Source organism: Podarcis melisellensis (assembly GCF_964234715.1).
Source record: "Podarcis melisellensis genome assembly, chromosome: 13".
NCBI lineage: Eukaryota > Metazoa > Chordata > Lepidosauria > Squamata > Lacertidae > Podarcis > Podarcis melisellensis.
The window spans coordinates 22,244,806-22,316,894 of record NC_138545.1 but is presented as its reverse complement, the minus strand read 5'-3'; the positions used below and the strand labels follow the sequence as shown (position 1 = coordinate 22,316,894).

Sequence of the window (72,089 nt, the reverse complement as noted above, 5' to 3'; positions counted from 1 at the left end):
GGCTGGGGAAGCCCAGCCAGATGGGCGGGGTACAAATAAATTATTATTATTATTATTATTATTATTATTATTATTATTATTTCACAATAAAATTTCTTCTTTTCTTTTTGAGGACTAATCAGAAAACTTGGAGGAAGCACAGACCAGTATTACCCAAATGGAAACTCACTTATCATACTAAGAAGTTTCCTAATAACCAGCTTGGTATCACAGTATTCCTCCCTTTTTCCTTCCATCCTATGACCACTGCAGCAATGTAACCTGCCTTCACTTTTCCTCCCCTACTCTGGCCTGACACCTTGCAAATCCAAGTTTATGATATGACTCTATAAATCCACTAATGGGGGCTGTGCTATGAGGGAATGCAAATACAGTATGGTGATGTGGAACTACAGATCCTACAACTGGGGCTGCATGGTGACATTCTTACACTTTTGTTATACAGAGAGAAACCTCAAAGTCTCGGTCCCCTGAAGGGTGGAATTGCTTGCAATGTCACAATTATAATCCAGTTGTTCTTGTTGTTGAGAATGCTAATATACAGAACAAAACAATAATTAAACTCACAACACAGCAGAAAGGGAGATCCGTGTTATTTATTGGGTCTTACAATATTATTCCCTTACAATCTTATGCCCCTATACCAATGATAAAGTCCACTAAATTCAAAATAATTAACTTTGTGTTTTGATATAGATTGCAACTCTTGTTCTAGGGTGGTGCCTAAGGGTTACCAGCACATCCTGGCCTTGGCATTTGCAGTAAAGGAGATCAACGAAAACCCTCACATCTTACCCAACTACACCTTGGGCTTCCATATCTATGACAGCAACAACAATGCAAGGAAGACCTGTCATGTCACTATGCTACTTTTATCCACACTGGAGAAATTTGCCCCAAATTATATATGTGATATCCAGAATAATCTGACAGCTGTCATTGGGGGACTTGACACTGAAATCTCCCTTCATGTGGCAACTATTTTACATCTCTATAAGATTCCACAGGTAGGGCACTTCTGTGTGTTTGTGTGTATGGGGGGTTCCAACACCATTTTCATACGTCCTTGGTCCTTCCAGATTTTATTTTGCCGGTTGGAATCATAAATGGATGGAATAGGAATAGTCAGATTCCTTCCTTCCTTCCTTTTCCAAGACTAAGAAATCCCTGTGATATAGTTCATTTATAAATGAGGGAGGAAATTGGAATTGGGAACAAGGCAGCTTCTGATTTTCCTGTATTCATAGGTTTGTGCAGTGCTGTTTTCCTTTAAAAAGGTTTAGGGGTACTCTCATTTTCCTACTCATATTGAAATACCGCGCCTCATTGAGGCCATACTTAAATTGACAAAATGTTTAAGGGTATGCGTACCCCTGCGTACCCCCCCCCCGAAAAGAACCACTGGGTTTGTGACAAATACCAGCCAATCACACATACTGTCTTTTTAGGGATGGTTATTGAAAGGATGTAATGCAACAATGAAAGCATTTGCCAACAATTTGTTTCTGTGACAAATCATATTGTTGACATAAGTGGAATCTTCCCATCTCCAGCCAAGGAAATCTTAGCAGCAAAATGAGAAGCCTACAGAGATCTGAACACAGATTTCAAAAACAAGCATAAGACCCATATTGAGATTAATTCCTGCTTTTAATAATTTCATTATTTGTACCCCACCCATCTGACTGGGTTGCTCCAGCCACTTTTGATCTATTCCAATCAGCATTTCCAACCATAACATTTATTTCTCCAATCTCTCCTTAGCTCACATATGGCCCTGCTCCAGTGATGAATGATCAAACATCAGGATTTTCCTTCTACCAGATGGCCCCCCAGGAACGCCACCAATTTGCAGGGATTCTCTCTTTGCTTCTGCATTTCAGATGGACATGGATCGGGGTCCTTGTGATGGATAACGACAATGGAGAAAGATTTGTTCACACTGTGCTCCCAGTGTTTACACAAAGTGGTATCTGCTTTGCCTTTCTAGAAAAAATTCCAAAAATAAGTTTTGCCAGTGACACAGAGGGTATGATTCAACATGGGGCAAAGCTGCATGATGAAATAATGAGCAGCAAAGCTAACGTAGTGCTGGTCTATGGAGAATCTTATTCAATGGTAGTTTTAAGATGGCTTCCATTTCTAAAAACCTTTGTGCCTGTGACAATGAATATACAAGGTAAGGTATGGATAACAACAGCCCAGATGGAGTTCACTTCATTTGTCCTTCAACGCAATTGGGAGTCAAGATTGTTCCATGGCACTATATCTTTTGGAATTCACTTAAATGATTTAAGAGGATTTCATCATTATGTTAAAAGCATAAACCCTTCTACAGCAGATGGAGATGGTTTCCTCAGGGACTTCTGGCAACAAGCCTTTCGCTGTGGATTCCCAAATTCCATGGTTGGCAATGTGGAGGGGACTATATGCACTGGGAAAGAGAAGCTGGAGAGCCTTCCTGGGGATTTTTTTGAAATGAGCATGACTGGACATGGCTATAGCATCTACAATGCTGTTTATGCTGTGGCCCATGCTTTGCATGTGTTGACCTCATCTAACTTCAGAGGAATGGTTCACAAAAGGAGACAGAAGGATAGGAACCAACAGTTATGGAAGGTAAGGGGTTGAAGATTATCATCTTGCATAGCACCTTGGAATAACGTTACTTCCTCCCAACATCTGGGGTTCCTCAGTTCTGTTTGTTTCCTGGCTTTACTACTTTCTGCATGGGTGTGAGAAAGAGGAAGCCAGTGTTGGATTGATAAATGTATGACATATTGAGATGCTTTCAAATTTTGGCTAAACAATGGTGGGTACCACACATATGAAAGAGGACTAAGTCAATGAGCTTATTCAAGCAGAAAATATCCATGGTGGGGGTGGGGCTGATGAATGAGCAGTCAATTGAGATGTGGCTCCAATCACAACTTGAAAGCAGTGATGGCAGCCAGAGGCATCTGCATCATTCTCTTAGCAACCTCTATTCCCCATATGCTTCGTCAGAGCAAGTGATCCCACAACAATCTTGAGAGAGAGCAGACTGACAAAAATAACAAGCAAGCACGATGTGTAGGATATAAAATATATTGGAAAATGCACTTTTTTAATAATGAATTTATTGGAAAATCCACTTGTATTAATTTTATAATTAATGATTTTAGAGTGTTGTTTGTGCTGTACTTTTGTACTGTTTTATTGTTGTTAGCCGCCCTGAGCCCGGCTTCGGCTGGGGAGGGCGGGATATAAATAAAATTTATTATTATTATTTATTATTATTATTCCACCCACATATGATTCAATCACCATCAACCATTGACTCTGGGCTCGGCTCACCATTAAATTAAATTTGAGGTTTAAAAGTTTCCTATGTGTGAACATCTTTTCATAGAAACAAACTTCACCATTCCTACATTAAATCTTTATTTGAAAGATAAAAATACAGCTCCTGCTTTTTTCAATCTAGCTCCACCACTTTTTGAGAAGTATCACATTTAACAACACTGCAGGAGATGAGGTCTCCTTCAACCAGTATGGGGAGGTAATCACTGGCTTGGATATTATCAACTGGATTATTTCCTCCAACCAATCCTTTCATAGAGCGAGAGTTGGAAGGATGGACCCAAAGGCTTCTCCAGATCGTGCATTTACTCTTGATGAAGATGCCATAACATGGCACAGCTGGTTTAACCAGGTAGGGTCCAAGGGTCTTTTATTTCAAAGGAGTTCCACTATTGAATAAGCACTGATTTGTTTTCCAGATTTCTAAAACTGCTTTCATTTAACAATCATATACACCCATGAAAATCTGATTTTTTTATTGAAATAATATTACTGTTTATGAATTGATATAAATAGGAAACCCCACAGATTTCTGCCCAGGCTGATGTGCCAGAAAGAATGAAGAAGTAATGTGGGTGGAAAGGCAACATAAACTGCAAAGAGACGAGAAGGAAAAATTGAGAGAAGACAGGAGAAAGTAGAGGAGGAAACAGATGGTTTCAGGGGAGCAGAAGAAGAGGAGAAAAGAGGAGCGATAGTGAAGAAACTTGAGCAGGAAATTTGACACACATCAGTCTTACAGGAATGGCTGTCAGGGAAAGTTACACAGCACACCTGGCCTCCCGACAGCAATGTTGCTGCATTACCAGGAGGGAGATAGGTAGGCACAATGCAGTGGAAGTTCAGCGCTGCACTGGCAGTGGGTATGCATTGGTCCATATGACTTTTAGACCATCTCTCTCCCTTCCACTAAATGGCAGTAGCACCACTGCCAGTACAACTGAAGTATGGCAGCCTTCACTGCCAACCACTCTTTCTGATTTTTATTGTACTTTTTATTTTTTAGTTAACTACATCTTTACACTACCCATGGAACTAAATTTTGCTGCCAGTTTTTGTAATAGATGCATATTTTTACCCACAGATTGGTTCTGTTCCATTTCCTCATAAATTAGTTTTTTAATGAAAAGAACACTCACAAAATACATATGTTAAGATGCATATTCAGAATATATATTAGAGGAGTGATATCCTCTTTTTCAGCAAGCAGAAAAACCACTGGGAACAAAGCAGAAAAGAGTACTGGAAATTCCTGGCTCCTCGCTAAATTTACAAAGCTATCAGGACAGGAAAGTTAGCAAAATTTTACAAACTGGGAGATCAAAATAAACATTGGTGAGGCAGAATAAAATGGAGCAGGATAGGGGGAATAAAAACTCTAATGCAGTTATCCTGAGTTATTTGAACAAAGAGCACACCACATAAACTTTAAGAGTTAACCTGAAATTCATAAGAGCCTTTGTAAAAATGTAAATTGGTTGCAAGGAAAAAGAATGACAAGTATGAATATTTTTATCAAATAATATAAATATATATAGTTATATTATGCTTGCTTTTCTGCTCTGTAATGTGTGATCTCTGCCCAAACACTTCAGTATTAGTGAAAAAGAGGTATTATTGCCAGCTTTCAATGAACAGTAATATCTGCTATATTTTCTCCCTCTACAAACAAAAAGGACCAGAATCCGAAAGATTCCCTAATAATTTTTCTCTTTATTATAATTATGCTCTTTCATTTATGGCTCAGACTCAGCCTCTTTCGGTCTGTACTGAAAGTTGCCAACCTGGATCTAGCAAGAAAGTGAAGGAAGGAGAGCCATTTTGTTGCTACGATTGTACTCCATGCCCAGAGGGGAAGATTTCAAATATGGAAGGTAAGAAATACACATAGAGGCCTGAATCCACTCTGCATTACTTGGACTCAGCTCCCATTGAAATAAATGCAAGACATGTAAATATGCTTAAGTTAGTCTGGATCAAACTCAGAACAGCTGTTAATCTGAGGAATATGCACATAACTCAATAGGTTAATCATTTAATGCTTAGAATGTTAATGAAAGGTTATGGAGACTTCTAATTCTGTTTGCCTAGAGAATGGCAAACTCTACCACATTTAGCATACCTATAACACCCTAAATAATGACCACATCATTTTCATTGCAGCATCCCTCTCTTCACTCTGATACTACTTTAGATTCATGTAACACTTAAGCAGTTATACTCAGCCCTGTAGACATTTTACAATATCAACACTGACTGTATTATTGGAATGGGCAAGTGAAAAGGGAGCAACTATGACATGTTGTAGAAATTAATGGCAATAAACATCTTTCCTTTTCCAGATATGAATGACTGTAATAAATGCTCAGATGAAAACTATCCTAGCAAGAGCCAAGATACATGTGTTCCCAAGGTTATAAGCTTCTTGTCTTATGAAGAAACCTTAGGCATTACTTTAACCTTTCTTGCTCTTTGCTTTGCTTTGATCACAGCACTGGTGCTGGGAATATTTCTAAAGAACCACAATACTCCCATCATCAAAGCCAGCAACCGAAACCTCACCTACACTCTCCTCATCTCCCTACAGCTCTGCTTCCTTTCCGCTTTATTGTTCATTGGCCAACCTGAGACCGTGACATGTCTCCTCCGACAAACTGCTTTTGGCATCATCTTCTCAGTGGCAGTTTCTTGTGTGCTGGCAAAGACCATCACTGTGGTTCTGGCTTTCATGGCCACCAAACCAGGTTCCAGGATGAGGAAGTGGGTGGGGAAAAGGCTGGCCTCCTCCATTGTTCTTTCCTGCTCCCTGACTCAAACTTTCATATGTTCTGTGTGGCTGGCAACCTCTCCTCCATTCCCAGATCTTGACATGCATTCACTGGCTGAAGAAATTATACTAGAATGTAATGAAGGCTCTGTGACAATGTTTTACTCTACCCTTAGCTATATGGGCTTCCTGGCAGCTGTGAGTTTCACGGTGGCTTTTCTTGCTAGGAAGTTACCTGACAGTTTCAATGAAGCCAAGTTTATAACTTTTAGCATGTTGGTCTTTTGTAGTGTTTGGCTGTCCTTTATTCCCTCCTACCTTAGCACCAAGGGGAAATACATGGTGGCTGTGGAGATCTTCTCTATCTTAGCCTCCAGCTCTGGTCTGCTGTGTTGCATCTTTGCCCCCAAATGCTACATTATTCTGTTGCAGCCTCAACTGAACAACAGGGAACAGCTAATAAGAAGAAAAGAATGAAGTTTTTATTGTGAGTTATTTGTTATGATATATTAGTGTATGTTTATCTTAGTTTTTTGTAGTGTTTATCTTTTTTCCAATTTACTTGAGCACGAAAGGGAAATATATGGTAACTGTGGAGATCTTCTGTATTTTAGCCTCCAGTGCTGGATTGTAAGGTTGCATTCACCCCACCCCCAATACCCGATTCCTTTTTGCAAGCAAGCATGTGTATTCTGTGGCTAATACCCTCTCTCCCATTCACTGACCGAAGAAATTATACTAGAACATAGCAAGGGGTCTGTCTGTGTCTATGTTTTACTCTGCTCTTGCCTACATGACTTTTTTTGCCAGGAAGTTACCTGACAGCGTTACTGAAGTCAATATGATCACTTACAGCATGTTGATCCATTGCAGTGTTTGGTTGTAGACCCAAGCTGTTAGGAGTCTAGGTTCCCAGACTGATAACATAGTAAACATACATAATTAAAAAGGAGGATTTAGTGCAAAAACAAGCAATTAGTAGGAGAGCAAAGAGCTCAAAGACAAAGGGCAATTAGCAGTACCCCTACAAGGAGGTGATGATGATGACGAATGAGGAAGTGGGAGAGACAGGGGGTGGAGTTTCACTTGGGACAACATTATCCAAGGGGCTGGGTTCTATAGCCTCTCTGTGTAAAGTTTGAAATAAAAAAGGACTGTAAGAAACTTTCTCTTGGACTTTATACTTTCTGGGTAACCAGGAGCCGACGATAGCATCCTGACAGGGACAAGAATGATTTCTCAGCCAGCTTCTTGAAGGAGTCTAATGATAGCTGGCAGTTCTCAGACCCAGCAGGAATAATAATTAAAAAGTAATCTCAGTCATGAATGACCTGATGTAGCCCTGTTCTGTGTTTCATTGTCCATTACAAAAAGGTGCTGAATGTTTTGAATGCTGCAAATGCGGTGGAGCAACCAATGAACATGGCTTTGTTGAAGAACTAATTGTCCTGAAACTTGAAACACAATAAATGAAAATCCTTTGAATGCATGGGGAGAAGGCAAAAGGTGGTTTCAATATCGCACTTTGCCGTGATGGCACCCAACCTACACTTTCTGATCAATTTTACTTCATTGTCCATGGCTGGGTATCCAACGAAACATAGTTCAGGTGCTAAACCTCAGTTACTGGATCTTTCCTTTTTCTTGAATATTGAATCTAGTGTCCATTTCTTGTTGTGGGACATTCCAAATCCCACTCTCCCTTCCAATCTATCTATCTGAGAAAGGTTCTGGTCAAAATATGCAACAAACAACTTCTCTCAGTTTCCCAACTTTAACTTACCGCATTTTTCTGTGTATAACACAAGGGGTTTTTTACCCCAAAATTATGTTTAAAATTGGGGCTCGTCTTATACACGGATAGTGCAAAGTGGTGATGGGCAATTGTTGGGAGCCACAACCAGGAGACTGTAAGTGGCGAATTGCGGCTGCTAATTGGTGTCAGCAGCAAGGGCTGCTGTCGATTGGCTGCTCCTGCGGCAATTGGAAGGGCGATTTGTGGCTGCTGTCGGCAAGCGTGCAGATGATATGTGGCTCCCGCAATGTGTGCGACTTTGTGCGCTGGTTGGGTGACCGATTTTCAGCAATCCCCCCAAAAAGTTCAACAACTCTGATCAGTCTCCCCCCCCCAAAAAAAAGCTTAATCAGTCTTGGCAACTTCTTTCATTTTCTTAATTTTGAGTCCCCCCAAAAAGGGGGTGGGTTATACATGGAAAAATACAGTAATTACTTTTCACTTAACAATTAACTACACTATTGCTTTGTCAAAAGGACAGTAATTAGTTCTCTTATTCATTCGACCCCCTGTGGAATTTCAGTGCCCATTAGCAAAACAAAGAGCAAAGACTGCGAAGGATGTCATAAATAAACCTAATACAATTTGGAGGTAGGGAGAGGGACGGGGAATAGGCAAAGGTCCACAGCTCTAATCTTAGATATTGTAGGCTTCAAATCTATCGGGGCAGGGGAAGTAAAATGTTCAACTGCAGACAGTTTAATGACTGTGATGCAGAGGAACATGGGGGTTTTCTAGGTTGATGGAAGATTTGTCCTATACTGACAATGATGGTTTTAGTCATCTTTTTGCTGGCCCTATTTCCTCACATGTCGTGTGCACCTAATGTTGTTCAGTGCCGTATCCGTTATCCACAGCCTCCAGTTCATAAATACCACCAGAAAGGAGACCTCATCATTGGTGGCATTGCTTACCATGCTGGTATTGTTGCCAGTAAAATACTCTTCGAGGAAGAACCCCTACCAACACTGACAGAGTCATTTGTGTAAGTCCTTAATGGTTGTTTGCTTTTCTCTCTATGTATTTTGTCACTGGCAACACTAGAGCTGCAGAGCCCTGACTTTCAGGTTTGGACTGCAGGAAAAAATTAGTCCATTAAGTCAGGGATAGCCAATGTGCTACCCTTCAGAGGTTAATGAACTACAGCTCCCATCAGCCCCAACCAGGTAGGTCAGTGGTCAGGGATTATGGAAGCTGTGGTCCAACAATGTTTGGAAGAGAGCACCACAATGGCTACCCCTGATTTAACAGGACATAGATAAAAAAACTTTTTTCACATCAGCACTGTGAATGTTTCTACATATATTGTGTGTGTGTGTGTGTGCTTGTACAAGTCACTTTACTTATTTTTAAAAAACTTTTTTCACATCAGCACTGTGAATGTTTCTACATACATTGTGTGTGTATGTGTGTGCTTGTACAAGTCACTTTACTTATTTTTAAAAAAACATTCACTTTGCCCCCTTTACATTTCTTTCTTCTTCCATCAAATGCTGCACCACAACTTTTGCGCCACAACTTACTGTAGGGAATTGGTTTTATAATAAACACCAGTTTAGCTATTTGTGCTTCTTTATTTTTTTATGAGCCTATGGAGCTCCCTGCCACAATAATTCAGATTTCCTCATGGGACGATTTACCACTGCTACTATTCCCCTTAAAGTGCCTTTAAAGCATCCGATTAACTTGCTCTAATAGCTTTAGTCATAAAATGGACACCTAATCTTGAGACTGAATTAACTATTCACTAGGATTTTTTATGAAAGGTACATAATGGGGTACTGAAATATAAAGTTATATGTGCTTGACAACAGTTTCTAAAGAAATACATGGTTACTGACCCCAAGCTCTATACAGTTTTTAGCTCAGGCCAAATTCTCTAAATCTCTACCCCAGCCAAATTCACTCACAACCTAGTCCAAGTCTTGGGAAAACCCAATTTGCATAGCCTTCTTCTGGTAAGATCGTGATATAGGGCAGCCTTTCAGGACTTACAGCCACCTGCTGCCTTCTTCTGACCTTCACAAGAACAGTATGTTTGTGCATTGGGGATTAATAACTTAACATTCAGGCCTTGGCTATCCACTTTCATCTCAGCTTCTCTGACTTGGGTCTCACACGTTCCTCTTTCCCAACTGAACATTAACCCCCAACTGGCAGTTAACTGCCCTGCTTATGTAGAATGAGAATGTTACTAGTATGACTGTAAATTAGTGGGTTAAACAGCACCTTTAAATGATGGTGGAATTGTAGAGTTGGAACTAAGTCTGTGCTCTCTGCAGGGATGTTAGCAACTGCAGTATCCCTGACAGATGCCATTCAGCCTCTGCTTAAATACTTCCAGTCAAGGACAGCTCACCACTTTTCAAAACATTCTCTTTCACTCTGAAGGAGTGATTAATAATACGACGTTTCTCCTAATGTACAGCTAAAATCTGATTTCTTGAAATTTTCAATCATTACCCCTAAGTCTTCCTTTTGACTCAATATAGAGAATATGTCTGCTCCACCTTCTGCATGACAGCTTTTTGATATTTTACAAAAGCTATCCTGCCTCTCTAAAGGATTCCCTTTTCAGTCTAAACATGCCCAGCTCACTCAAGTTTTCAGGTTAGTTCATTTTAGGAAATTATCTCTACAAATATACCCTACTCAGATATTATATGGAGTGTCATGCTTTGAACACATATGGAACAAACTCCATAAGAAAGGGAAATTGCAAAACACACAAAAAAGTATAGATTTCCTACAAAAGAAACACATAACTCTTGATAAAGTATGAGAAAGTTTTTCAATATTAGCAGTACTGGGGAAGGCAGCAATATTTTTATTACAGATTTATACGGGCATTTCTTATTTCTTAGTGCTTCAAAAAAGGGAATATATAGATACTGAAATAATTAAGTAATCATAAATAAATGTGGTGCAGAACAAAGGGGCAATAGTTAAACTAAATACCTTTCTGATCCAGAATACTACTCTCATTCTAGTGTAGTGCCTAAGCATTACCAACATTCCGTGGCCTTGGCCTTTGCAGTAAAGGAGATCAATGAAAACCCTCAGATTTTACCCAATCTCACTTTGGGCTTCCACATCTATGACAGCCATAACAATGCAAGGAGGACCTATCATGCCACATTGATACTTCTATCAGCACTGGAGAGATTAATCCCTAGTTATCTTTGTGACAAACAGAAAAATCTAATAGCTGTCATTGGGGGACTGGACGCCCACATTTCCACTAATGTGGCAACTCTCCTGAATAACTATAAGATTCCACAGGTAGGACAGTTGTGTGTGATTGCACACTCACTATGGGAATTTGTCTTATACTGCCTTGATCCTTTCACATTTACTATGTGTACCTTGGAAATAATGAGGTACAATTCACATCTGCAATTAATCCAGAATGCAGCAGCTAGACTCGTGACTGGGAGTGGCCACTGAAACCATATAACACCCATTCTAAGAGACCTACATTGGCTCCCAGTACATTTCTGAGCACAATTCAAAGTGTTGGTGCCCTAAACAGCCTTGGCCCAGTATACCTGAAGGAGCATCTCCACCCCCACCATTCAGCCCAGACCCTGAGTCCAGCACCAAGGGCCTTCTGGTGGTTCCCTCCCTGCGAGAAGTGAGGTTACAGGGAACCAGAGAGAGGGCCTTCTCAGTAGTGACGCCTGCCCAGTGAAACGCCCTCCCATCAGATGTCAAGGGAATAAGCAACTATCTTACTTTTAAAAAGACATCTGAAGGCAGCACTGTTTAGGGAAGTTTTTAATGTTTAATGCTATATTGTGTTTTTAAACCCAGCCAGATGAGCGGGGTATAAATAAATAAATAAATAAATAAATAAATAAATAAATAAATAAATAATATATTAGTCTTTAGTCTGCTTAGTCTTAGTCTTTAGTCTGCTGCTGGTGATTGCTCTTGGTGCTACAGTTTGATTTGATTTGTTTTTTGGATTGTTTTTAATTCAGGGTGTCTGAGATTTGTATTTGAAAACTGTCAAGTATTATTTTATCACAGGAAGGTGGAGTTTAAATGATGCAATAAATAATAAATGAAAATGCTCTTTATGGTTCATTCATAAATGTAAAAATATGTAAGTGGGATTTAGGACCCTATTCATATAATCCATGTAAGATGGAACCCCACTTTTCCAATAACGCTTGGAACAGGCAACAGGAAAAGGTCAAGGGGTATAGGGCTCACTATTTATTGTGGACACCCAAGTAGACACAAGGGCTTCCATCAGCAGATCCATAGATGGCTTCCATCAACAGAGGAAACAGCACTGGATTCCATTGTAGGTGGGTTGTTTCAAACACTTCATGATACAATATAAATTCTGCTATTATTGTCTTCTATATGCCCCCTACCCAATCTCTTTTTAGCTCATATATGGCTCTGTTCCGTCAATGAATGATGGACATTCATTCTACCAGATGGTCCCACATGAAGCCCTTCAACATACAGGAATTGTCTCTTTGCTTCTGTATTTCGGGTGGACATGGATTGGGGTCCTTTTACTGAATGACGAAAGTAGCGATAGACATTTGCAAACAGTATTGCCAATGTTTTCCCAGAGAGGAATTTGCTTTGCCTTCATAAAAAGAGTCCCCACATTAACATCTGATGCTGAAGTGAACAATATCCTAGAAAATGGAGCAAAAATGTATAACGAAATAATGGACAGCAGCACCAATGTAATTGTGTTTTATGGAAAATCTAATTCCATGACATTTTTGAGATGGCTCCCATATTATTCAGGACATGAGCCAAGTCTACGGAAAGGCATAGTGTGGATAACAACGGCTCAAATGGAACTCACTTCATTGGTTTATCAAAAATACTGGCAAACAGAAATATTCAATGGTATGCTGTCTTTCACAATCCACTCTAATGACCTACCAGAATTCAAACAATTTGTTGAGAAACGAAATCCTTCCAGCACAAAAGAAGATGGTTTTATCAGACAATTCTGGCAAGAGGCCTTTGGCTGTGTCTTCCCCGATGCAGATGTAGAAGAAGTGATGGGCGATATTTGCAGTAGTAAAGAGAAGCTAGAGACCCTTCCAGCACCGTTTTTTGAGATGAGCATGACAGGCTACAGCTACAGTGTGTACAATGCTGTCAATGTTGTTGCTCATGCTTTACATGACATGTCCTCATCTAGACTCAAACTCAGAGCAATGGAAGGCAGAGGAGGACCGAAGTGGCAAAAGCAACAGTTTTGGCAGGTAATAGGCACAACAACATCATACTGTATAACAGAGTTCTGCAATTGCACTGCAGTAGAACCCAATCAGTGTAATAAAACTTGCCAAACCCACACCCCACTCATCTTTCATCCTTCATCTTCCATCAACTAATATTAAAAGTTTTAGGCCTTGAAGGATGACTTTCTTGGCCATAGAAGTGCGAAGTAAGGGGAAAATATCCTCCAGGTCTAACTTTCATGGCAGCAGGCTTCCCTCTGAGCCATCCCCAATGCGGGCGTTAAAATCCCCACATAATAGAATTCATGCAGCTGGGAAATTCACACTTATTTGCTCTATAAGAGTTGTTAGCTCTGTCCAAATCCTAACCGTGACAGCTAAGGTGTGTGCCGGAGGAAGGTAGATGTTAATACAGAAAAAAGGGCCTCCTGCCACTGACTAATTTGTAGTGGCAAGAAATCTTCATAAAGGAGACCGGACTCCACAATGCTGATTTCACCAGCTAGATCCAGTGAGATAAAGGTGGTAGACCCCCCACTTCCTCGACCCTTTGTATGCCTCTTGAATCCTGGGAGACTATGCTGGTAGTGTTCCTGCAGGTGAGGTGGGTGGGTAAATTGCAGCCAAGTTTCTTGCAGGCAGAGAATATCAAATTTCTGTTGGAACATAGTAGATCTTTCTTGTTGTCCCACCCTGCCAAGTTCCATGTGAGAATATGAATATTTTTCTGGGTTCTGCTAAGTCAATACTGGGAGTTCTCAGGTGGTTTCATTGTAGCACCAATGCCACTGTCACCAGCTTTTGACCTTGAAAATGCAAGGGTTATTTTTGCTACAGGTCTTTTCTGGAATTTACAAATGTCAGTTTCCCTTCCCTAGATGAGAGCCCTCTGCATTCAGTCGAATTCTTAGGCTGAATCTGTGTGTTATTGGGGAAGATAACGAATGCTGGCATCTCGGCTCTCCATTTCACCCTGCCTCTCCTACTTTGTTTTCCATTTCTGGACCCTGCAGCCTGGTTTCTATTTTGTGCTGTGGGTCCCCTGTTCCTCTGTCTATTCTCAAGCTTTGTTAGTACTAAAGCAGCCTATTGGTTTATTGTCAGTGAATAGAGAATAGTATTATGAGTTGTTGTCTTTGTCCATGGAGTTTGAGACAACAACTCATAATACTATGAGTTTTCCCAGTAGTGATGTATGGAAGTGAGAGCTGGACCATAAAGAAGGCTGATCGCTAAAGAATTAATGCTTTTGAATTATGGTGCTCTTGAAAGTCCCATGGACTGCAAGAAGATCAAACCCATCCATTCTTAAGGAAATCAGCCCTGAGTGCTCACTGGAAGGACAGATCCTGAAGCTGAGACTCCAATACTTTGGCCACCTCATGAGAAGACTCGACTCCCTGGAAAAGACCCTGGTGTTGGGAAAGATGGAGGGCACAAGGAGAAAGGGACGACAGAGGATGGGTTGGTTGGATAGTGTTCTCGAAGCTACCAGCATGAGTTTGACCAAACTGCTGGAGGCGGTGGAAGACAGAAGTGCCTGGCGTGCTCTGGTCCATGGGGTCACGAAGAGTCGGACACGACTAAACAACTAAACAACAACAACATTATGATTTGAAGGGTGCTAGATCCCTCTAAATTCCTGATTCCAGTAGGGTTTATAATTTAACCAATGCTTGGGGTCTTAACCTGGGTGCCAGCAAATGTAAAAATATAAGACAGGCCGGGTTCCTGAATTCAGGAAATGAACTGGGAGAAGAGCCATTAAGGAGGAAAGTATTGGATGACTAACAAAGCAAAGACTCTGTGTCAGATGGCTCTTGGGAGGGGGTCCTCTTTCAGCTCTGAGATAGATAGCAGAGACTTAGCAGGATTGAATTTAGGATTGCACTTGGGGTTGATGTGACCTAGCACAAAAATGTTGCAGGCTGTAAGTGGTGGCAAGCTGGAAGGGAAAATGAGCATGTTTGATTTCTGTTTGAACCTGAGGCTGCAGCTATGGGAGAAGCAATACCCTTTTGGCATGTGATGCTGGGAATCCCTCCATCATAGGCTCAGGATGTATATATGTGTAAATAAACCATATATTGTAAAGACACCACAGTTTCTGCTATGCCTCATTTCCCAAAATGTTTGCCATGGATATTGTATTTCATTTTGCAAATCACTTTGAGGGTTGGTTTGTGCAAAATTTGTAATAAATCTGAAATTAATAATAAAATATCATCATTATGATTATCCTTGTTAACATGTTGCCCCTCTTCTTATCTCTGTGTCATAAAGAGTGAAAAATTCCCCCCAAAAAGAAAAACATACACAACATTAGACCTCAATATGATCCAACTTAAGCCTTTTCTAAACTCTTGCTTTTCCCTATTCAACCTAGCTCCATCACTTTCTCAAAAGTGTCTCGTTTAACAACAGCGGTGGGGACAAGGTTGCCTTTGACCAGCATGGGGAGTTAGTAGCTGGATTTGATGTGATCAACTGGATTGTTTCTTCAAACCAAACATTTCATAGAGTGAAAGTTGGGAGGGTAGATCCCAACCAAGTATTCACTATCAATGCGGAAGCCATAGCGTGGTACAGCTGGTTTAACCAGGTAGGGCCCTACTGTCAGCAATTTGAAAATACTTCAAATTTTGAATGAGCATTATAAACACCTATAAAATGTTGCCTTTTAAAAATGGGGTTTCACAAGCTGCTATGGTCTTGTCTTTGTCAATTGAGGAGTCTGAAGGAAACTTAAATTGTCACTCTATTGATTTAAATAGACAAAAAATCACAATCTATGTCATTTAACATTCAACCAAGCTCCATCCATTCTAGTTAGTAGATGCTATTTTAAAAGTGTGTCTATAACTCTTATGCATCTGATCACAGCATCTATTTGCAATGTCCAAAAAACCCAAGCTTTATAAGTATGCAAGCCCAAGCTTTATAAGTATGAAAACCCAAGCTTTATAACTCTTAAATAAACTACTGTGTAACAGCCCATATAGGAAACAAAGTACAGTGTTGATTTATGGAGAACTAGTCGATTTTATAATGTAAAAATTGCAAATATAGGCATTATATGGTATATATTGTGTTAATTTTTGAAAAATCACAAGTGATGGTAGCATTGACCTCATCTATACATTACTGAAAGGAGGTATTACTTTAGTAGCATATGAAAAGTTGCTGAAAATATAAGAATTCCATCCCCATTATTCACAACATGATAATTCTGATCTCTCATATATGGATTAGTCACAGCCTGTGTCTTTGTGTTCTGAGAGATGCCATCCTGGTTCTAGGAAGAAAGTGAAAGAAGGGGAGCAATTCTGCTGCTACGATTGCATCTCATGTCCTGAAGGGAAGATCTCATCTCAGGAGGGTAAGAATTATGAGTATATGGAACAAAATTACAAAACTGAATCGCTTTGGTTAAAAGATAGAGTGTGCATGTAAGATTATGGCTATATCAGATTTTCTCCTCTACAGTGCTTGAATTGTGATTGAATTTTTTAATACAGTGGGATTTGGAGGGAGCTGTTACTGAAGAAGAAACAACCTGGTGTTTGTGATCATTTGCCCCGGGTTTTTCACAACAGATTCCATCAGTAAAAATGACAATGCCTTCTGAGTATTTAGACAAGATGTAGTTCTGGTGAGATCAAAGGCAAGGTTGAGGTTCACCCACTAAGTGGGTGTCTCAATTGTGGTTTTCTTGTTCCTCTTCAGTAGTTATTGACAGAAGAAGACGAGCATTTAGGAAGGTTGTGAACTATTTTTCTGGACTTAGCTGCTGCCAACTTTCATTTATTTGTCAAATTGACTATTGTAATCTACTTTACTTGATTCTGTTTTGAACAACAGTAGAGAGAGTTCTACAGACGTTGTGTGATGGCATTTGGCCTGACTTGGTGCAAAACTCCACACTGGCAAATAAACTTCTCTGCCTCCATGTGTAGGGCTGTAGATGTGATGATGGCCCCACACATCCATAAAGCCTGGGAGAGAGTTAGGCCTGCACTCTAAGAATCCATCTGTTTAACAATGTATACCCTTAGACTAACAGACATAGAAAACTGTTTCATTTTGCCATGATACCACCCCACCTCCACATCTGATTCTGGCTATCAGAGAATATATCAGAAGGCCACAGAATCCCAGTTGTTTCTGGCCTTGATTTGGTACAGTTGAGAAAGATATCCCACAGCTGTCCGATTCCCCGAACTGCAACAGTGAAGGAATTTTTGATGAGGTGGATGTCCTCTTTCATATGGCTCTGCTACTCTGGGCAGGTGGAATCTACCACTGGTAGTATGCCTGTCAGCAGTAGTGAACGTAACTCACTCCCATGGGGTGTTTCAGGGAAAGATCTCAGCCAGAAAAGAATATGCTTGATCCTAATCCAGCTCAGATGCTAGGAAGCTGCCTGGGAGCTGGCAGCGCAAAAATACAAGATCCCGCTGGGTGGAGTAGGACTCCTTCCTGAGAGGAATTTTCTGGTCTGTGTTAGAAACTGCCTGAATTTTTAGAAATTTCTAAGCATTGATACCAAACCCAGGTGCCCCCTTATCAGTCCTCCAAGGTTAGTATTTGTGAGAACAAGTTAATTAAAACCTGTGGTGGGAGGCAGGTGTTTGTCCTTCAAGATGGGAGTGGTAAGTACTCACTGTTTCGAAGGCTCCATCAATTAAGCATCATGATTGGTTGCATCAAGTCATGGGGTTGGGGCCAGCTTTTGCTTAAATCTGGCTTAGGCCACTATATGGGAGTTCTCTTTGCAATGTAGTTACTATTGTCTGTTATGCTACTAACCTGAAACGTGAAGTATCCGTAGCTTCATCTATGCTGCAAAAATACTTGTTCAGTTGTTAGTCAGCTTTAGTTTTCAGTTAGCTTTGTTATTTCATGGAAATGTTCAGCTGGAAGGGACCCTGAGGATAATCTAGTCCAACCCCCTATGATGCAGGAATATGCAGCTGTCCCTTATGGGGATCAAACCTGCAACCTTTTTTAAACCTTGTAACTTTATATTAGTATAGTGATACCTCGGGTTACATACACTTCAGGTTACAGACACTTCAGGTTACAGACTCCGCTAACCCAGAAATATTACCTCAGGTTAAGAGCTTTGCTTCAGGATGAGAAAAGAAATTATGCGCTGGCGGCGCAGCGGCAGCAGGAGGCCCCATTAGCTAAAGTAGTACCTCAGGTTAAGAACAGTTTCAGGTTAAGAAAGGACCTCTGGAATGAATTAAGTTCTTAACCCGAGGTACCACTGTAATGATTTATTATACTTTTTAAAATAAGTTGTTGGGGGTTTTTTTGAGTTCCTGGACCTACCCAGCTTGGTTACATTCCAGAGATGGGTCAGCCTCTACACTATGATCTGCCCTGCCTGGGTACAGTAAATATATTAATTTTAACTCAGGTATATACATTTTCATCAAGACAACTATAGCAATTCAATAAAACATTGATTTAGACCTAAAAACCTCCATGACACTTAACTCACCAATCCTACTCTTCATGGTGTAAATGCTGAATGTATCCTTAAATATGAGTGTGAAATGTTCTCTGTAGAAAACAAACAATTACAGCATGTTGTGATTAAGACTACATGTTTTCTTTTATAGACATGAATGACTGTAATACATGCTCAGATGAAGAATATCCAAACAAGAACCAGAATTTGTGCATGCCAAAGGATATAAGTTTCTTATCTTATGGAGAACCTTTGGGCATCAGCTTAGCTTGTTTTGCTCTTTACTTTTCTATGACCACAGCTCTAATGCTGGGAACATTTATGAAGCACCACAACACGGCTCTTGTCAAAGCCAACAATCGAGACCTCACCTACACTCTCCTCATCTCACTCCTCCTCTGCTTCCTTTGTGTGTTTCTATTTATAGGCCAACGGAATACGGTGACATGTCTCCTCCGACAAACGGCTTTTGGCATCATCTTCTCCGTAGCTGTTTCTTGTGTGTTGGCAAAAACCATCACAGTGGTTTTGGCTTTCATGGCCACCAAACCAGGATCTAGGATGAGGATGTGGGTGGGGAAGAGACTGACCAATTCCATTGTGGCTTCCTGCTCCCTTGTACAAGCAGGTGTCTGTGCTGCCTGGTTGGGATCCTCACCCCCATTCCCCGATGCTGATGTGAACTCAGTGACTAAAGAAGTTGTACTGGAATGTAATGAGGGATCTGTGACTATGTTTTACTGTGTCCTGGGCTACATGGGCTTCCTGGCTCTTGTCAGCTTCACTGTGGCCTTCTTTGCCAGGAAGTTACCTGACAGTTTCAATGAAGCAAAATTCATCACTTTCAGTATGCTGGTCTTTTGCAGTGTTTGGCTATCTTTTGTTCCAACCTACCTTAGTACCAAGGGGAAATACATGGTAGCTGTGGAGATCTTCTCTATCTTAGCCTCCGGTGCTGGTCTGCTGTGCTGCATCTTTGCCCCCAAATGCTATATTATTTTGTTGCGACCTGAGCTGAACAACAGAGAGCATCTAGTAAGAAGTAAGGTCTGAAGTGTTGTTGTGTCTGCATCATACGATATAATTTCAAAATCTAGTGTTGTACATCAGCTTGAAAAGCAGAATATTAGCTGGTAAGGATTTCTTCCTATAGGGTACAGGTTACTGGTCCTTCACTGAGACTTGGTGGGAGGTTTGCCTCATTCTATTTCTTAATTCAGGATCTGTAGGGTGGGAGGTGCACACAAACTCCTATTCTTTTCATGGGACTTAGAAATAAGGGACTCACTGTATCCAACACCTTGCAGGCTTTCATAGATGATCTGTGGGCTGCATTTTGAGCATAGACAGCTGATTTGTTGGTTCATTTAGCTCAGGATTATCTGAGCCAGTGTCTCAAGGCAGTGGTGAACTGGATGAGGGGCAAAAAACCAAATCTTCGGAAGACAGATATTCTATGTTTAGTTGATTCCTGCATCCAGAGGACGAGCCCACTGCTTGTCCTGGATGAGGCTAAACTCCATCTAAAAGAGCAGGTGCATAGCTTGGGAATACTCTTGGATATGTGTTAATCATGAGAGGCCCAAGTGACCCTGGTGGGTTGCAGTGCCTTTTACCAGCTTCATTTCTTATGGCATCTATGAATGTACATTATGTGGACAAACATGTTTTCCATAGCAATTCCCAGGGGAAATGCCCAGATCTGAACAGGTGATTTCCTGATTCATTAATTCTGAAAAGCGCCAATTTTTGTGCTCATCCAGCCCACTGTAGAATTTCAGTTGCCATGAACAAAACAAGTAGCAAAGGCACTAAAGGATATTACAAATATGTCCCCCACCATTTACAGACAGAGGGGCTGGGGACCAAGGGAAGCCATCTGTTGTGATCTCTGATTCTTTGCACTATTGACCCTGAAGCTCAGGGTTATCTGGCTATGTGTGCAGAGTTAGGGCAGCATCACTTAGAATCTAGGGGCTGAATTATTACTAAAAAAAAATCACTTTAATATAGACCTGGAGAGTTAACTAACTTCTTTTTTAAGAAATACACATGGTTTGCTGATAGTACCCTCAAACTCAGGCAAATAGGGGTTGCAACAGATTCCCTTCTTCTATCGGATGAGTCACAAATCTTCTTTCTCATCAAGCAGAGACTGCTAGACCATGAAATACGAAAACTCTACCCCTCCCAGCCTTTTGTATGTTCATAGAGCAATGCCTTATTATTTTTATAATTTAGATACTCCATCACATCACAGATACTTTATGCTAGCTTGTCTAAATGCAATCCCCTCATCTGCTCTGTTCGGAAGGTTTCCCATTCCAGAATAGATTCTGCTCCTGTAATAAGAAAACACAAGTTGCAATACATCACATAATTTTGGGTTACTGTCTTCTTGACACCCTTCACAGAGATCTCCTAGTGACTCCCTTATAGCTTAAAATATTTGTTTCTGGCACTTTTCTTGCAAAAAGAATGGAAGAATTGGGAATGGAAGTATGATTTTCTTTAAACTAGAATGAAAAATCATGGCACATGCAACAGGAAAGGGGATCAGAAGATATGGAACTGGGTGTGAATTAATTAATACAAAGTAAATAAATATGGAATATTGTTCTAACATATGACCACAGCAGAAAGACTCTTGTGTGATTAAAGACAAAGAGATTTAGCATTGTTTAAAAAGTTTGGGGGAAAGCTTACATAAGGATATAATCTCTAAAATACCGTAGTTTGCTGCAGGTCCAGACTTGTCCTCTGTTATTTCTTGCTCTGCCTCATTCCAAGCCCATATGCCCCTTGCCATGGTGAAGAGGAGCAGGAACTGGGGAACAAAATTGATGTAAACATCTGCCACAGCACAAGGGTAAATGAAGGGGCTTGACTGCTAATGAGGAGAAAATCAGCCTTTCACGTTTTGTTATTGCTTGTGAATGAATAGTGTACTGGAACTCACAGAATGGGTAAATCATCAAGGAGAGAATGGGTTCTTTTTCATTTGAGGGCCTTCCTCCTTTATACTAACAGTTTACAAAGTAACTTTCTTTACAAGTATTTTGTAGTTTTAATTAAAAGCTAATGATTGTCTTTTAGCTCACTGACTATATTCTGTTAAAGCTAAATGTGCTTTACATGTTGAAATTTGTAAAACTGCTGAGTTAAGAAATACAGAATTAAATGGAGCTTTCTCTCAAACAATTGTGTCCAGTTCTGGGCACCAAAGTTCAAGAAGGACACTGACAAACTGGAACATGTCCAGAGGAGGGCAACCAAAATGGTCAAAGGCCTGGAAACGGTGCCTTATGAGGAACGGCTAAGGGAGCTGGGCATATTTAGCTTGGAGAAGAGGAGGTTAAGGGGTGATATGATAGCCATGTTCAAATATATAAAAGGATGTCACATAGAGGAGGGAGAAAGGTTGTTTTCTGCTGCTCCAGAGAAGCGGACACGGAGCAATGGATACAAACTACAAGAAAGAAGATTCCACCTAAACATTAGGAAGAACTTCGTGACAGTAAGAGCTGTTCGACAGTGGAATTTGCTGCCAAGGAGTGTGGTGGAGTCTCCTTCTTTGGAGATCTTTAAGCAGAGGCTTGACAACCATATGTCAGGAGTGCTCTGATGGTGTTTCCTGCTTGGCAGGGGGTTGGACTCGATGGCCCTTGTGGTCTCATCCAACTCTGTGATTCTATGATTCTAACTATTACATGTATAGACTAGAGGTCCTGCCTCATGGCTTCTTCAGAGATGTGAACTGAGGTTCCCATGGCCTGATTCCAAGATGCTACATACATCATTTTACATTTTGGAGTCTCCTTTGGCTACAGGAGCTGTTAGGATGAATTCCTAACTTCACCATTTCCCCCTCCACCACTGTTCTCATATAATTTAACAAAGGAGAATTTAAAATGAGAGTTGTAAATATTCTCCAGCAATCCTACAGGGAACCCAGCATTTTGTCTTTCTAATTACCTTACCTACAGATCAAAAGGTCTGTAATTAATTCTGCTGCTACTCAAATCCCTGGTGCAGTTTCAATGGACACTGGAAAAAACTCAAAGCAAAGCTTGTGGATGGTCTTATAAATATAGCCATGATTATGATCCTCAATATCCAAGATTTCTGCCTCTCATGAAACTATAGTATCTTTCAGGTTAGACAGTTTTAATAACTTGACAGTTCTGTAGAAGAGACTAAATGAATCTGTGGATAGATAGAATATGTGCCCTTGTATGCAAGATGTTGGTTGTCTTGCTGCTGGCACTATTTACTTCAAAGGTATGTCAGCTCCACATAGCAAATTGCAAGGTTCCATATATACACCAGCCACTTCATAAGTACCATCGATCAGGAGATTTTATCATTGGTGGCATTGCTTCTCATGGTGGCTTTGTCTCCAATCCAGGAACCTTCACTGAAAAAGCCCCACCGGAATTATCTGAAGAGCTTGTGTAAGAATGTTTTGTTCCCCCTTCTATTTATTATGTCGCTGAAGTGGTCAGTCCTAGAACAGCAGCCTAAGAACACTTGCTGGGGCTGCAACCCTATACACACGTACTTGAGAATACCTTCCTTCAAATTAAATTAGATCTATCTCTGTCTGCATGTGAAGACAGGCTCCAGTGGATTGAGCAGATGAAACCAATAGTGGGTCCAACAGTCAAGAAGGCAGTTTCTGCACATGCTGTAGAGAGAAGTGAGAAGTAGATGGGGCCTGTCAACTTGGGAAGGTCACTCATTTAGGAGAAGGATAACTCTGATCCTAAACCTCTGTTGCCTTGTGAGATATCTTTGTGAGAAGAAAAGGTTGAGCAGTAAACCCTGAACAAATCTTGAATAGAGTCCCTAAGATGGTTGGATGGTGCCTTGTGTGCCTCCAGGAGATTTCATTATTGGTAGCATAGCTTCTCCTGATGCCTTTATTTTCAGTTCAGCAACTTTCACTGAAGAACCCCTATCTGCATTGCCTGAAGAGCTTGTATAAGAACTAGTTTTGTGTCTGTTTTTATTTTCATTTAATATTTCAATTTAGGTAAATGAAATATCTCTGCAGAAGAAGATTACACAACCAGAGGAATCTCCAAAGGGAAATGGAAGAGGTGTCTGTGTTTGTTTGTGTGTGTGTGTGTGTGTGTGTGTGTGTGTTTGTGTATGAAGGATTTGTTTGTTTAAGCACACAATCTTTATTCTCTTCCCCAAACTTTTTAAACAATGGAACTGTGAGATATTCTTCTGATCAGGAATGCAACTCTTGTTCCAGCGTGGTGCCTAAGGGTTACCAGAATATCCTGGCCTTAGCATTTGCAGTCAAGGAGATCAATGAAAACCCTCACATCTTACCAAACATCACCTTGGGCTTCCACATCTATGACAGCTATGTCACTGCAATTAAGACGTATCATGCCACAATGCTACTTTTATCTACACTGGAGAAATTTCTCCCCAACTATATATGTGATACACAGAATAATCTAACAGCTGTCATTGGGGGTCTTGACTCCCAGATCTCCCTTCATGTGGCAACTATCTTGGATATTTATAAGATTCCACAGGTAGGACACCTATGCCTGTTTCTGAGTGGAACATGAAAATTCAGTAAAGCAGTCATACCTTTTCTTTATTTCTTCCAGCTCGTATTACTGCTGTTTAGAAACAGAAATGAGTGGATTGGTAATAATCAAATCAATTATTCTTTTCTTTCTTTCCTTTCCATGTTTTATGCACACTGAGAGCAGTTCATTAACAGCTGAAAAATAAAACAAAAACCTATAACTGGAACATGATTTCCCTAGATTAGAACTGAATTTGAAAATAGATAGCATCCTTTTCTGAATCACAAACCCTGTTATGAACTACCCATCTGTAGGCATAAATTGAGAACTGACTTTATAAAATAGATCCTGATTTTCTCTGAAGCAACACCATAAAGTTGAAAAACTAATCATGTTGATTTTAACTGAGGAGGAATTAGATGCTATGCCAGTCAGGCAATTAAAAATACTGTGATTAGCTGATGGAGATTGAGCTCCTTATGTGAATGGAAATACTTTGTAGATCCCATTGCTCTGTAATTCAGGATTGATCAGAACTGACTCTGCTGGGTCTTTCATCATTGCTGACTCAGGTAGTAAAGTTTAGATATGAAATGCTTCCTGATGCTAAAGATGCACTATTTATATGGATGTTCAAATGGACATGTCAACTGCATTTCACAATGCATAACACTGCTATATAAATGGATGGTGTTTCTTCTCTCTTTCCAACACACCTCTCTTTAGCTCATATATGGCCCGGCTCCAGTGATGAATGATAAAACTCCAGGACTTCCTTTCTACCAGATGGCCCCCCAAGAAGGCCACCAGTTTGCAGGGATTCTTTCTTTGCTTCTGCATTTCAGGTGGACTTGGATTGGGGTCGCTGTGGTTGACAATGACAGTGGAGAAAGATTTCTACAAAATGTGCTCCCACTCTTTTCAAACAGAGGTATTTGTTTTGCCTTTCAAGAAACAATCCCCAAATTTACTTTTCTCACTGAAGGACTCACTCTGATGAAACAGGGAGCAAATATACATGATAGAATGATGGGTAGCAAAGCCAATGTTGTGGTGGCCTATGGAGAAGCTTCGACCACTGTATTTTTTAGATGGCTTCCATATCTATCAATGCTTGGGAGGAGGAAAACAAATGTAAATGGTAAAGTATGGATATTTACAGCCCAATTTGAGTTCATTTCATTGGCCTTTCAACGAGATTGGGATGCAGAAATATTCAATGGTGGTATATCCATCAGAATTCACTCCAATGATCTACCATGATTTCGTCAATATGTTGAGAACAGGAACCCTTCCAATGCAGAAGGTGATGATTTCATCTGGGATTTCTGGCAACAAGCCTTTGGCTGTGTATTCCCACATCGCATTCTGGGTGATGCCAAGGGGGATATCTGCACTGGGAAAGAGAAAGTGGAGAATCTTCCTGCATCTCTCTTTGAAATGACAGTGCAAGGTCTAAGCTACAGCATCTATAATGCTGTCCACACTGTTGTCCATGCATTGCATGCCATGTTCTTGCAAAGACTCAGATACCCAGGAATGGTGGATGGAAGGAGAGAGAAGCTTCAGAAGCAGCAGTTTTGGCAGGTAAGGGGCAATAAATCATTAGCTTGCATGAGACTACAGTGGTACCTCACTCTATGAACTGAATTCATCCCAGAAGTCCGTTCTTAAACCAAAGCGTTCTTAAACCAAGGCACGCTTTCTCTACTGAGGCCTCCCGCCACTGGTGCCCTTCCACCATTCAGCTTCCGTTTGTCCTCTGAGGCAAAGTTTGCTAGCTGGAATACCTACTTCCGGTTTTGCGGAGTTCATTGCCAAAATGAACAGGACTGTTTGTAGAGGGTGGTATCACTGTATATAATGGGTGTTCAAGTTCCCTAAGAAATATTTTCCCCTCCCTGCTTTCCCTGGTGATCTGTGTAGCATCCCTGCCCACATTCTTTGCAGGATGAATCTTCCTTCAATCTGTTAATTCAAATCTGTTCAGGTATGCAGATGGTCCAGCAGACTCTCATCCTTTTATTCTACATACATACACTCTCCATGCACAAAAGCACATATTTACTCCTAGATTATTAACCTATTCACACATACACCCATTCATTTCTTTTCTCACTATCACCCCAATTCACAGGTATTACGGTATATCATTCCTTGGCTGCAATATGAGGCTCTTTTCAAGAACTAATGGGGCATGCAGAACTTTTGATGGCTTGGGGGGAGTTTAGAAGCATTAGCACTTCCCTCTCTACCTAAAACCTATCTAAAACATCCCCCATATTAATTCCAATAGGATTCCAAAATACACACATCTAGGCCTTTATGCAGTGCTAATAGGGAGTGGAGAAAAGGGGAAATTGCAGGCCATCCATGAGCCCCAAATAGGCTACATGCATGTTGCGGGCAGTGGGACTCCCCTCTCTGCACTAGATCTCTTTCTGAAACATTCAGATCCACCCTCTTCTAAATGCTTGCTTTCTCTTTTTTTCTATCTAGCTCCATCATTTTCTGAGAGCTGTCTCATTCAACAACAGTGCTGGAGACATGGTGTCCTTCAATCAGAATGGGGAAGTAATATCTAGTCTGGACATTATCAACTGGGTTATCTCCTCCAACCAGTCCTTTCATAGGGTAAAAGTTGGGAGAATGGATCCTGAGGCTCCTCCAGACCAAGCCTTCACCCTTCATGAAGATGCCATAACATGGCATGGATGGTTTAATCAGGTGGAGTCTCATTGTTAGCTAATTCAAGAGACATTCATTCTAAAACGAGCAATGATTATTTGCCTTGATGTCTAAGATAAAGTACACTTGAGGATCAGGGGAAAAAACCTTATGAAAAAAGCTCAATTATTTGCTCGATGTAAATTGATGTATTTGTCCAGGATGTGTGTGTTTATCGCTCTCTTCCCAAATGCAATGTAATGTTGTGTGAACCCTAAAATTATCTATGATATCTGCTATGTATTCTTTGTCTTAACACAGACAAGAATGCACTCAATGCAGAGCTGAACCTGACTGATTCCAAACTCATCATTCTCATGAATATAATAATAATAATAAATTTTATTTATATCCCGCCCTCCCCAGCCGAAGCTGGGCTCAGGGCGGCTAACAACAATTAAATAATCAAACAGTCAAATAATCACACATTCTAAAAATATTTCATTATAAAAATTAATTAAAATCAAATTGATGGCAACCGATTAAGCAAAATTCTGTGCAGGTTGCCAGAGGAGGGAATCAGGCTGCATCCTGACCAAAGGCCTGGTGGAACAACTCTGTCTTGCAGGCCCTGCGGAAAGATGTCAGGTCCCGCAGGGCCCTAGTCTCTTGTGACAGAGCGTTCCACCAGATTGGAGCCGCAGCCGAGAAGGCCCTGGCTCTAGTTGAGGCCAGCCTAACCTCTCTGAGGCCTGGGACCTTGAGGATGTTATTATTTGTTTCTGCTTCATTTATGGATTAGGCTCAGCCTCTTTCTGTCTGTACTGAGAGTTGTCACGCAGGATCAAGGAAGAAAGTGAAGGAAGGAGCACCGTTTTGCTGCTATGATTGCATCCCATGCCCAGAGGGAAAGATTTCAATCCAGGAAGGTAAGAGATATTTACCTTAAGTATAATTTGGATCCAGATGCAGTACTTCTATTGAGTTCCCTTTAACAGGAATGGGACAAATTAAGCCATGACTAACTTGTCCACTTGCTTTCAAAGGGACCAAGTGATACACAGGACACTTCCATACAATCACTTCATGGAGCCTTCATCCTGATTTGTGTGCACAATGTTTACAAGAAGTTTGTTCAATTAAAAGCTGAATGTGCTAGACAAAAGTAGATGTTTATTGTGTACTCATTCTACTTAGTTTGTGTGAATGTCAGAAAAGGTTGCATCAAGAAAATGTAATCTCAAACTTTCCAGTGTACCCCCAATCACTTTCCTTATTGTAAACAGTCTGTGCTTTTTGAGGTGGGGGCTTCTTGGACAAGAGCTCCAAACCCACTTTAATGGCAGAACTTGAATTTGCACATATGTGATTTAATCCCACACCCAAATACTGGCAGTCTGGATGCACCATATATATTCAGTACATATATGCATATATTCATACATATTCATTCAGTACATCATCCTTTTCCGTGAGATCTCTCCCACTTCACCATCATTCAGTACAGGGTTTATTTTGCCTCACCAGGTATTATTGCTCTTTCACAAATATGGGATGCCTTTCTGTTCATATCTGCAATAGCACCTTAGAGCATGTCATCTTACACAATGAAATTTAAATTTTGTGAATTTCTTCAGTAAAAATAAGTTTTTGATGTGCGGAATTCAAATCTGCTCTTATCTTTGTGATGTAGCTTGTAAGTCTACATTTGATTGAATAGTACATAAATGGCTTTAGTAAGCTAAAGAAGTTTAATTTTACCTTCTCAAAATGTCAGGTAATGCTAAATAATAATAATAAATATAATATTAATATATAATATATAATATAACTGGAAGTAATTGTCAGTCACTTTTAATGACTTCATGCATCTTTACGCTTATTTTACTTACAATGCAAAACTGTACAGTGGTACCTCTGGTTATGTACTTAATTCATTCCAGAGGTCCGTTCTTAATCTGAAGCTGTTCTTAACCTGAAGCACCACTTTAGCTAATGGGGACTCCCACTGCTGCTGCGCCGCCGCCGCGTGATTTCTGTTCTCACCCTGAAGCAAAGTTCTTAACCCAAGGTACTATTTCTGGGTTAGCGGTGTCTGTAACCTGAAGCGTATGTAACCCGAGGTACCACTGTATCTTAAACAAAACAATGTTTAACTTCCGAAGTCATACTCCAAATTTTGAGCACCACTCATATTTGGAATTCAGCACACTATATAATACAACATGGATGCTCTTAGAGCACAAGATGTGGTACCATTTAGCTCTCCACCAATTAGGCCACCAACTACCACAATTACATAGGATCACAAAGCGCAGAATGTATGTTCTGACTTGAAGAGATCCTTATATTGTGAGTGAACAAAAAAAAATGAAGCATGTTGATGTGATTGATGGATTATGTATGATCTGGGGACTGTACTGTTCTTTCTTTTTCCCCAGATAGGAATGACTGTGATAAATGCTCAGCCAAAGACTATCCAAGCAGGAACCAAGATGCATGTATTCCCAAGGATATAAGATTCTTGTCTTATGAAGAACCTTTGGGCATCAGTTTAGTCTGCTTTTCGCTTTCATTTTCTCTGATCACAGCTATGGTGCTGGGTACATTTGTGAAGCACCATGACACTCCCATAGTCATTGCAAACAACAGGAACCTCACCTACACTCTCCTCATTTCTCTCCTGCTCTGCTTCCTTTGTGCAGTGCTCTTCCTGGGCCAACCAAAGAAGCTGACATGTCTCCTCCGACAAACCACTTTTGGCATCATCTTCTCAGTGGCTGTTTCTTGTGTATTGGCAAAAACCATCACTGTGGTTCTGGCTTTCATGGCCACCAAACCTGGATCCAGGATGAGGAGATGGGTGGGGAAGGGATTGGCCAACACCATTGTCCTTTGCTGCTCCTTTGTTCAGGCAGGAATTTCTATTGTGTGGCTAGCAATCTTTCCCCCATTTCCAGGTGCAGACAGTTACTCAGTGGCTAAAGAAATTATACTAGAATGCAATGAGGGGTCTGTGATGATGTTTTATGTTGTTCTGAGCTATATGGGCTTCCTGGCAATTATTAGTTTCATTGTCGCTTTCCTGGCCAGGAAATTACCTGACAGTTTCAATGAAGCCAAGTTCATCAGTTTCAGCATGTTGGTGTTTTGCAGTGTTTGGCTATCCTTTATTCCATCCTACCTGAGCACCAAGGGCAAATACATGGTTGCTGTGGAGATCTTCTCTATCTTAGCCTCTGGTGCTGGACTGCTGGGTTGCATCTTTTCCCCAAAATGTTATATTATTGTGTTCAGGCCTCAGCTGAACAACAGGGAGCAGCTAATAAGAAAGAAGAATTTAAAAATGAAAGAATGAAAGAAAAACTGTCCTTTGCTCATCAAAAGGGACTGTGTGTATGTTTCTTTCTGTATATACAGTAGAACAGTTCACTGTTGTCCAAGTCTCCTTGGCTGGAAAAAAAATCACTTGAAAACTACAAAAGCACAGAAAAGCTCCTTCCTTAAAAACTACAATTGCAACTTTCAAATCTAGATGAAAGCTACTAATTCCTACCTAGTCCACACTTTCTTCTTTTATCTACAAAAGTTAAATCAGTTTGGAATAATGAATTCAGTCTACAAAATCACAAAGAAAAGTCTTTCTTAAAAACTACCTTTGGATTTTTCAATTCTAGATGGAAGCAACTAATCTTTGTGGGAGTGGGGTGAGGAACGGAAATGCCGTTTACCTTCCTGCCAGAGCGGTACCTATTTATCTACTTGCACTTTGACATGCTTTTGAACTGCTAGGTTGGCAGGAGCAGGGACCGGGCAACGGGAGCTCACCCCATCACGGGGATTCGAACTGCCAACCTTCTGATTGGCAAGTCCTAGGCTCTGTGGTTTAACCCACAGCACCACCCGCATCCCAATGATACCTACAAAGTGGCAAAAGTATAAGGCATGAACAGCTGGGAAGAAAAAGAACAAACATCAGAAAAACAAGCTTTGGGCTTTTTGTAGAAATAAGGGAGGACGAAAAGGGAGTTGAATGCATGTGAGCTGCACAGGAGCAAGCAAGCTGTCGGCTAGCTTTTCAGAAGCTCTTTTTATTAGCAGAAATCAACAGTTTAGAAATAGTAGTGAAACCACCCTGAACTTAACCTATTTCCAGCAAGGCACATTTCCAGGGTTAGCAATACAAGTGTCAAACCAGGTGGTTCCCCAAAATGTTCCCCTGATACTTGAAAGTCTGCTTCACTTGTCATGCTCCAGCCAAGTGGAACATTAAGCAAAGCTTTCTGCAAGGGAGGCAAAGGTCAGAGAGTGGGCATGGTGGCTAGACACGCTGTGGAGTGTCTTATGCTGAAGTGGAGGTGTGCCCCCATGCTGCATCTGCCATCCCCACACTTTTTTACTGCACAATTAGGTGGGGGGGCAGGTCCAGAATTGTGTTCTGCACATTTAATACGAAAAGTCACAGAAATGAAGCACAAAGCTGATTTGGCAGGAGTGTGTTATAGGCCTGTGGCACAGAGGCAAAAGAAAACCCATCAATTTGATTTGATGCTGAAGTTATTGTAGTCACTGCCACCGCAGCATAAATCTCAAACTATCATCTGCTTATCTGCTTGATTCTTCCCTTTGGTTGCACTTCATACAGTTTACAAAGGATGTTCTCTTTTACTTACTGAATTCTTTGTGCTTTGTATATATTAAACATATTATACAACAATGTTTTTGTTATTTGAATTTTTATTCCCCATTTTTCTCTCCCCTATGCCCAATAATTTGGCTTCTGTTAATTAGGATTAGTTTTAACCAGTTATTCTTCAGTCAGCCTGTATATATCCAATTGAACATAAACCTGAACTAGAAAGGTTTTTCTGAAAAATAAAATGCCCCCAAGTGCTTCAGAGGTCCCTGTGTCAGTTTGAGATGTTTGGCAAGAACCTACTTCTGCTCAGCTGCCTCATTCCATTTCTTAATTCAGGATCTGTAGGGTAGGGGGCGGGGTTGCACACAAACTCCTAATTTCCCATGGGACAGCCACTCCCTTATTTTAACACCTTGCACGCTTTCATTCATGATCTGTGGGCTGCATTTGGAGCATGAATAGCTGCCTTGTTGGTTCATTAACTCAGGATTGTCTAATGGAGCAGGTGCATAACTTGGCAATACTCATGGATATGTGTTAATCGTGAGAGGGCCAAATGACCTTGGTGGTTAGGAATGGCTTGTACCAGCTTCACTTGATACACTATCTATGGCTGTATATAGATTGGAATCACTTAGCTACAATACGCGATGCATCATAGCAGCATCCCCCTAGTTCTTAGAAATTGCCTAATGTAAATATCTGTTTTCCATTTATGTACAAATTATCAATTTAATTAACAATCTTAGTGAATAGTTAATTTTGCATCCAGCTGATTTAAAGTAAGTTGTGGAAATTCCTTCCCACAGGGGTGTTTCTATCATTGCAAAGGGATGGGTGACAGCACAAAGGGGTCACATTGAGAAACTTTGAGTTATTGTGGCATGAAAAGTAGCAAAAATATCTCCGTTTGTATGTTTAAAAAACTGGGACAGAGCTTACAAAAAGAAACTGAATCAACTTTTCTTTCTATAAATTATGTTGGCAATAACATTTTTTCAGGAAGATCAACCCTTTCAAGAAAAAAGTTGCTTTTTGCTCTAATGGTGGTACACAATTCTCTCCAGTGTCAGTCACTCAATCTTCTTATTACAGTCAATGATAAGTATTCAGTATTTCCTTCACAGCCTTTTGGCTAAGATCATGCAAAACATCCAATTTGATTCATGCTGTGGGTCATTCCAATCACAATAGTCCCTTGCCATCTAACTGTTCAGAAAAGAAATATTTCCATTCCGATGTGAAAAACATGTTTTCTTCAGCAATTCCCAGAGGAAATCCCCACATCTGAACAGGCGATTTCCTGATTCATTAATTCTGAAAAGCACTAATTTTAGTGCTCATCCAGCCCACTGTGGAATTTCAGTTGCCATGAACAAAACAAATAGCAAAGGCACTGAAGAATATTACAAATATGTCTGCCACCATTTAGAGACAGAGGGGCTGGGGACCAAGAACAACCATCTGTTGTGATCTCTGATTCTTTGCACAACTGAACCTGAAGCTCAGGGCTGTGAACAGAGTGAACTGTCATTAAGGCAAGAGGTTCTCATCAAAGAGACTCTCATGATTGTACTACAGCAAACAACGGAGGAATCTGTGTTTAGATTGAAGATTTACCATTCCATTGAGGATGGTAGTTTTAGTGGTCTTGCTGCTGGCTCTGTTTCCTCACATGGCACAGGAGGCCCACACCGTTAAATGCAGGGTTCAGTATCTACACCACCCACTTCACAAGTATCATCAGCCAGGAGATTTCATCATTGGTGGCATAGCTTCTCACGGTACCTTTATTTTCAGTTCAGCAAGTTTCACTGAAGAACCCCCACCTGCATTGTCAGAAGAGCTTGCGTAAGAACTTGTATTGTGTCTGTTTTTATTTCCATTTTGTAGTTCCATTGAGTTAAAAGAGATATCTCTGAGTACACATGAGCAAGGATTCTGTTAATCTTCACGCAGGCTGCAGTAGCAGTTAAAATAACCAAGGGAATCTCCACAGGAAATGCAAGATGCTTTGTTGTTTTTAAAATGCATTTGTTTATTTAACTACACCATCTTTGTCCTCTTCCTTTTGATTCTTTCTCTCACTTTTTCCTCTGTTATCCCAAGTTCCTCTTTGTTTTTTACTCATCTTGTGTCCCCCTTTCTATTTCCATTCTGACAACTCTCATTTTTTGTTTCAGCAGTTTTCATAGACACTCCTGAGAGCAGTTTCCCTAACAGCTACAATTTTCATAGTTCTTTGAAAAGAGGGATTGACTATGAAATTTCTCTCGCTACCCTTAACAAACAGCAGCTTCCAGGATTCTTTGTGGAAGCCATGACTCTTTAAAGTGCTATCATAGCACTATACATGTATGGTTTTAATATGGCCTATGAAAGACTGGTCATCACATGGTTTGAAGGCTGAGCGAGGGTTTGAAACTGATTCTTACCCTGGTTCTAGTCCAATGCCCTAACCACTGTACTATATTGAATTCTGTTCCTTGCGAATGAGACTTCCAAGCAAAAATATGTAGCTCCCTTATTTATATCAAGTCATGGAGTTTGCTCTCGTAACCCAGTAATAATCTACTACTGTGGACCCAGCAGAAGGTTGTGCTGCCTGATATTTTTGTTGCTTAAGCTATGAAGTACAACTCTTGTGACTTATGATTGATACCATCATCATTTTCACACAGCTATCCTGCTTCTTTTATACTCCTTCTACATCTCTGTTTCAGTTAAAGGTCATTTCAACATGCCTGGTGCTAAATGATGTAGTGCAATAAGTGTAGTAAGAATGTACTGGATTAAATGTATAGTCGAAATAGTATGACTAGATTAAAGGTATGAAATAGCTCCTTTAGTCTGTTCATTTTGACAAACATTCTTTAAAAGGAATCTCATTGAGAAAGTACAGCATATGGTGTGTTCTCAAGTTGGCGTTGTGTACTATTTTTTTTTCTTGAAGTCACCTTAAACTAAAGACTCCCTCAGAAGACATAATATCTAAATGAGATAACTGTAATAAAATTCAAAGCATCATGGCTATTAAGCAAAAAAGCAGAAGGGAATGAAAATGTAGTAAAGTGGGTTTTTTGGAGACAGGCATCTTATTCCCTTGGAACAGTCTGTGGGATTGTAGTCTTACAGTTTTATATCCACATACAAGGGAAAAAACCTCAATAAACTCTTCCTTCTACATCTCTCAATTAAAGGTATTTTCAAGATGATTGGTGGTAAGCGCTGTACTGTAGTAAAAGAATGTACTGAATTTAATGTCTCACTGTTTGAATGAAATAACTCTTTTATTCTGTTCATTTTAACAAAGTTTCTTTAAAAAGGAATCTCACTCAGAAAGTATAGCATATAGTGTGTTCTGAAGTTGGTGTAGTTTAGTAATATTATTTCTTTTTCTTTCTCATGCAAAAAGTCCATGACTAGTTTCCAATCCTTAACAAATATTAACAATGACTTCTCTTCGATTTAACGTTTTAGTTGTAGCAGGCATTCTTCCATTGTTGGTAATGATGGGTCCTTCAGTCTTTCTACATATAAAAGTCTTGCAGCAATAATCATTTATTGTAATAAAGTTCAATAGTCCTTTTCTAACTATGTATCCATAAGTTCCAGCAGCAAAAGTTCTAGTTTCAATTGAAAATCAATCTTCAAAATTCTCTGTATTGAAGTATATATTTGAGTCCAATATGTTTTGGCTTTTCTACATTTCTACCAAGCATGATAAAATGTCTCTTCCCTTGGCTCATTTGGAAGGAATAGCAAGATATGAATTTCATTAGGGAAGTTTTTAATGAATAACACCAGTACAGATAGCAAAAATGTACAAAACTGGGTCAAGCACATGTTGGAAATGTAAAGAATAGGAAGGGACCTTTATCATATGTGGTGGGAATGTAGAGAAATTTTAAAAATTGGGAAATGATATATAATGTATTGAAGAAAATGTTTAAAATGACATTTGTAAAAAAAACCAGAAGTATTTTTGTTAGGGATTGTAGGACAAGACCTGCTAAGAAAAACAAAGAACTTATTCATGTATGCTACAACAGTGGCAAGAGTCTTGATAGCACAAGAATGGAATAATGAGGAAACCCCGACAAAGGAACAGTGTGAAAAGAAATTGATGAACTATGCAGAATTGGTTAAACTGACATACAAACTGCGAGATAAGGACAACTGTGACTTCAATGAAGAATGGGAACTTTTTACAAAGTACTTAAAAAGACAACAAAATGAATTGAACTGCTTGGCAGGTTTTGAATAAACATACACAAATTTAGTGATTGATAACATGGTAGACAGATAAAATAAGGATTGAAATAATTTTATAATATGAAGAGAATAACATGCTGAGAAATCAGAGAGAGGAGATGAGAGAAGTCTCGGTGGGGGGGGGTTGATGGGGAATGGGGGGAAAGGAGGGAAATAATAAATAGGATATGTTTTGATATATTGTTATGTTGAAATTGTTAATAAAAACCATTTTTTTAAAAAAGGGAAGTTTTTAATGTTTGATGTTCTTTTGAGTTTTTAATATCCTGTTGGAAGCTACCCAGAGTGGCTGGGGAGGCCCAGACAGATGGGCGGGGTATAAGAATTATATTATTGTGGTGGTGGTTGTTGTTGTTGTTATTATTATTATTCATTGAAATTGTGGAATTGTGATCAAGAATGCAATTGTTGTTCCAGCGTGGTGCCAAAGGGTTACCAGCACATCCTGGCCTTGGCATTTGCTATCAAGGAGATCAATGAAAACCCTCACATCTTACCAAATGTCACCTTGGGCTTCCACATTTATGACAGCTATATCATTGCAATTAAGACATATCATGCCACAATGCTACTTTTATCTACACTGGAGAAATTTCTCCCCAACTATATATGTGATACACAGAATAATCTGACAGCTGTCATTGGTAGTCTCGACTCCCAGGTCTCCCTTCATGTTGCAACTATCTTGGATATTTATAAGATTCCACAGGTAGGACACCTATGCCTGTTTCTGAGTGGAATATGAAAATTCAGTAAGGCAGTCATACTTTTTCTTTATTTCTTCCAGCTTGTATTATGCTGTTTAGAAACAGAAATGGGAACATTGGGAATAATCATATCAATTATTCTTTTCTTTCTTTCCTTTGCATGTTTTATGCAGACTGAAAGAAGTTCATTAACAAATAAAAAAGTAAATGAACCTATAACTGGAACATGGTTTTCATAGAACCAAGACTGAGCAATATATTTTTTCACATGGAAATTCCACTTACTGTTTCTAATGCTCCTAGTTGTTGATTTTTTTTACTTTCTATATTGTTCATGGAAAGCATTCTTCAATAATTATTAGGGCACCATTTAAAACTTCTTGGGGCCCATTCATACCAACCGTGAACTGCCACTCTATATACATAGGCTGGGGACCTGCTTTATAAAGCAGAGCCTGGCTTTGAACTGACAATCTGTATGCATAGACTGGGGATCCGCTTTATAAATCAGAGCCTGGCTTTCATTGAAGCAACACCATAAAGTTCAAAAACTAATTAAATTGGATTTATCAGAGGAGGAATTGGACGCACTGCCCATCAGGCAATTGAAAATACCATGATAGTTTTAAACAAAAACTGGGTGGTGGCCGATGCAGATTGAGATCCTTGTGTGAATGGAGATAGAGTCTTTATCCCGCTTCAGTATTGATCAGAATAGACTCCCCTGGATCTGCAATTTCATCATTAGTCACTCAGGTAGTACAGTTGAGAAATAAAATGTTTGCTGCTTTGAAGAATGCATTATTTATATGGGTGCCCAAATGCAAATACCAAGTGCATTTGACCATGCATAAAACTGCTATATTAATGGAGAGTGTTGTTGTTTTTCTCTCTCTCTATTTTCCCAACAAATATTTCTTTAGCTCATATATGGCCCCACTCCGGTGATGAATACTAAAGTCCCAGGACTTCCCTTCTACCAGATGGCCCCCCCAGAAAGCCACCAGTTTGCAGGGATTCTTTCTTTGCTTCTGCATTTCAAGTGGACGTGGATTGGGGTCGCTGTGGTTGACAATGATAATGGAGAAAGATTTATACAAAAGGTGCTCCCACTCTTTTCAAACAGAGGTATTTGTTTTGCCTTTGTAGAAACAATCCCCAAGTTTAGTTTTCTCGCTGAAGGATACACCCTGATGCAACAGGGGGCTAAAATACATGATATAGTGATGGGTAGCAAAGCCAATGTTGTGGTGGCCTATGGAGAAGCTTCGACCACTATATTTTTGAGATGGCTTCCATATCTATCAATGCTTGGGAGAACGAAAACAAATACAAAAGGTAAAGTATGGATATCAACAGCCCAAGTGGAGTTTATTTCCGTGGCCTTTCAGCGGGATTGGGATGCAACTATATTCAATGGTGCCATAACCTTCAGAATTCACTCCAATGATCTACCAGGATTTCATAAATATGTTGAGGGCAGAAACCCCTTCAATGCAGAAGGTGATGATTTCATCTGGGATTTCTGGCAAAATGCGTTTGGCTGTGTATTTCCCCATCGCGTTCTGGACGAAGTGGTGGGGGATATCTGCACAGGAATGGAGAATTTAGAAAACCTTCCTGTATCTCTCTTTGAAATGACAGTGCAAGGTCAAAGCTACAGTATCTACAATGCTGTCTTTGCCATGGCCCATGCTTTACATACCATGTCCTTAGCAATACACAAACACTCACAAATGGTGAGCAGAGGGAGACAGAAGCTTCAGAAGCAGCAGTTTTGGCAGGTAAGGGGCCAGAAATCCATACGTTGCATGGGATATATATTTGGTTTTCAATTTCTCTAATTACTAACCATTTTGTCCCCCTCTCCACCTGAAACCTGTCAAACAAAAACATACACACACAAACACCCCTTAGACCACACCTTAACAGTGCTAATGGGGAATGGAGTATAGAGAAAACTGCAGACCATGTGTGAGCCTAAAATGGGCTACATGACACAGGTGGTGCTGTGGGTTAAACCACAGAGCCTAGGACTTGCCAATCAGAAGGTTGGCGGTTCGAATCCCCGCGACGGGGTGAGCTTCCATTGCTCAGTCCCTGCTCCTGCCAACCTAGCAGTTCGAAAGCATGTCAAAGTGCAAGTAGATAAATAGATACCGCTCTGGCGGGAAGGTAAACGGCGTTTTCGTGCACTGCTCTGGTTCGCCAGAAGCGGCTTTGTCATGCTGGCCACATGTCCCAGAAGCTGTATGCCAGCTCCGTCGGCCAATAAAGCGAGATGAGCACCGCAATCCCAGAGTCATCCACGACTGGACCTAACGGTCAGGGATCCCTTTACATTTACCTTATGTTGCAGGCAGCGAAGCTACACTCTTTGCACTAGATCTCTCTTTGAAACATTCAGATCCACCCTTTTCTAAATGCTTGCCTTCTCTCTTTTCATTCTAGCTCCATCATTTTCTGAGAGGTGTCTCATTTAACAACAGTGCTGGAGACACAGTGTCCTTCAATCAGAACGGGGAGGTAATATCTACCTTGGATGTGATCAACTGGGTTATTTCCTCCAACCAGTCCTTTCATAGGGTAAAAATTGGGAGGATGGATCCTGAGGCTCCTCCAGACCAAGCCTTCACCATTCATGAAGATGCCATAACATGGCATGGATGGTTTAATCAGGTGGAGTCACATTCTTAGCTAATTCAAAAGAGATTCATATTTCAATGAGCAATAGTTCTGTGCTTTGATGTCTAAGATAATGTTCACTGGAGAATCAGAAAACTTACAAAATACTCTTTTTTTTTTTAGTGGCTGTAAATCCATGTATTTGTCCAGGATAAAATTGTGCAAACTTTCCATCCCAAAGGGATGTAATATAGTGCAATCTGGTAAAATATGTATAATATCTCCTTTGTATTTATTGTTTTAATACAGACGATGATGAATTACTCTCTGCAGCGCTGATCTATGGTTTACTGAAATGCTGTGTCAATTTAGCAACATAGGGAAGGTCTCCAGAACCTCACTGATTCCAAATGCATTATTCTCATGAAGATCATTTTTCTCCTTCATTCGCTGATTAGGTTCGGCCTCTTTCTGTCTGTACTGAGAATTGTCACGCAGGATCAAGGAAGAAAGTGAAGGAAGGAGAACCATTTTGCTGCTATGATTGCATCCCATGCCCAGAGGGAAAGATTTCAAACCAGGAAGGTAAGAGAAATACACAGAAATTTGGATCCAGATGTAGTACTTTCATTGAGTTTCCCTTAAAAGGAATAGGACAAATAAAGTTATGACTAACTGGTCCACTTGCTTTCAAGGGGACCAGGTGTTCCCACTGAGGTTACTTCCAAGCAATCTCTTTGTTGTTGTTGTTTAGTCATTTAGTTGTGTCCGACTCTTCGTGACCCCATAGACCAGAGCACGCCAGGCACTTCTGTCTTCCACTGCCTTGCGCAATTTAGTAAAACTCCTGCTGGTAGCTTCGAGAACACTATCCAACCATCTCGTCCTCTGACGTCCCCTTCCACTTGTGCCCTCCATCTTTCCCAACATCAGGGTCTTTTCCAGGGAGTCTTCTCTTCTCATGAGGTGGCCAAAGTATTGGAGCCTCAGCTTCACGATCTGTCCTTCCAATGAGCACTCAGGGCTGATTTCCTTCAGAATGGATAGGTTTGATCTTCTTGCAGTCCATGGGACTCTCAAGAGTCGCCTCCAGCACCATAATTCAAAAGCATCAATTCTTCGGCGACCAGTCTTCTTTATGGTCCAGCTCTCACTTCCATACATCACTACTGGGAAAACCATAGCTTTAACTATACGGACCTTTGTTGGCAAGGTGATTCTCTACTTTTTAAGATACTGTCTAGGTTAGTCATTGCTTTTCTCCCAAGAAGCAGGCATCTCTTAATTTCGTGGCTGCTGTCACCATCTGCAGTGATCATGGAGCCCAAGAAAGTAAAATCTCTCACTACCTCCATTTCTTCCGCTTCTATTTGCCAGGAGGTGATGGGACCAGTGGCCATAACTTCGTCTTTTTGATGTTGAGCTTCAGACCATATTTTGCGCTCTCCTCTTTCACCCTCATTAAAAGGTTCTTTAATTCCACCTCACTTTCTGCCATCAAGGTTGTGTCATCTGCATATCTGAGGTTGTTGAGATTTCTTCTGGCAATCTTAATTCCAGCTAGGGATTCATCCAGCCCAGTCTTTCGCATGATGAATTCTGCATATAAGTTAAATAAGCAGGGAGACAATATACAGCCTTGTCGTACTTCTTTCCCAATTTTGAACCAATCAGTTGTTCCTTATCCAGTTCTAACTGTAGCTTCTTGTCCCACATACAGATTTCTCAGGAGACAGATGAGGTGATCAGGCACACCCATTTCTTTAAGAACTTGCCATAGTTTGCTGTGGTCGACACAGTCAATGAAGCAGAAGTAGATATCTTTCTGGAACTCTCTAGCTTTCTCCAAAATCCAGCGCATGTTTGCAATTTGGTTCCTCTGCCTCTTCTAAATCCAGCTTGCACTGGAGTTCTCGGTCCACATACTGCTTGAGCCTTCCTTGTAGAATTTTAAGCATAACCTTGCTAGCGTGTGAAATGTGTGCAATTTTGTGGTAGTTGGAGCATTCTTTGGCACTGCCCTTCTTTGGGATTGGGATGTAGACTGATCTCCAATCCTCTGGCCACTACTGAGTTTTCCAAACTTGCTGGCATATTGAGTGTAGCACCTTAACAGCATCATCTTTTAAAATTTTAAATAGTTCAGCTGGAATACCATCACTTCCACTGGCCTTGTCTTCCACTGACTTAGATTGTATCTTACCGGCCCAGTGGTTTTTCCTACTTTCTTCAGTTTAAGCTTGAATTTTGCTCTAAGAAGCTGATGATCTGAGCCACAGCCAGCTCCAGGTCTCGTTTTTGCTGACTGTATAGAGCTTCTCCATCTTTGGCTGCAGAGAATATAATCAATCTGATTGTGATGCTGCTCATCTGGTGATGTCCATGTGTAAAGTCGTCTCTTGTATTGTTGGAAAAGAGTGTTTGTGATGACCAGCTTGTTCTCTTGACAGAACTCTATTAGCCTTTGCCCTGCTTCGTTTTGATCTCCAAGGCCAAACTTGCCAGTTGTTCCTTTTATCTCTTGATTCCCTACTTTAGCATTCCAATTCCCTGTAATGAGAAGAACATCCTTCTTTGGTGTCACTTCTATAAGGTCTTGTAAGTCTTCATAGAAATGGTCAATTTCAGTTTCTTCAGCACCAGTAGTTGGTGTTAAGCCTTAATCCTGGTTTGTGTGCTCAATGTTTACATGCCATTTGTTATAGAAAAAACAGAAGCAGCTATTTATTGTGTACTCATTCTGCTTAGTTTGTGGCAATATCAGAAAAGGTTGCATCAAGCCAATGTAATTTCAAACTTTGCAGTGTACTTCCTAATCACTTTCCATGTTTTAAAAAGACTGTGCTTTTTGAGGTGGGGGCTTCTTGTGCGAGAGCTCCAAATCCACTTCAATGGCAGAACGTGAATTTGCACATACAGTGGTACCTCGGGTTACATATGCTTCAGGTTACAGACTCCACTAATCCAGAAATATTACCTCAGGTTAAGAACTTTGAACTTTGCTTCAGGATGAGAACAGAAATCGTGCAGCTGCAGCACAGCAGCAGCAGGAGGCCCCATTAACTAAAGTGGTGCTTCGGGTTAAGAACAGTTTCAGGTGAAGAACAGACCTCCAGAACAAATCAAGTTCTTAACCCAAGGTACCCCTGTTTGTGATTTAATCCCACACCCAAATAATGGCAGTCTTCATGCACCCTAAATATTCAGGTACCATGCATATTTAGTCAGTGCCTCATCTTTTCCTTTGAGATCTCTCCGACTTAATTATCTAAGTAGTTACCATTGCTCTTTCACAAACATGCAATAAATTTAGCATGCCTTTCTGATCATACCTGGCTTAGCACATGATGGCATGTCATTTTAGGGAATGAACCTTAATTTTAGCAAATTTCTTCAGTAAAAATAAGTTTTTGGGTGTCAGGAATTCAAATCTGTTATTATCTTTGTGACTGGACAACAATTAGCTTTTCGAACGTTTCGGAAGTCAAACAGTCTTCTGGAGTGGTAAAGGTAAAGGGACCCCGACCATTAGGTCCAGTCGTGGCCGACTCTGGGGTTGTGACGCTCATCTTGCTTTATTGGCCGAGGGAGCCGGCATACAGCTTCCGGGTCATGCGGCCAGCATAACTAAGATACTTCTGGTAAACCAGAGCAGCACACGGAAACACTGTTTACCTTCCCACCGGAGCGGTACCTATTTATCTATGTGTACTTTTGACATGCTTTCGAACTGCTAATTTGTCAGGAGCAGGGACCAAGCAATGGGAACTCACCCCGTCACAGGGATTAGAACTGCCGACCTTCTGATCGGCAATTCCTAGGCTCTATTGTTTAACCCACAGTGCCACCCACGTCCCCTTCTGTAGCGGATTACATCCAAAACCAAGGTTCCACAATATTATCTTGGTGACTGAACAATAATAAGCTTCATAACTCTACGTTTGATTAAAAAGCATATAAACTGCTTTCAGGGGAAAAAAATCTAACCTTCTGTATATGTCAGGTAATGCTCAATAACAATAAAATTAAATACGTTTTGTATATAATATTAATATATAATATAACTGCAAGTACTTGAAAGCCATTTTTATTGAATTTATGTATTTCTACAATCATTTTACTTGGGGAATATTAACTTAACCAAAATCTCTTTTGAATTTCCAAATCATGTTATAGCTTTTGAGCATCCTTCAATGTTGATGTGATTGATGGAACGTGTATGAGCTGGGGACTGTAATTTTCTTTCCCCCCAGATATGAATGACTGTGATAAATGCTCAGACAAAGACTATCCAAGCAGGAACCAAGATGCATGTATTCCCAAGGATATAAGCTTCTTGACTTATGAAGAACCTTTGGGCATCAGTTTAGTCTGCTTTTCGCTTTCATTTTCTCTGATCACAGCTCTGGTGCTGGGTACATTTGTGCAGCACCATGACACTCCCATAGTCATTGCAAACAACAGGAACCTCACCTACACTCTCCTCATTTCTCTCCTGCTCTGCTTCCTTTGTGCACTGCTCTTCCTGGGCCAACCAAAGAAGCTGACATGTCTCCTCCGACAAACCACTTTTGGCATCATCTTCTCAGTGGCTGTTTCTTGTGTATTGGCAAAAACCATCACTGTGGTTCTGGCTTTCATGGCCACCAAACCTGGATCCCGGATGAGGAGATGGGTGGGGAAGGGATTGGCCAATACCATTGTCCTTTGCTGCTCCTTTGTCCAGGCAGGGATCTGTATTGTGTGGCTAGCAACCTTTCCCCCATTTCCAGATGTTGACAGTTACTCAGTGGCTAAAGAAATTATACTAGAATGCAATGAGGGGTCTGTGATGATGTTTTATGTTGTTCTGAGCTATATGGGCTTCCTGGCAATTATTAGTTTCATTGTTGCTTTCCTGGCCAGGAAATTACCTGACAGCTTCAATGAAGCCAAATTCATCAGTTTCAGCATGTTGGTCTTTTGCAGTGTTTGGTTATCCTTTATTCCATCCTACCTGAGCACCAGGGGCAAATACATGGTTGCTGTGGAGATCTTCTCTATCTTAGCCTCTGGTGCTGGACTGCTGGGATGCATCTTTTCCCCTAAATGTTATATTATTGTGTTCATGCCTCAGCTGAACAACAGGGAGCAGCTTATGAGGAAGAAAAACTAAAGAAAGAAAGAAAGAAAGAAAGAAAGAAAGAAAGAAAGAAAGAAAGAAAGAAAGAAAGAAAGAAAGAAAATATGTCCTTTGCTCATCAAAATGGATAATGTGTATGTTTCTTTCTGTATATACAGTAGAATATTTGTACATACCTATTAAGCCTTATCGGCATTTGACTCTTGTGCAATTCTCCTTGGCTGGAAAAAAATCACTTGGAATCTACAAAAGCGCAGAAAAGCTCCTTCCTTAAAAACTACAATTGCAACTTTCAAATCTAGATGAAAGCTACTAATTCCTACCCAATCCACACTTTCTTCTTTTACCCACAAAAGTTAAATCACTTGGGATAATGAATTCAGTCTACAAAATCACAAAAAAATCTTTCTTAAAACTACCTTTGCATTTTTCTGTTCTAGATGGAAGCAACTAATCCTTCCGGGGGTGGGGTGAGGAAAGGAATGGCAAGCAGCAGAGCTTTGCGCAATAGGGATTTCAAAGAGCCCCATGTTCCACTTGGGTTGTACATGCCTTTTTCCATTGGGGAACATGTTAATATCATATGGCCAAAATAAGCGGGACTGGAGCTGGTGAAGGATGAGGATAATCATGCTGGTTGCAAGGTTCTAGAAACCATAGTTACGAAATAGTATTAAGTGTGAGCTCTGCCCGGTGGTTTAACTCTTGATTTTTACTATCAATAATAATAATAATAATTTATTTATTTTCATTATTTATATTATTTATACTCTGGGGAACAAAGCATAATCTGAAGCCAAGGCTTGCTATTGCTCATGTGGTTTGATTTTGCCTGTGAACTCAGCACAGTCTCCTAATCATTGATGGTCACTTCCTAGCCTAATGATACCTACAAAGTGGCAAAAGAATAAGGCATGAACAGCTAAGGGGAGGGGAAACAATGTCAGGAAAAACAAGCTTTGAGCTTTTTTACTGCACAATTAAGTGGGGGGTAGGTCCAGACTTGTGTATGAAAAGTTCCAGAAATGAAGCACAAAGCTGATTTGACAGGAGTGTGTTGTGGGCCTGTGGCACAGAGGCAAAAGAAAAGCCATCAGTGGGATCTCATGCTGAAATCATTGGGGTCACTGCCACCACAGCATAAATCTCCAACTATCATCTGCTTGTTTCTTCCCTCTCATTGCATTTTATACAGTTTGAAAAGGATGTTCTCTTTTACTTACTGAATTCTTTATTCTTTCAGTATATTAAACATATTATACAATGATGACATGTTTGTTATTTGAATTTTTATTCCCCATTTTTCTCTCCCCTACCCCCAATAATTTGGCTTCTCTTAATTAAGTTTTCACCAGTTATTCTTCAGTCAGCCTGTATACATCCAAATTGAATTAAGATAAACCTGAACTAGAAAGATTTTCCTTTTAAAAAAGGAAATGCCCCCAAGTGCTTCAGAGGTCCCTGTGTCAGTTTGAGATGTTTGGCAAAAACCCACTTCTGCTCAGCTGCCTCATTCCATTTCTTAATTCAGGATCTGTAAGGTGGGGGGCGGGGTTGCACACAAACTCCTAATGTCCCATGGGACTTTGATACAGCCACTCCCTTATTTTAACACCTTGCAGGCTTTCATTCATGATCTGTGGGCTGCATTTGGAGCATAAACACCTGCCTTGTTGGCTCATTGTCTGAGTCAGTGTCCCAAGGCTGTTGAAAACTTGATAAGGGGCAATGAACTGAAATTTGGGAAGACAGGTGTTCCATGCATAGCTAGTTCCTGTATCTAGAAGACAGGCCCACTGCTTGTCCTGGATTAATTTGCACTCCATCTAATGGAGCAGGTGCATAGTTTGGGAATACTCTTGGATATGAGTTAATCATGAGAGGGCCAAATGACCCCGGTGACTAGGAATGGCTTATTCCAGCTTCACTTTATACACCATCTATGGCTGTATATGGATTGGAATCACTTAGCTACAATACATGATGCATCATAGCAGCATCTCCCAAGTTCTTAGAAATTGCCTAATGTAAATATCAGTTTTCCATTGATGTATAAAATGTCAATTTAATTAACAACCTTAGTGAATAGTTCATCTTGTATCCAGTTGATTTCAAGTAAGTTGTGGAAATTCCTTCCCACGGGGGTGTTTCTATCATCGCAAAGGGATGGGTGCACAAAATGGTCACATTGAAAACTTTGCGTTATTGTGGCATGAAAAGTAGCAAAAATATCTCAGTTTGTATGTTTAAAAAACTGGGGCAGAGCTTACAAAAAGATACAGAAGCAACTTTTCTTTCTATACATTATGTTGGCAATAACATTTTTTCTTTTTTTAAAAAAAATTATTAATTTTAACATATAAATTATAATACATACCACAAAACTTCACCACTTATACAATTTTTTTTGGACTTCCATCAGCACCTCTGATGATCCACCATTTTTATCACTTCTTATGCATTTCTTAAATTCATATTGCCTTCAATTATCCTAACTAACCATCCTCCCCTTTATTCATTTTTGCAATAGTTCCAATAATTCACCTCACAAAACTTCTTGCAAACCTACAAACGTAATTTGATCATCACAATTACTTTTCTTTCTTTTTTAAAAATGATTTTTATTGAAATTTATATTCACCAGCCAACCCCCACCACCAAAACATCACATCTTGTTACATGTATCCTACTTTGTGTTTCATAGATCCATTAGCTTTGGTCCTTCCCTTCCACCAGTTTTCCTATTCCATTTTATAGTTTACAAATTCTTTAATTATAAATTATACCATGACATGAGAATTATTTCAATCCTGCCAACTTTTTCATATTTGTACAATTCTCACTTATATAAACCATAAATTTACTCCATTCTTTTTGGTACTTTGTCTCTTCCTGATTGCTAATTCTGTGTGTCAATTTAGCCATCTCAGCATACTCAACCAACTTTATCTGCCATTCTCTTATCGTCGGCATCTCCTGTTGCTTCCACATTAGAGCTATCACAACTCTGGCTGCAGTTGTTGCATATAAATATAATCTTTGATCTATCTTTTTAATCCCTTCTTCCACCAAACCTAGCAAAAATTCTTCCTGCTTTTTGGGAAAACTGTACTTAAACATCTTTTTTAACTCGTTGTAAATCGCATCCCAAAACTCTTTTATTTTATTGCAAGACCACCACATGTGATAGAAATCGCCGTCTTTTTCCTTGCACTTCCAGCAGGTTTTACTACTTGTTCTATACATTTTTGCCAATTTGGTGGGAGTGAGATACCAACGATAAACCATCTTCATAACATTTTCTTTTAAGGCAGAACAAGCAATGAATTTTATGCTCTCATTCCAGAGTTTGGTCCATACATCATATTCTATGTTATGTCCTAAATCAATAGCACATTTTATCATAGCCTCTTTTATAAATTCATCTTTTGTGTTCCATTCTAGTAAGAGATTGTACATTTTTGATAATAGCTTGGATTTACTCTCTAAAATATTTATTTGAAATTTCGATTTTTTGTCCTCAAATCCTATTTTTTTATCCTCTTTAAAGACATCATTGACTTGATGGTATTGCAACCATCCTGTCAATTTTTCAGTGATACACTCATAGGGCTTTAATTTCCAACCTTTTTCGGCCTTCATCAAAATTTCCTCATATGTGGCCCCTCTCCCTAGTATGTTCAGTTTTTTAACTGTTAATATATCAATTGTTGACAGCCACCAAGGTGTTTTCCATTCTAACAAATTCTTGTTTCTTTCCCAGACTTCAAATAAAGCACCTCTTATCACATGCTTTGTAAACCCCTTATGCACTTTTGCCTTACCACACCAAAGATAAGAGTGCCATCCAAATCTATTGTTGAACCCCTCCAAATCTAACAAGTCCAGGTTCTCCTGAAATATCCAATCCTTTGTCCAACATAGACATGTCGCTTCATAATAGAGTTTCAGATCAGGTACTGCAAACCCCCCTCTTTCCTTCTTATCTGTCAATATTTTATATTTAATTCTTGGTCTTTTCCCTTGCCATATAAACGCGAGGGGGTTTTTTACCACTCTTTGAATTGTCTTAAACCTCTTATTATCAGAATTGTCTGGAACAAAAACAACATTTTCGGTAGTAGAGTCATTTTAATCGCAGACATTCTTCCCGTCATTGATAGCTTTAATCTGTCCCATATTTCTAATTCTCTTTTAATCTCCTTCTAAACTGGTTGATAATTGTCATTAAAAAGATTTATATTCTTTGCCGTCATCCAAATTCCCAGATACTTGACTTTTTTGACCACCTTGATTTCACTTTCTTGTTCCAACCTTTCTATCTCACTTTTTCCTAAATTTTTACCTAGCATTTTCGTCTTTGTCATGTTCAGTTTAAACCCAGCCAATTGCCCAAATTTTCCCATTTCTTCCAGTGCTATTTTAACACTTTCTTGAGGTTTTTCAAGGGTTAATACCAAATCATCCACGTAGGCCTTAAGTTTGAACTCCTTGGCACCTATTTGACCCCTTTTATCTCTCTTTTTCCTCTCAGGCAATTTAATAATACTTCTATATTGTGATCATCACAATTAATTTTCAAATAGTCTATAAATTTAGACCAGTCTTCTGTGAATCTCTGGTCCCGCAGATTTCGAATCCTTCATGTTAGTTTGTCTAGTTCTGCATAGTCCATTAATTTCATCCTCTATTCTTCTTTCGTCGGTAATTCTTCCATTTTTGTGCCAATAATATTCTTGCTGCCGTCATTGCATATAAAAACAGCTTACAGTCTTTTCTATTTATGTTGCTTCCTACAATGCCCAGTAAAAATGCTTCTGGTTTCTTTATAAATGTATATTTCAACATTTTTTTCATCTCATTATATATCATTTCCCAGAAGCTTTTAACCTTTTTACATTCCCACCACATGTGATAAAATGTTCCTTCTTTTTCTTTACATTTCCAACATTTATTACTACCTTTATACATTTTAGCTAATTTAATGGGTGTAATATACCATCTATACATCATTTTCATTACATTTTCTTTTAAGGCATTGCATGCAGTAAACTTTAAACCTTCTTTCCATAGTTTACTCATATAATTTCATCTTCCATTTACTTCTTTTTGTATTAATTTCCCATAAGTTATCCATTTGCCACACATATTGATCTTTTTAACACTCATTGCTTCTAATGGAGATAACCAATGCGGTGTTTTACGTTCCAATAGGTTTTTATACCTATCCCATATTTCTATTAAAGATCTTCGAAATATGTGGTTTCAAATTCCTTAATGGACTTTAGTTTTATTATACCATAAATATGGGTGCCAACCAAATCTTTTGTCATAACCTTCCATATCTAACAGATCTGTATTTTCTAATAACATCCATTCCTTTAACCAACAGAGGCAAGATGCTTCATAATACAATTTCAGATCTGGCAGAGCAAAGCCTCCTCTTTCTTTAACATCTGTTAACAACATATACTGTATACTGTATTCTCGGCTTCTTTCCCTGCCAGATATATCTTGAAATTGTTTTTTGCCATTCTTTAAAAAATGTTGCCCCTTTAATTATTGGAATTGTCTGAAACAAAATAACATCTTTGGTAACACATTCATTTTAATAGCTGAAATCCTTCCCCCAAATGTCAATTTCATCCTTCCCCATATTTCTAAGTCTCTTTTAATACCATTCCACACCGCTGTATAATTACTTTGGAATAGATCAATATTTGGATTTGGATTTGATATCCCGCTTTATCACTACCCGAAGGGGTCTCAAAGCGGCTAACATTCTCCTTTCCCTTCCTCCCCCACAACAAACGCTCTGTGAGGTGAGTGGGGCTGAGAGACTTCAAAGAAGTGTAACTGGCCCAAGGTCACCCAGCAGCTGCATGCGGAGGAGCGGGGACGCAAACCCGGTTCCCCAGATTACGAGACTACTGCTCTTAACCACTACACCACACTGGCTCTCATTTTTTGAAGTTAACCAAATTCCCAAATATTTAACTCTTTTAACTACTTCTATACCAGTTTGTTGCTGCAACACTTCCACCAGGTCCTGTTTCATATTTTTAACTATCATTTTAGTTTTCTTTTTATTCAATTTAAAACCTGCCACTTGCCCAAACTGCTCTATCTCCTCTAATACTTCTTTCACACTTGTAGTTGGCTCTTCTATTGTTAGTACCACGTCATCGGCAGGCAATAACATTTTTTCAGGAAGATCAACCCTTTCAAGAAAAAAGTTGCCTTTTGCTCTACTTGTGGTACACAATTCTCTCCAGTGTCAGTCACTCAATCTTCTTATTACAGTCAATTATAAGTATTCAGTATTTCCTTCACATCGGCTGGGTGAGAACCAGGACCATCGGCTGGGTGAGAACTGCAGGGCCTGCTCCCTTCCAGGGCCTTTTCCAACTCACCCAGGGGGCATGGCCCAGGCCCTCTCTCCCAGCTATAAAGGGACATCTGCTGCGGTGAGGCCTCGGACCATCGGCTGGGTGAGGACTGCAGGGCCTGCTCCCTTCCAGGTCCTTTTCCAACTGGCCCAGGGGGTGTGGCCCAGGCCCTTATTTGGAACAAACTTTTGGGGAAGTGTGGGAAGTGTTCTGCCATTGCTTCCCTGTTCCAGGTGGTTAATGTGCTTTAAAATGTCCTCAAGCAGTCAGTGGCAGGATGCGGACCATTTGGATCCCTTCCAATCAGGATTCAGGCCTCATCATGGGACTAAAACTGCCTTGGTCGCGCTGGTTGATGATCTCCGGCGAGCTAGGGACAAAGGTGAGAGTTGTTTCCTAGTTCTGCTGGATCTCTCAGCGGCCTTTGATACAATCGACCATAACATCCTTCTGGACTGTCTAGAGGGGCTGGGAGCTGGGGGCACTGTTATACAGTGGTTTCGCTCCTTCCTCCTGGGCCATGTTCAGAAAGTGGGGGGGGATGAGTGTTCAGACCCCTGGGCCCTCACTTGTGGGGTGCCTCAGGGTTCCGTCCTCTCCCCCATGCTTTTTAACATCTATATGAAGCCTCTGGGAGAGATCATCAGGGGTTTGTTTTTGTTTTTAATAGATATTTATTAAAGTTTCAAAAAAAATTATAAAAACAATACAAAACAACGATACAAACACAAACAAAAAAACAAGTATAATTTCATTCCCTTATTTTCTTATACCTTACTTCCCCGACTTCCTCATACCTCCCCTTTCTGTATTCCAATTTCTAATTGTTAATTCAGCAAATCCTCTCCCTTATTTTCCATTTAGTTTTTAACCTTTCTTTTCTATTTGCTTAAACCATTACCGCTGGAAACCACATAATTTCTAAACCAACGTCATTCTAGCATTCATTAATTTTGCAATGTTTCCTAAGATAGTCCTTAAATTTCTTCCAATCTTCTTCCGCTGTCTCTCTTCCCTGGTCTCGGATTCTGTCAGTCATTTCTGCCAGTCCCATATAGTCTATCACCTTCATCTGCCATTCTTCCAAGGTGGGTAGATCTTGTCTTCCAATACTTTTCAATGAGTATTCTTGCAGCTGTTGTAGCATACATAAAGAATGTTCTATCCTTCTTTGGCACCAATTGGCCGACCATACCCAGGAGAAAGGCCTCTGGTTTCTTCAGAAAGGTATATTTAAATACCTTTTTCATTTCATTATATATCATTTCCCAGAAAGCCTTAATCTTTGGGCATGTCCACCAAAGGTGAAAGAATGTACCTTCAGTCTCTTTACATTTCCAACATTTATTATCAGATAAGTGGTAAATTTTTGCAAGCTTGACTGGGGTCATGTACCACCTATAAATCATTTTCATAATATTCTCGAGATCATCAGGGGGTTTGGACTGGGTGTCCATCAATATGCAGATGATACCCAACTCTACCTCTCTTTCAAATCAAAACCAGTGAAGGCGGTGAAGGTCCTGTGTGAGTGCCGGGAGGCGGTTGGAGGATGGATGACGGCTAATGGATTGAAGTTGAATCCTGACAAGACAGAAGTACTGTTTTGGGGGGACAGGGGGCACGCTGGTGTGGAGGACTCCCTGGTCCTGAATAGGGTAGCTGTGCCCCTGAAGGACCAGGTGCGCAGCCTGGGAGTCATTTTGGACTCACAGCTGTCCATGGAGGTGCTTGTCAATTCTGTATCCTGGGCAGCTGTCTACCAACTCCACCTGATACGCAGGCTGGGACCCTACCTGCCCGCGGACTGTCTCGCCAGAGTGGTGCATGCTCTAGTTATCTCCCGCTTGGACTACTGCAATGCACTCTATGTGGGGCTACCTTTGAAGGTGACTCGGAAACTACAACTAATCCAGAATGCGGCAGCTAGACTGGTGACTGGGGGTGGCCGCCAAGACCACATAACACCGGTCCTGAAAGACCTACATTAGCTCCCAGTACATTTCCGAGCACAATTCAAAGTGCTGGTGTTGACCTTTAAAGCCCTAAACGGCCTTGGCCCAGTATACCTGAAGGAGCGTCTCCACCCCCATTGTTCTGCCCGGACGCTGAGGTCCAGCGCCGAGGGCCTTCTGGCAGTTCCCTCCCTGCAAGAAGCAAAGCTACAGGGAACCAGGCAGAGGGCCTTCTCGGTAGTGGCGCCTGCCCTGTGGAATGCCCTCCCATCAGATGTCAAAGCGATAAATAACTACCTGACATTCAGAAGACATCTTAAGGCAGCCCTGTTCTGGGAAGTTTTTAATGTGTGATATTTTAGTGTATTTTTGGTTTCTATGGAAGCCGCCCAGAGTGGCTGGGGAAACCCAGCCAGATGGGTGGGGTACAAATAATAAATTATTATTATTATTATTCACAGCCTTTTGGCTAAGATCATGGAAAACATCCAATTTGATTCATCTTGTAGGTCATTCCAATCACAATAGTCTCTTGCCATCTAACTGTGCAAAACAGATATATTTCCATTCCAATGTGACAAACATGTTTTCTTCAGCAATTCCCAGAGAAAATCCCCACATCTGAACAGGTGATTTCCCAATTCATTAATTCTGAAAAGCACTAATTTTAGTGCTTATCCAACCCACTATGGAATTTGAATTGCCATGAACAAAATAAATAGCCAAGGCACGAAGAACATTACAAATATGTCCGCCACAATTTAGAGACAGAGGGGCTGGGGACCAAGAACAACCATCTGTTGTGATCTCTGATTCTTTGCACGATTGACCCTGAAGCTCAGGGCTGTGTACAGAGTGAACTGCCATTAAGGCAAGAAGTTCTGATCCCAGAGACTCTCATTATTTTACTTTAGCAAACAACGGAGGAATCTGTGTTCAGATCGAAGATTTACCATTCGATTGAGGATGGTAGTTTTAGTGCTCTTGCTGCTGGCTCTGTTTCCTCACATGGCACAGGAGGCCCACACCGTTAAATGCAGGGTTCATTATCTACACCACCCACTTCACAAGTATCATCAGCCGGGAGATTTCATCATTGGTGGCATAGCTTCTCTCGGTGCCTTTATTTTCAGTTCAGCAAGTTTCAGGGAAGAACCCCCACCTGCATTGTCAGAAGAGTTTGCGTAAGAATTCGTATTATGTCTGTTTTTATTTCCGTTTTGTAGTTCCAATGAGTTAAAGGGGATATCTCTCAGTACACATGAGAAAGGATTGTGTTCTCTTCACGCAGGCTGCAGTAGCAGTTAAAGTAACCAAGGGAATCTGCACAGGAAATGCAAGATGGGTTGTTGTTTTTAAAATGCATTTGTTTATTTTACTACACCATCTTTGTCCTCTTCCTTTTGATTCTTTCTCTCACTTTTTGCTCTCTTATTCCAAGTTCCTCTTTGTTTTTTACTCATCTTGTGTCCCCCTTTCTCTTTCCATTCTGACAACTCTCATTTTGTGTTTCAGCAGTTATCATAGATACTCCTGAGAACAGTTTCCCTAACAGCTACAATTTTCATAGTTCTTTGAAAAGAGGGATTGACTATGAAATTTCTCTTGCTACCCTTAACAAACAGCAGCTTCCAGGATTCTTTGTGGAAGCCATGACTCTTTAAAGCGCTATCATAACACTATAAATGTATGGTTTTAATAGGGCCTATGAAAGATGGGTCATCACATGGTTTGAAGACTGAGTGAGGGTTTGAAACTGGTTCTTACCCTGGTTCTAGTCAAATGCCCTAACCACTGTACCATATTGAATTTTGTTTCTTGCGAATGAGGCTTCCAAGCAAAAATATGTAGCTCCCTTACTTCAATCAAGTCAGGGAATTTGCTCCCATAAGCCAGTAATAATCTTCTTCTGTGGACTCAGCGGAATGTTGTGCTGCCTGATATTTATGTTGCTTAAGCTATGAGGTAGAACTCTTGTGACTTATGATTGGTACCATCATCATTTTCACACAGCTGTCCTGCTTCTTTTATCTTCCTTCTACATCTCTGTTTCAGTTGAAGGTCATTTCAACATGCCTGGTGATAAATGATGTAGTGCAATAAGTGTAGTAAGAATGTACTGGATTAAATGTATAGTTTAAATAGTATGACTAGATTAAAGGTCCGAAATAGCTCCTTTATTCTGTCCATTTTGACAAACATTCTTTAAAAAGAATCTGACCGAGAAAGTACAGCATATGCTGAGTTTTTTCCTGAGCCAACTTAAGCTAAAGACTGCCTCAGAAGACATAATGTCTAAATGAGATAACTGATAAAATTCAAAGCATCATGGCCATTAAGCAAAAAGCAGAAGGGAAAGAAATGCAGTAAAGTGGGTTTTTTTGAGACAGGCAGCTTATTCCCTTGGAGCAGTCTGTGGGATTGTAGTCTCAAAGTTTTATATCTACATACAAGGGAGAAAACCTCAAGGAACTCTTCCTTCTACATCTCTCAATTAAAGGTATATTTCAAGATGATTGGTGGTAAGCGCTGTACTGCAGTAATAGAATGTACAGTGGATGCTCAGGTTGCGAACATGATCCGTGCGGGATACACATTCACAACTGGCAGAGTTCGCGACCCGTAGCGGCACGTCTGCTCATACATGGGTTACGATTTTGCACTTCTGCGCATACACAAAGCACAACTTAGCACTTCTGCACATGCACAACCACAGAAAGCCAGAAGTAACCCATTCTGGTACTTCCAGGTTTCGGAGGGTGCGTAACCCAAAAAAACGCAACCTCAAGCATGACCCGAGGTATGACTGTACTGAATTTAATGTCTCACTGTTTGAATGAAATAGCTCATTTTTTTCTGTTCATTTTAACAATGTTTCTTTAAAAAGGAATCTCACTGGGAAAGTATAGCATATGATGTGTTCTGAAGTTGATGTAGTTTAGTAATATCATTGTTTCTTTTTCTTTCTTATGCAAAAAGTCCATGACAAGTTTCCAATCTTTAACAAATATTAACAATGACTTCTCTCCAATTTAACATTTTATTGTAGCAGACATTCTTCCATTGTTGGTAATGATGGGTCCTTCAGTGTTTTTACATATAAAAGTCTTGCAGCAATAATCATTTATTGTAATAAAGTTCAATAGTCCTTTTCTAACTATGTATCCATAAGTTCCAGCAGCAAAATTTCTAGTTTCAATTGAAAATCAATCCTCAAAATTCTTTGTATCAAAGTATATATTTCTGCTAAGAATGATAAAATATCCCTCCTCTCATTTGGGGGAAGAGTGAGATATGAATTGCTTTAGCAAAGTTTTTAATGTTAGGTCTTTTGTTGTGTTTTTAATATCCTGTTGGAAGCTGCCCAGAGTGGAAGGGGAGGCCCAGTCAGATGGACGGGGTATAAGAATTTTGTTGTTGTTGTTGTTGAATAACACTGAAACTGTGGAATATTTTCTGATCAAAAATGCAATTGTTGTTCCAGCATAGTGCCTAAGGTTTACCAGCATATCCTGGCCTTGGCATTTGCAGTCAAAGAGATCAATGAAAACCCTCACATCTTACCAAATCTCACCTTGGGCTTCCACATCTATGACAGCTATGTCAACGCAATTAAGACATACCATGCCACAATGCTACTTTCATCTACACTGGAGAAATTTCTCCCCAACTATATATGTGATACACAGAATAATCTGACAGCAGTCATTGGGGGTCTCGACTCCCAGATCTCCCTTCATGTGGCAACTATCTTGGATATTTATAAGATTCCACAGGTAGGAAACCTATGCCTGCTTCTGAGAGGAGTATGAAAATTTAATAGTGCTTTCATATTTTTTGTTTCTTCCAATTTGTATTATGCTGTTTGGAAATGGGAATGGGTGCATTGGGAAAAATCAGATCAATTGTTCTTTTTCTTTCTTTCTTTTGCATGTTTTATGCAAACTGAAAGCAAATGAAATGAAAAAGTAAACGAACCTATAATTGGAACATAGTTTTCATAGAAATAAAATTGAGTAATACATTTTTTCACATGGACATCCCACTTACTGTTTCTAATGCTCCTAGTTGTTGATTCTTTTTACTTTCTATATTGTTCATGGAAAGCATTCTTCAATAATTAATAGGGCACCATTTAAAATTTTGGGGCGCATTCATGCCAACTATGAACTGACAATCTGTATGCATAGACTGGGGATCCGCTTTATAAATCAGAGCCTGGCTTTCATTGAAGCAACACCATAAAGTTCAAAATCTAATTAAGTTGGATTTATCAGAGGAGGAATTGGACGCACTGCCCATCAGGCAATTGAAAATACCATGATAGTTTTAAAGAAAAACTGGGTGGTGGCTGATGCAGATGGAAATCCTTGTGTGAATGGAGATAGTGTCTTTATCCCGCTTCAGTATTGATCAGAATAGACTCCCCTGGATCTTCATTTTCATCATTAGTCACTCAGGTAGTACAGTTGAGAGATAAAATGTTTGCTGCTTTGAAGAATGCACTATTTATATGGGTGCCCAAAGGCAAATACCAAGTGCATTTGACTTTGCATAAAACTGCTATATTAATGGAGGGTGTGTTTCTCTCTCTCTCTCTCTCCAAACAATTATCTCTTTAGCTCATATATGGTCCCACTCCGGTGATGAATACTAAAGTCCCAGGACTTCCCTTCTACCAGATGGCCCCCCCAGAAAGCCACCAGTTTGCAGGGATGCTTTCTTTGCTTCTGCATTTCAGGTGGACGTGGATTGGGGTCGCTGTGGTTGACAATGACAATGGAGAAAGATTTGTACAAAAAGTGCTCCCACTCTTTTCAAACAGAGGTATTTGTTTTGCCTTTCTAGAAACAATCCCCAAGTTTAGTTTTCTCACTGAAGGATACACCCTGATGCAACAGGGGGCTAAAATATATGATATAGTGATGGGTAGCAAAGCCAATGTTGTGGTGGCTTATGGAGAAGCTTCGACCACTATATTTTTGAGATGGCTTCCATATCTATCAATTCTTGGGAGCACAAAAACAAAAGTAAAAGGTAAAGTATGGATATCAACAGCCCAAGTGGAGTTTATTTCCGTGGCCTTTCAGCGCAATTGGGATGCAACTATATTCAATGGTGCCATAACCTTCAGAATTCACTCCAATGATCTACCAGGATTTCATCAATACGTTGAGGGCAGAAACCCCTTCAATGCAGAAGGTGATGATTTCATCTGGGATTTCTGGCAAAATGTGTTTGTTTGTGTATTTCCCCATCGCATTCTGGACGAAGTGGTGGGGGATATCTGCACAGGAATGGAGAATTTAGAGAACCTTCCTGCATCTCTCTTTGAAATGACAGTGCAAGGCCAAAGCTACAGTATCTACAATGCTGTCTTTGCCATGGCCCATGCTTTACATACCATGTCCTTAGCAATACACAAACACTCACAAATGGTGAGCAGAGGGAGACAGAAGCTTCAGAAGCAGCCGTTTTGGCAGGTAAGGGGCAAGAAATCCATACGTTGCATGGAATATATACTAGGTGTTCAATTTGTCTAACTACTAACCATTTTGTCCTCCCTGTTCTTCCTGGCAGCTAGAAAGGATAGATTACCCGTCATGCAAGCTACCATCCTGCTTTCTTCACTGTCTGAAAACTAAAATTTAATAATACTTTCCAGAGATATACTTACATAATTCTGTTACAGTATGGCAAACACAGAAACTTGATTTGGGAGTCTTTCAAGTTTAGCACACTACTCCTTGTTGTTTATTAACAGTGTATATGCCAGCAATTCAGCTGATTTTTGTAGCATCCATGTTTGCAATATCTGGGTCGTAAAGGGTGATTGTATCTTCCTTCAGTCTTGTACTTCATAACTGTCCAAGTGTGCATGATGGGACAGTACACATTCCACATTATACTCTACATGCATACATTGTCCAAGCACAGACGCACAGAAAGACATTTATTTTCTACTTTATGTACCTATTCACACACCCATCCATTTCTTTTCTCATTCTCACTATTACCCTCAATTCTCAATTATGATCTCTTTCACTAAAATATGATGCTGGGAGGAATTAACACTTCCCTCTCCACCTGAAGCTTGTCAAACAAATAGGATTCCCTCCTCGACCCCATACATACATACACACACGCAAACACACACACACACCCCTTAGCCTACACCTTAGCAGGGCTAATGTGGATTGTAGTATAGGAAACACTGCAGGCCTTATGTGAAATGGGATCCTCCTTAATGAGGGTCCTGATTGCATACCAGCCCCCAAGGCACCCCCACTGGGAGAGTTGTTGCCGGGCGTGGCCCAAGCCTTAACCATTGGGCCCCAGGGTCGTGTCAGACTGTTTGGGCCAATCGTGGTGGTTGGCATGATTCCGGGGTACTATAAAAGCGGAAGCGCAGTGTAACTGGGGGAACTTGCATCGCGCTGCCGAACACCCGCCCTCCCTAATTCTAGATGCTGCTGCTTTGGCCTTGCTTTGGATTGGGTCGTCTGCTTTGAAGCAGTGGCTGGGTAGGAATTTTTTTCCATTTGGCAGATTGGATGTAGCCACTTTGTTTTAGCCCAGTGTTTCCCAACCTTGTGCCTCCAGCTGTTTTTGGACTACAATTCCCATCATCCCTTGCCACTGGTCTTGCTAGTCAGGGATGATGGGAGTTGTAGTTCAAAAACAGCTGGAGGCACAAGGTTGGGAAACACTGTTTTAGCCTACCCCCATGCAATCCTCACAACTTTGTAAGGTTTTGTGGTTAGGCGTTGGTTTATTGAAGCGGCCATCACCTGCCCTTCCATGAATAAGGGTATTCTGGTAAAGGAATCTGGGGGTCCTAGATCTCATTCGCTTGAGGGGCTAGGGCCATGCCAGGACCACAGGAACCCTGGGGTGAACTTTGGTTGGTCTTCATCGATGTTGCTCCCTCGTTTGGTGTTTACCCTTTCAGACTTCCAGACAGAGAGGCAGGAGTCAGTGATACTCCGTTGCCAATGCCTAAGCCAACACCGCTCACTTTACTGTAATCAATAAAGTTGTGGCCTAAATTTTGCCCAATAACTTAAACTAAAATTACAAGTCAGTGTGAAGTTATTTTCAGGGGGAGGGCTTGGGGGCCTCAAAGCGCAACCGCAAATAGGCTACATGTATGTTGCAGGCAGCGGGGCTACACTCTTTGCACTAGATCTCTCTTTGAAATATTCAGATCCACCCTCTTCTAAATGCTTGCCTTCTCTCTTTTGATTCTAGCTCCATCATTTTCTGAGAGGTGTCTCATTTAACAACAGTGCTGGAGACACAGTGTCCTTCAATCAGAATGGGGAGGTAATATCTACCTTGGATGTGATCAACTGGGTTATTTCCTCCAACCATTCCTTTCATAGGGTAAAAATTGGGAGGATGGATCCTGAAGCTCCTCCAGACCAAGCCTTCACCATTCATGAAGATGCCATAACATGGCATGGATGGTTTAATCAGGTGGAGACTAATTGTTAGCTAATTCAAAAGAAATTCATTTTTCAATGAGCAAGTGTTCTGTGCTTTGATGTCTAAGATAATGTTCACGGGAGAATCAGAAAAGTTACAAAATAATTCATGTATTTTTCCAGGATAAAATTGTGCACACTTTTCATCCCAAAGGGATATAATATCGTGCAATCTGGTAAAATATGTATAATACCTCCTTTGTATTCATTGTTTTAATACAGACGATGATGAATTACTCTCTGCAGAGCTGTTCTACAGCTTACTGAAATGCTGTAACAATTTAGCAACATAAGGAAGGTCTCCAGAACCTGATTCCAAATGTATTATTCTCATGAATATCATGTTTCTCCTTCATTTACTGATTAGGTTCGGCCTCTTTCTGTCTGTACTGAGAGTTGTCACGCAGGATCAAGGAAGAAAGTGAAGGAAGGAGAACCATTTTGCTGCTATGATTGCATCCCATGCCCAGAGGGAAAGATTTCAAACCAGGAAGGTAAGAGAAATACGCAGAAATTTGGATCCAGATGCAGTAATTCCATTGAGTTTCCCATAAAAGGAATGGGATAAATTAAGTTATGACTAACTGGTCCACTTGCTTTCAAGGGAACCAGGTGTTATCCACTGAGGTTACTTCCAAGCAATTTCTTTATTAAACCTTAATCCTAATTTGTTTGCTCAATGTTTACATGCCATTTGTTATAGAAAAAACAGAAGCAGCTGTTTATTATGTACTCATTCTGCTTAGTTTGTGGCAATATGAGAAAAGCTTGCATCACACCAATGTAATTTCAAACTTTGTAGTGTACTTCCCAATCACTTTCCATATTTTAAAAAGTTCATGCTTTTGAGATGGGGGCTTCCTGTGCGGGAGCTCTAAATCCACTTCAATGGCAGAATGTGAATTTGCACATATGTGATTTAATCCCACACCCAAATAATAGTAGCCTTGATGCACCCTATATATTTAGGTACCATGCAGGTCAGTGCCTCATGTTTTCCTTTGAGAGCTCTCTGACTTAATTATGTAACCAGTTACCATTGCTCTTTCGCAAACATGCAATAAATTTAGCATGTCTTTCTGATCATACCTGGCTTAGCACATGGTGGCATGTAATCTTAGGGAATGAAACTTAATTTTATCAAATTTCTTCAATAAAAATAAGTTTTTGGGTGTCAGGAATTCAAATCTGCTATTATCTTTGTGACTGCACAACAATTAGTTTCATAAGTCTACATTTGATTAAACGCATATAAACTTCTTTCAGAAAATCAAAGAATTTTAATTTTACCTTCAGGTAATGCTAAATAATAATAAAAAAATAAGTTCTGTATATGATATTAATATATAATATATAACTGATATATAACTTTCTTTTCCCCCAGATATGAGTGACTGTGATAAATGCTCAGCCAAAGACTATCCAAGCAGGAACCAAGATGCATGTGTTCGCAAGGATATAAGCTTCTTGTCTTATGAAGAACCTTTGGGCATCAGTTTAGTCTGCTTTTTGCTTTCATTTTCTCTGATCACAGCTCTGGTGCTGGGTACATTTGTGAAGCACCATGACACTCCCATAGTCATTGCAAACAACAGGAACCTCACCTACACTCTCCTCATTTCTCTCCTGCTCTGCTTCCTTTGTGCACTGCTCTTCCTGGGCCAACCAAAGAAGCTTACATGTCTCCTCCGACAAACCACTTTTGGCATCATCTTCTCAGTGGCTGTTTCTTGTGTATTGGCAAAAACCATCACTGTGGTTCTGGCTTTCATGGCCACCAAACCTGGATCCCGGATGAGGAGATGGGTGGGGAAGGGATTGGCCAACACCATTGTCCTTTCCTGCTCCTTTGTCCAGGCAGGGATCTGTATTGTGTGGCTAGCAACCTTTCCCCCATTTCCAGATGCAGACAGTTACTCAGTTGCTAAAGAAATTATACTAGAATGCAATGAGGGGTCTGTGATAATGTTTTATGTTGTTCTGAGCTATATGGGCTTCCTGGCAATTATTAGTTTCATTGTCGCTTTCCTGGCCAGGAAATTACCTGACAGCTTCAATGAAGCCAAGTTCATCAGTTTCAGCATGTTGGTCTTTTGCAGTGTTTGGCTATCCTTTATTCCATCCTACCTGAGCACCAAGGGCAAATACATGGTTGCTGTGGAGATCTTCTCTATCTTAGCCTCTGGTGCTGGACTGCTGGGTTGCATCTTTTCCCCTAAATGTTATATTATTGTGTTCAGGCCTCAGCTGAACAACAGGGAGCAGCTTATGAGGAAGAAAAACTAAAGAAAGAAAGGAAAAAAGAAAGAAAGAAAGAAAGAAAATATGTCCTTTGCTCATCAAAACGTAGTGTATGTGTGTACGTTTCTTTCTGTATATGCAGTAGAATATTTGTACATACATATTAAGCCTTCTACACATTTCACTGTTCTTCAATTCTCCTTGGCTGGAAAAAAAAATCACTTGGCATTTACAAAAGCACTGAAACACTCCTTCCTTAAAAACTACAGTTGCATTATTCAAATCTAGATGGAAGCATAATCCTTCAGGGGTGGAGTGCGGAAAGGAATGGCAGGCATCAGAGCTTTGTGCAAGAGGGATTTCAAAGAGCCCCGTGTTGCCCTTGGGCAGTACATGCCTTTTTCCATTGGGGAACATGTTAATACCAAATGGCCAAAATAAGCAGGACTGGAGCTGGTGAAAGATGAGGCTAATCATGCTGGTTGCAAGGTTTTAGAAACTGTAGTTAACAGTTATGAATTAGTATTAAGTGTGATCTCTGCCAGTGGTTTTACTCAGGATTTTTACTATCAATAATAATTATTTTTATTTATTTATTTACATTGTTTATATTATTTATACTCTGGGGGAAGGAAGCATTCTCTGAAGCCATGGCTTGCTATTGCTCATGGCTTGCTATTTGCTCATGTGGTTTGATTTTGCCTGTGAATTCAGAACTCAGATGGTTGCTTCCTAGCCTAATGATACCTACAAAGTTGCAAAAGAATAAGACATGAACAGCTAGGAAGAAGGGAAAAAACAAATGTCAGAAAAACAAGCTTGGATGTGGGGGGCACGTCCAGACTTGTGTTCTGCACATTTAGTATGAAGAGTCACAGAAATGAAGCACAAAGCTGTTTTGACAGGAGTATTTTGTTGGCAAAAGAAAACCCATCAGTTTGATCTGATGCTGAAATCATTGGGGTCACTGCCTCCTGAGCATAAATCTCCAACTATTATCTGCTTATCTGCTTTTGTTGCACTTTATAAAGTTTGCAAAGGATGTTCTCTTTTACTTACTGAATCCTTTATGCTTTCTATAAATTAAACATATTATACAATGATGTGTTTGTTATTTGAATTTTTATTCCCCATTTTTCTCTCCCCTACGCCCAATAATTTGGCTTCTGTTAATTTGGTTTAGTTTTCACGAGTTATTCTTCAGCCGGACTGTATATACCCAAATTGAATTAAGATAAACCTGAACAAGAAAGGTTTTTCTGAAAAGGAAAATGCCCCCAAGTGCTTCAGAGGTCCCTGTGTCAGTTTGAGATGTTTGGCAAGAACCCTCTTCTGCTCAGCTGCCTCATTCCATTTCTTAATTCAGGATTTGTAGAGTGGGGGGCAGGGTTGCACACAAATTCCTAATTTCCTATGGCTCACTGCTTGTCCTGGGTTAATTTGCACTCCATCTAAAGGAGCAGGTTCATAGCTTGGCAATACTCTTGGATATGTCTTAATCATGAAAGGGACAAATGATCTCAGTGGCTAGGAATGGCTTGTACCAGCTTCACTTGATACACCATCTATGGCTGTATATAGATTGGAATCACTTAGCTACAGTATACAATGCATCATAGCACCATCTCCTGAGTTCTTAGAAATTGCCTAATGTAAGTATCAGTTTATCCATTGATGTATAAAATATCAATTTAACAATCTTAGTAAATAGTTAATCTTGCATCCAGCTGATTTAAAGTAAATTGTGGAAATTCCTTCACATGGGGGTGTTTCTATCATGGCAAAGGGATGGGTGACAGCACAAAGGGGTCACATTGAGAAACTTTGAGTTATTGTGGCATGAAAAGTTTGTATGTTTAAAAAACTGGGGCAATGCTTACAAAAAGATACTGAAGCAACTTTTCTTTCTATACATTATGCTGGTAATAACATTTTTTCAGGAAGAAAAAAGTTGCTTTTCGCTCTAATGGTGGTACACAATTATCTCCAGTGTCAGTCACTCAATCTTCTTATTACAGTCAATGATTTATGCAGTATTTCCTTCACAGCCTTTTGGCTAAGATCATGCAAAACATCCAATTTGTTTCATGTTGTAGGTCATTCCAATCACAATAGTCTCTTGCCATCTAACTGTGCAAAACAGATATATTTCCATTCCAATGGGACAAACATGTTTTCTTCAGCAATTCCCAGAGGAAATCCCCACATCTGAACAGGCGATTTCCTGATTCATTCATTCTGAAAAGCACCAATTTTGGTGCTCATCTAGCCCACTGTGGAATTTCAGTTGCCATGAACAAAACAAATAGCAAAGACATTGAAGAATATTACAAATATGACTGCCACCATTTAGAGACAGAGGGGCTGGGGACCAAGAACAACCATCTGTTGTGATCTCTGATTCTTTGCACGATTGACCCTGAAGCTCAGGGCTGTGTACAGAGTGAACTGTCATTAAGGCAAGAACTTCTCATCACTGACACTCTCATGATTGTACTACAGCAAACAACGGAGGAATCTGTGTTTAGATTGAAGATTTACCATTCCATAGAGGATGGTAGTTTTAGTGGTCTTGCTGCTGGCTCTGTTTCCTCACATGGCACAGGAGGCCCACACCGTTAAATGCAGGGTTCAGTATCTACACCACCCACTTCACAAGTATCATCAGCCAGGAGATTTCATCATTGGTGGCATAGCTTCTCACGGTGCCTTTATTTTCAGTTCAGCAAGTTTTACTGAAGAACCCCCACCTGCATTGTCAGAAGAGCTTGCGTAAGAATGTGTATTATGTCTGTTTTTATTTCCATTTTGTAGTTCCATTGAGTTAAAAAGGATATCTCTGAGTAGACATGAGCAAGGATTGTGTTAATCTTCACGCAGGGTGCAGTAGCAGTTAAAATAACCAAGGGAATCTGCACAGGAAATGCAAGATGCTTTGTTGTTTTTAAAATGCATTTGTTTATTTTACTACACCATTTTTGTCCTCTTCCTTTTGATTCTTTCCTCTCACTTTTTGCTCTGTTATCCTTTGTTCCTCTTTGTTTTTTACTCATCTTGTGTCCCCCTTTCAATTTCCATTCTGTCAACTCTCATTTTGTGTTTCAGCAGTTTTCATAGACACTCCTGAGAGCAGTTTCCCTAACAACTACAATTTTCAAAGTTCTTTGAAAAGAAAGATTTACTATGAAATTTCTCTCACTACCCTTAACAAACAGCAGCTTCCAGGATTCTTTCTGGAAGCCAAGACTCTTTAAAGTGCTATCATACTATAAATGTATGGTTTTAATATGGCCTATGAAAGATGGGTCATCACATGGTTTTAAGGTTGAGCAAGGATTTGAAACTGGCCCGTCTCTTGCCAGACCAATGCCCTAATCACTGTACCATATTGAACTTTCCTCCTAGAAAATGAAGCTTCCAAACAAACATATGTAGCTCCCTTACTTATATCAAGTCAGGAAATTTGCTCTCGTAAACCAGTAATAATCTAATACAGTACTTAATTTGTACTTAAGTACTTAATTTGTTCCGGAGGTCCTTTCTTAACCTGAAACTGTTCTTAACCTGAAGCACCACTTTAGCTAATGGGGCCTCCTGCTGCTGGCGCGCCGCTGGAGCACAATTTCTGTTCTCATCCTGAAGCAAAGTTCTTAACCCAAAGTACTATTTATGGGTTAGCGGATTCTGTAACCTGAAGCATATGTAACCTGAAACGTATGTAACTCAAGGTACCACTGTACTGTGGACCCAGAAGACGGTTATGCTGCCTGATATTTATGTTGTTTAAGCTATGAAGTAGAACTCTTGTGACTTATGATTGATACCATCCTACTTTCACACAGCTATCCTTCTTCTTTTATCTTCCTTCTACATCTCTGTTTCAGTTAAAGGTCATTTCAACATGCCTGGTGATGAATGCTGTAGTGTAGTAAGTGTAGTAAGAATGTACAGGATTAAATGTATAGTTGAAATAGTATGACTAGATTAAAGGTATGAAATAGCTCCTTTATTCTGTTCATTTTGACAAACTTTTTAAAAGGAATCTCACTGAGAAAGTACAGCATGTGGTATTCTGAAGTTGGCATTGTGTACTTTTTTTCTTGAAGCCAACTTAAGCTAAGGACTGCCTTAGAAAACATAATATCTAAACGAGATAACTGTAATAAAATTCAAAGCATCATGGCCATTAAGCAAAATGCAGAAGGGAAAGAAAATGCACTATAGCGGATTTTCTGGAGAGAGCAGCTTATTCCCTCGTAACAGTTCATGGGATTGTAGTCTTACAGTTTTATATCCACATACAAGGGAGAAAACCTCAATAAACTCAGGGAGATCAATGAACTCTTCCTTCTAAATATCTCAATTAAATATATTTTCAAGGTGCTTGGTGGTAAGCGCTGTACAGTAGTAAAATAATGTGCTTGGTTAAATGTATCGTTGTTTGAATAAAATAGCTCTTTTATTCTGTTCATTTTGGCAAAGTTTCTTTAAAAAGGAATCTCACTGGGAAAGTATAGCATATGGTGTGTTCTGAAGTTGGCGTAATTTAGTAATATAATTATTTCTTTTTCTTTTTCATGCAAAAACTCCATGATGGGTTTCCAGTCTTTGACAAATATTAACAATGGCTTTTCTCTGATGAAAAATGTTAGTTTTACCAGGCATTCTTCCATTGTTGGTAATGATGGGTCCTTCAATCTTTCTACATATAAAAGTCTTGCAATGATAATCATATATTGTAATAAAATTCAATAGTCCTTTTCTAACTGTATATTCTTATGTTCCAGCAGGAAAAGTTCTAGTTTCAATTGAAAATCAATCTTCAAAATTCTCTGTATCAAAGTATATATTTCTGATAAGCCCTCTGGACTCATTTGGGAGGAAGAATGAGATATGAATTTCATTGGGGGAGTTCTTAATGTTAGGTGTTTTATTGTGTTTTTAATATCTTGTTGGAAGCTGCCCAGTCAGACAGACGGATATATATATACATATATATATGAATGAAACTGTGGAATATTTTCTGATCAAAAATGCAATTGTTGTTCCAGCATGGTGCCTAAGGCTTACCAGCACATCCTGGCCCTGGCGTTTGCAGTCAAGGAGATCAATGAAAACCCTCACATCTTACCAAATCTCACCTTGGGCTTCCACATCTATGACAGTTATGTCAACGCAATTAAGACATACCATGCCACAATGCTACTTTCATCTACACTGGAGAAATTTCTCCCCAACTACATATGTGATACACAGAATAATCTGACAGCTGTCATTGGGGGTCTCGATTCCCAGACCTCCCTTCATGTCGCAACTATCTTGGATATTTATAAGATTCCACAGGTAGGACACCTATGCCTGCTTCTGAGAGGAGTATGAAAATTTAATAGTGCTTTCATATTTTTTGTTTTTTCTAGCTTGTATTATGCTGTTTGGAAACAGGAATGGGTGCATTGGAAAAAAATCAGAACAATTATTCTTTCTTTCCTTTGCATGTTTTATGCAGACTGAAAGCAGTTCAGTAACAAATGAAAAAGTTAATGAACCTATAACTGGCACATGTTTACATAGATTAGAAATAAATTGAGCAATATATTATCCACATGGACATCACAGTTACTGTTTCCAATGCTCCAAGTTGTTGATTCTTTTTACTTTCTATATTGTTGATGGAAAGAATTCTTCAATAATTAATAGGGCACCATGTGAAAACTTCTTTTTTAAAAAATATTTTAAAATGATTTTTCCATGTATACTTCTAACAGTATATCTTTAACAATTTTTCATATTTCCACCCTCCTCCCCTGGACTTCCCTCATACTCCCGTTTAGTTTTATTTCCATATTCATCCTGCATATTCCCCAAAAATTTCCCAATACATATAGTCCCATTTTTTGTAGTATACAGTTGTGATTGTTTACTCAAACCCTGCCCATGAGTCCATTTCTTTATGTTGCCTCTTCATATATGTTGTAAATGGTTCCCATTCTCTTTTAAAGTCTTTGTTGTCCTTTTCATGTAATTTTTCTGTTAGTTTTGCCAGTTCTGCATATTTCATAAGTTTTCCTTGCCATTGTTTGTTGGTATTTCTTCTGTTTTTCAAGTTTGTGCTAATATAATTCTTTCCGCTGTTGTTGCATACATAAATGATTTCCAATTTTCTTTTTTTACAGCTTGGTCTAAAATTCCTAGGAGGAATGCTTCTGGTTTCTTAACAAATGTATTTTTAAACATTTTTTCAATTCATTATATATCATTTCCCAATATTTTCTAATCTTTTTGCATTCCCACCACATAGGATAGAGTGTACCATCTTTTTCTTTATGTTTCCAACAAGTTTTTGATCCCTTTTTATACATTTTGACCACTTTTTCTGGTGTTGTATACCATCTATACATAATTTTCATATAATTCTCTTTCAATAAGATACTACCTGTAAATATTAGGTTCACCTTCCACATCTTTTCCCAATCTTCAAATTGTATATTAAGACCTAAATCCTGAGCCCACTTTATTTGTGCTGACTTTACCATTTCATTTAACGTTTCCCCATAAAGTAGGAGATTGTACTTTTTTAAAGTAATTTTGTGTCGCTCTTGACTATTTCGTTTTGAAAGTTTGAAACTGTATAACTAAAACCTTTCTTATTTTCTTCCTTAAACTGTTCATTTAATTGTCTATGATGTAACCAGCTTTGTAAAAAGATCTTCAACTCCTCATATCCTTTCAGCCTTAACCCTCTTTCTGCCTCTATTAATAATTATCTATATGTAGACCAATTTCCTCCTTTACTAAGTGGTTTTAATGCTAATACTTCCACCAGCGAGAGCCACCATGGTTCTAGAAAGTCTTTATATTTATTCCAAACTTTTATAAGCATTTTTCTTATTATATGATTATGAAATCCTTTATGTTTTTTATCTTTCCCGTACCATAAATATGAATGCCAACCACATCTATTATCATGTTCTTCCAAGTCCAGTATTTCATCTCTCTAATTTAATTCAATCCCGAATCCATGTGATGCAAGCCACTTTGTAGTATAATTTCAAGTCTGGAAGGGAGAAGCCTCCTCTATCTTTTGTATCTTTAAGTATTTTATATTTTATTCTAGGCCTTTTCCCATTCCAGACAAACTTAGAAATATCTTTTTGCCAGTTTCTGAAGCAGACAAGATTGCTTATTATCGGTATTGACTGGAATAAAAATAACATCTTTGGTAGTGCATTCATCTTTATTGCTGCTATCCTTCCCATCAAGGAGAGATTCATTCTATTCCAAACTTCCAAATCTTTCTTAATCTCTTACCAAACTTTCTCATAGTTGTCTTTATACAAATTTAAGTTTTTATTAGGAAGCCAAATTCCTTAATATTTGACTTTTTTGTGAATTTCTATTTTTGTAATCTCCTGCAATTCCCTTTTCTCCAGTTCCGTCATATTTTTGTTAGTATTTTTGTCTTTCCTTTATTTAATTTAAATTCTGCCACTCACCCAAACTCTTGTATTTTTTTCTAAAGCCTTAAGGAGACATAGTTACCAAAGCCTTAAGGAGACATAGTTACTGTGATTACCAAGTCGTCTGCAAATGCTTTCAACGTAAATTCATTTTTCCCTGTTTTTATTCCCACAATCTGCTTGTCTGCTCTTATGTTTCCGTTCAAAACCTCAAGAACCAGAATGAATAATAAAGATGATAACAGACATGCTTGTCTCGTTCCTTTTTCTATTTTAAATTGGTTCTTTATCACCTGGTTAATAATTAATTTTGCACTCTGTATTCCTTTTATATATTTTTCTCCATATTCCATTTTTTCCATCACTTTCTTTATAAAATCCCAAGATATATTATCAAATGCTTTTTCCGCATCTATAAATATCATTGCTTTTTTTCTTCATTTCTTACTTCTAAATACTCTATTACCTTTAAGATATTTCTCATATTATCTTTCATCTGCCTATCTGGAAGGAATCCCACTTGGTCTGGATGTATATAAACATTTAAGACCTTTTTCAATCTATTAGCTAAAATATTAGCAAATACCTTATAATCATTGTTCAATAATGAGATAGGTCTAGAGTTTTTGACCAAGGTCAAATCTGTATCTTGTTTTGGAATCAAAGTAATGTAAGCTTCCTTCCATGCTTCTGGAATTTCCCCTTCTTTTAGTACTTCACTCATTATATCTTTCATTGGATTTACAAGCTGTTCTTTAAAAATTTTATAGTACTTTGCTGATAATCCATCTGGTCCTGGTGATTTGCCCACCTTCATTTGACTTATTGCATCTGAGATTTCTTGATCTGTTACTTACGTATTTAAGAGTACTCTCTCTTCTTGTTTTATCTTTGGCAGATTACTCTTTTTAATATATTCCTGTATTCCTTTTCATTTCCTCTTTTGTATAAATTCTGAAAATATTTTTAAAAGACTTCCCTCATTTCTTTTGTTTTGTTTAAACTTCCCCATTGGAGTTAATTTTACCTATATGATTCATCTGTTGATTTCTTCTTAATTGCCATGCTAACAATTTTCCAGGTTTGTTTGTATGCTCAAAGAATTTTTCTTTTTTTTTAACTTTCCATGCTATTTCTTCATTGATTATCATTGAATACTGTGATTGTAGTAATTTCATTGCCTGTTTTATTGATTGTTTATTTGGGTTTTTTCCTAATTCATTTTCTCTCTTTGATAAAGCAGCCAATATTTCTTTTTTTTCTTGCTTCCCTGGCTCTTTCCTCCCCAGCATTTTGTTGTATAAAAAGACCTCTCATGATTGCTTTACAAGCATCCCATACAGTTTGAATTTTTGTTTTCTTGTTTAAGTTCAATTTAAAATATTCTTCTATTTTATATATATATTGTCTACTAATTATTGATTATCCAATAAATCATCATTAAGTCTCCATCTAAAAGCTCACCGTTCTTCTTTTTGCATTTCCATAACCACTGGGTTATGGTCGGACAAAGTCCTTGGATCTATCTCAACTTTCCTAACTTTTAATTCCAACTCTTTAGTAATCCAAACAGCATCAATTCTCACACTTCTCTCATGGACATGAGAATAGTACGTGAACTGCTTCTCCATTAAATGCCTTACTCTCCAAATGTCTACCAGGTTCAAAGTTTGGGCCATATCAAAGAAAGTTTTTGGAAGCTTCCCTTCCTTTGTCTCTTTTTTTCTAATAGTTCTGTCCATCTCTAATGATGGTACGCCATTCAAATCTCCCATTATAATGATTTTTTGATCTGCAAACTCCATCAGGTCTGTTTCTAATATTTTGGGAAATTCTGATTTGTTGTCATTAGGGGCATATACTCCTACCAAATATATATTCTCTCCCTGAAGTTTTATTTGAACTATTAGGATTCTCCCTTTTTCATCTTTTTTAATCAGTTTGGGCTCCAGCGCAGGTTTGATGTAAAAAACTACACCTCTTTTTTTTTGGTATTGTCAGCAGTAATAAAATCTATCCCTAATTTTTTATTTGTTAGGATTCTTTGGTGTCTTTTCGCTATATGTGTCTCTTGTAAACAAATTATATCTAAATTTTATTTAAGAATTAAATGTTGTACCCTATTTTTCTTGCTTTTATTATTCAGCCCATTCACATTCCAGCTCACTATTTTAATGTTTGCCATTGTCTATTTTTCTTGAGGTAGGACTACCCCCTACTGCACCTTTCTCTTCTTCTTGTGCCAGCAATTCCATTGCCAGCCTTTGCTGTTCCAAAGGGGTTCTCCCATGCCTACCTGCTTCTTGTCTTTCTAAGTCTCTGCCTTGTTTTTCAAAAAATTCATGTGCCTGTATTTCTGTTG

General features: G+C 39.5%; 2 protein-coding genes across 2 annotated transcripts; both read left to right on the top strand.

The window, feature by feature from the left end:
* Positions 1–24,019: 24,019 nt before the first annotated feature.
* Positions 24,020–44,231, top strand: LOC309354750 (vomeronasal type-2 receptor 26-like; the record flags this gene model as incomplete). Its single annotated transcript, XM_081885021.1, has 9 exons — positions 24,020–24,163; positions 24,528–24,598; positions 25,450–25,750; positions 26,663–26,880; positions 36,162–36,453; positions 37,375–38,235; positions 38,903–39,130; positions 39,535–39,661; positions 43,330–44,231. 9 exons carry the CDS (start codon positions 24,020–24,022, stop codon positions 44,229–44,231), a joined length of 3,144 nt encoding a protein of 1,047 aa, XP_081741147.1.
* A 12,957-nt stretch (positions 44,232–57,188) lies between these two features.
* Positions 57,189–62,328, top strand: LOC309355050 (vomeronasal type-2 receptor 26-like; the record flags this gene model as incomplete). Its single annotated transcript, XM_081885471.1, has 4 exons — positions 57,189–58,025; positions 59,794–60,021; positions 60,397–60,523; positions 61,414–62,328. 4 exons carry the CDS (start codon positions 57,189–57,191, stop codon positions 62,313–62,315), a joined length of 2,094 nt encoding a protein of 697 aa, XP_081741597.1. The 3' UTR covers positions 62,316–62,328.
* Positions 62,329–72,089: the final 9,761 nt, after the last annotated feature.